Consider the following 54,971-nt stretch of genomic DNA (forward strand, 5'->3'; position numbering starts at 1 on the left):
CCCTTCTTGTTTGGCTGCCCAGGAGATCTCTGTAATGAGCCTACACAACATATCAGTGAGCTCACAGAAAAGAACAGGTCAGCTCTCGCTGCTCTACCAAAACGTTAGGAGGCCAGCGAGTGGGAAACTGGGGCAGGGGCAGTTTAGCTTTATATTTTACTATCTGCCACTTTTTTTGAACAGCATGGGTGGTGCTGGAGCCTCTGGCCCTGTTCCCAGAAGCACTGCCCCTGCCAAGCAGAATTTGCACCTTCACAAGTGCTGATTGGCTGTGATAGAAAGGTATGGTCCTCTTTCGGGAGCAGCTTTCTGGGAAAGATATTATACTTTCCGTCCAGAGAGGACCTAAAGACAGAGGAATATTTGTCTGGTACTCGTAGTCAGCCCATCATCTGATTCTTTTCTCATTACATCTGTTTGTTCTACCATTTTTATTTCAATGACTTATGTTTCCTGGACACAGATTGTAGAATAATTAGAAAATATGAAAGAAATACGGTTTCTTTCTTTTCTCTCTCTCTCTCTTTCTCTCTCTCTCTTTCTTTTTTTTTTTTTTTTTTTACAGAGTATTATAAAAAGTTTGTTTTCCTGGCTAACAGCAGCAAATGTACAAAGCTTTCTTCGTTAGGGCTTGCTATTTAAACCGTCAGCTCATTCTGCAAGAACATCAAACATATGTCTACCAGATGCTGAGGAACAGCGCGGTCCTCAGGATCTGACTCAAGTGAACAATCATCTGTGGACAGCGGGTGTGAACCTGAGCTGGGCCAACACCTCATCAGACCGAATGGCTAATTGATTTCAAAATTAGACTTGGTATTTCTGAACAATAATCTTAAAAGGCAGCAATAAAATACATCAGGATCCTTTGAGCTAGCCAAGCTTTCATCCAAATGGCTTATTACAAAGAGCTGGCACACCTGAACTTTGGCACAGTCAAATAAATCCAAAAACAGCAAATGGAAACCACATTTGGCACTGGGGGTTTGTCAGGAGAAGTTTGTATTCAGGAGGAAACATGATTTTTTATTTTGAAAATGATTTTTGGGTTAGTGGCAGGAAGCAATTCATTGAATGGGTTTTACTTTGACACCTGTGATTTATGCAATAAAATATGCATAATAGGTATCTGAAGGCTTTGGGGGTGTCACGTAATCTTTGGAACACCAGCAGCAGCCAGGGTGCAGCAAGGGTTATAGTAGTTCCATTAGTGATAACTTAATCGCATGTGTAGACCTACCCCTTTGAACTCTGAATAGCTGTTTTGTGGTATCAGGGTCCAAAAGGGTTTAAATCTGACTGCACTACAGTGACAATAAATTATACCAACTATTTTAGAAATGCCTGGAATCTTATCTTGCCTTCGCAGTGAGCAAACTAAGATTACAATCCCTGGTGGAAAGTATGGCATAAATTCTGAGAACAAACATCTAAGATTTACACAACGGCAATGGTGTGTTCCAGTCCTCTTCTCCTGTGACGTTTTATCAGAAATCCTACAGACATATATCAAAAGCCCTGTTAGAAAGAAAGGAAGAAAGAAAGAAAGAGGAAAAATGACAAACAATAGAGTACATCTGACTGGTTAAAGTGCATGAAAACATTGACCAAGTGCATAATCCCTGTAAAAATGGAATTCTGATTTTAACTTTCTGGCTATTTTAGGAGAAACACTTTTGGCATTTTCTTTACATGTATTATCCAAATAATTGTCTCAATTTTTAAAATTAAATTTTATGTAAAAGTTCCACTCCACTGGATGTTTTTGTTGAGTCTTTTCACTTCCTTGCTAGATTCTGTCCAAAGATAACAAAATATTTCATAGAGGGAAGAGGGAGAAGAAAAAAAAAAGTTAAGAAAAGGAAATGGATTCACAAGCATGGGTCTAACCCAGAACTCATGCAGCAAAGAATTTTCTGGAGAATGAGGAGGGCAGGGAGTGACCCTGGAGAATTTATCTGCAATTGAATGCATTTTTCTTTCTTTGGGTTCTCCCTTTTTTAGGGCAATAGCTCTCTGGTCCTTCAAAAAGCTGACAACCTAAGAGTAATTGTGATTATGATTTTTTTTTTCACCAAGAAGTGACTCCCAGGCCACAGCCCGTCCTGAGCTCATTAGGAGGTGACTGGCCCTTGGGAATTCATGGTTAGAGATCTGAAGAAAGAAAGTCAGATGTGAGTCCTATCCTCTGCTCCTCCATTAATTCTCTTGATGATCTTGGACATGTCTTCCTCTCTGCCCTTCTGTACACTCATTTTTAAATGATGAGAATCGAACCAGATGATGTCTCAGGACTATTTCAGTTCTAAAATATTATAAAGCTATAAAATAATTCCCTCAAAGTTGATATAAACAAGTTGGTGCATGCACTTCTTGAAAGAAAGCATTAGAAAGAAATATTTAGGCTGTGATATTTAATCAACTGGATTGGGACACATGCAATGTCTTTAGAAACTTGGTTTATAACCACATTTTTCAGCATAATGAGATAGAGAACTAATCGACAAAAACTGTAATGAGAAAGGCTATTTGATGTGGAAATGATTTTTTTTTTTAGCTAGAACTAAGTAAATGGAAAAATCACTCATTACCTCTTCTAGCACAGCGTTATAGCAAAATTTTCCAAAATACAATTAGTTTCTGAGAGGTCTCTCAACTCACATTCTTCATTTATCTAGTTAGCCAGCATACTCTGAGTGATTCTTTTATAAAGACAAATGAATACTCAAGATACATAAATACTCTAGAGAATTACTAATGCAGATTGTTGAATTCTGGAGAGTTTTAGATATTATGAAGATTAACTACTTGGTATTCTGTTTATGTATTTTGTCAGTATACAGTAAAAGAGTAAAGCATGTATTTAGTTTCAAATGTTACTGACTCTCAAAAGTTGGAATCCAAAATCGTGCTTAAATTACAAAAAACACTTTTATGGTCAATGTGCAATCCAAAATTCTTAGTGTTTTCCATTTTTATGCATATTTAGCAATGAAAACTTTTGTTAATATGTCATTGTGTGATCTATGCCTTTAGATATTTTTATCTGGAATATTTTTTAAATTTTTTTTGAGAGCGAGAGAGAGAGCATGTGCGAATGTGTGTAGGAAAGGGGGGAAAGGCAGAGAGAGAGTAAGAGGGAGAGAGAATCTTAAGTAGGCTCTATCTCACCCTGAGATGGTAACCTGAGCCAAAAGCAAGAGTCACCCAGGTGCCCCTATCTGGAATCTTAAGTGATACATTTTAAAGGATACCTATTTTTATTCTGTTCAAAATGCCTTTGTGGTCTCACTTAAGTAATTTTTTAACTTTTGTAAAAGGACAATAATAATGACAATAATATTTAACAAATAGTCTAGTATCTGTATTCTAGTCTGCCAATTGTTTCAAATGCAGTGACTCATTTAAATTTCAGAATTAACTTGCAAGGTGGGTACTATTATATCTGTTTTACTTATGAAGAAAAACAATCGTAAAAAGGCTAAGTAACTTGCCTGGTTAGCATGGTAACTGTTAACCGGCCATTGCTCACCAGTTCTGATTTTCTACAATAAGCACCATTACGACTTCAATGAATGTAACCAATTCATTTATTCATTTATTCCAAAATTACTCATTGACCACCTGCCAGATGGGAATCACTACCATAGGCATAGAAGACAGCAGTAAATTTACATTTTAAGGTGGGGGAATCAACAAATAAATGAGCAAATATATAAATAAACAAGATTATTTCAGTTAGAGGATTAAGTGCCAAGGGCCACCATGTCTAGCCACACAAGTTGTGACTCTAAGTATTGTGAAGAAAGTAAAGCAGGATGGCGCAAGGGGGAGTGACCAGGAGTGATTTTATTTTATTTTTTTTAAGAGTTTATTTATTTATTTGAGAAAGAGACAGAGGTAGTGACAGAGGCAGTGAGAGAGAGAGAGAGAGAGAGAGAGAGAATTTAGTGGGGAGGAGAGGGAGGAGAAGGCTCCCTGCTGAGCAAGGAGCCCAATGCGGGGCTCCACCTAGGGACCCTGGTCAGAACTTTTCTGACTCTTGGGGGTTTGGGGGAAATAAAAGAAAGAAAGAAAAGATAGGGACCATCTCCCTGGAAACACACACACATACACAGATATGTGCACACTATTTCAGGGGCTATCTGGATTCATGCTCCCCTAGGAGATTATATATGGGGCCATGGACTTCATGTTCAGAAAAATCACAAAAACTCTTTAACAGTGAGCTAAATGAAATGTGCCATTAAATAATAAGTTTAATCCACACTTAAGTTAAACAGGCCCCCCCCCAAAAATTATATAGTCCAGCATAGACTATAAGGCACACTACCATATACAAGGGACCCTGGGTTCATGACCTGAGCCTAAGGCAGAGGCTTAACCTGAGCCACCCAGGTGCCCCCTACCTTTTTTTTTTTCATTTGGCCTGGAGTGATTCTAAATTAACTAGTCTGAGAACGCTTCTTGGAGAAGTAGCATTTGAGCTGAGGTTTAAAACACAAAAAGCAACCAGCCCGGGCAAGATCTTGGGCAGGAGAGGGAACAACTGATACAAAAACTCTGAATCAGGAACAAGTTTTCTGGGGGCAAGAAACAAAAAGAAGGCCAGTGGGACTGGAGCCCAGTAAGCAGGCTAGTGGAGGGAAGACAACTGGGGGTGGGGGGATTGGATTGAACCACATTTGGGCTTCCTAGCCATAGTAGGGAGCATGAAACACATTACTAGAATACTAATGTAAACCTACCTTTTAAACTATTGTCATTAACGTTTATAGAGGTAAAGCAGAAGCTTGAGAACTTTTCTGACTCTTGGGGGTTTGGGGGAAATAAAAGAAAGAAAGAAAAGATAGGGACCATCTCCCTGGAAACACACACACATACACAGATATTTGCACACTATTTCAGGGGCTATCTGGATTCATGCTCCCCTAGGAGATTATATATGGGGCCATGGACTTCATGTTCAGAAAAATCACAAAAGCTCTTTAACAGTGAGCTAAATGAAATGTGCCATTAAATAATAAGTTTAATCCACACTTAAGTTAAACAGGCCCCCCCCAAAAAATTATATAGTCCAGCATAGACTATAAGGCACACTACCATATACAAGGTTAAGTTTCCAGTTTTAACCTCAGAAGTAGATGTTTGTGGGGTTTTTTGTTTGTTTGTTTGTTTTCATGTATTTTTAACAGACTCACAATCTCCCTTTTGCAATTCTTACATGCAAAAGTCAAATTCTAAAAGCCAAAAACAGTAATTTCATAAATCAATTATCAGAAAAATTTGACCTAACTGATGTGAGGTTATTCACGATTTGTATTTGTACGACTCCTTTGTTTTGTGGCAGAGATAATAATGTGTTGGATTATAGAGAGATGCCTTAATCTTCACTGGTTATGATGACAGTTGAGAGATAGATGATACAGAGAGGTAGGTAGGTAGATAGATATGTACATACCTAGGTAGATAGATACTTAGATATGTATATCCTTACATCCCCTCAAAAAAAAAAAAAATCAGAATTCTGCAACAGAGTAGGCCTTGGGATTTGGGGATAAGGGAAAATGGGCCCATGTAGGTTTTCTTCCATCTGAAATGTCTCCTGAGTATTTTCTGCATCTTCTCGTTAAGTTTGAGATCCCACACGTAAGTTAGCATCCAGGGCTCTAACCACTTACATCCAGCTGGTGTTCTGATGGGTTTTAGATGACAGCCTAGTACTTCCTTGAGCAGACCACCTTGGGAGTAGGAACACTGTAGGACACTGTGATCGTTCTCCCTCAGCGTATAAAAAAACACCTGTGCCAAATTAACTTGTGCTTATCCAGTGTGAAGTTCACAGGGTCCCTCAGCCTTTCTTACCTATGAAGGGTGGTCTATTGGCTTAGCTGCTGTGCAAAGCAAGCCCAAGCAGGGAGCCCCGGCCTCTCCAGGGGCTTTTCCAGGAATTATTCCTAACATATTCCCAAGCTTGTTTTCTTCTTTTGTTTTCTCCATTCTTACTTAACATTTATTTATATAGTGTAGCTTTGTATTTTCAGGGCATTTTGACCACCATTTAATTGCTAATCCATCCCACATTGTTGTAAAGTTGGCATTATTCTCCCAGTGTTGGAGAGAGACCCAGAAATGGGTTAAGTAATTTTTTCAAGGAATCCGAATGTGACTCAGTGATTAGGCTTCAATTAGAACTCAGTTTCATATGCGCAATGTTCTTTTCTCAGGTCTCTGGGGCACCATGTTATTATCTGGGAAACGTTCCCAAAGACCAAACTAATTATCCCTGGCTATGATGCTTCTGCCTAAGAAATAAACACTTCTGGGGGCAGAAGAGGAGGGAAGAACTGTAAAGAAATAAACTTCCTAATTTTCCCACAATGTATTAATGTATTGAATGTAATGAATGCATTACCTCTTCTTCAGACTTTGCAAAATCACTTCCTCAGTATTTTAATATACTCTAACATGACAACTGAAAACCGAAAACAATTATACTCTCAGAAATAAAACAGTGAAATAATACTATTAGAGTTGAATTTCTGTTGAATACATTCACTTACTTATTTACTCTTTGTGCTCCATTGAAACATTAAGGTTAATCTTTGCTGGTAGCAGAAAACCAGAAAAGAAAGTATATTTGATAGAAGTCTCTAGTGGAGATCTGTCAAAGTTAAAAAAAAAAAAGGCTTTCAAATATTATTTATTTATTTATTTGACAGAGAGAGCAGAAACAGGAGGAACAGCAGAGGGAGGGGGAGAAGCAGCACCCCACCCCACCCCCCACCCAGCAGGGGCCTGACCCTGGATTCCAAAACCCTGGGATCATCACCTGAGCCAAAGGTAGCCGCTTAACTGACTCTGTGATCCAGACGCACTAAAATATTTCTCTTAGTTCAATCCATAGTTTTTTGAATGTGAAAATCTGATGGACGGTTCAATAAGGAAAGGAAGGCACATTTGGAGAGATTATTCTTGCCTACCTTTCTCCAATTCTTTCTCTCCCCTACATCTGTCTTGTGGATACCCCTTAATTCCATTTTTTTCTTTTCCTGCTCCTTTGGGAATCCCTGTAACTGACCTTTTCCATTTATATGCAAGTCGCATCCAGGTTTTTCTTAACCTGTACCTCAACCCCTTAGGTCACTGGAGGATCTGCTATTGTATACTTATATTTCCATCTGTATCTATTTCAGGTCTCCAGAAGTCCAACTGGACAGCTCAGTGTTGTATTTTATTTTTATACTACCTCACTTCCCATTGACATCAGTAATAATTCCCTTGAGTCTTTGGACCATCTCCTCTTTTATATGTGTTTTAAAGTAACACATTTCTGCTTATTATTGTGTTGTAGTTGTTCCCATTCCCTACCCCCTCAGAAGCCCAATGGCTCCATCTCTCAGTGGGATTCCTCATGGCACCACCAACATAATTGCCCTGTGTTCTTCATTCAGATCACATCAGAGCCGTCCTGAAAAACCTCTCAGTGGTTCTTAGGATTATAGCTCTCAAAAATGAGCTATGTAAACCATTCTGTTTGTTCTTCAAATACCACACTTATATGTTCCCTGAAACAATTTGGGGTGTTCCTTTTTCTCCAGTCATGGCCCAATTTGTTGGTCTCTAAGGGCTTGGAAGAATTCTTTCTGAACATTCCCTAGATTTCCACTTACCCATGTAATAGCCTCTTCTGTTCCATCCCACACATCGTAATTTTCTTCCTTTAATCTTGAACTCTTCTCCTTTCACCGAGAAGGCTTTCCTTATTGACATTACATGCCCCAAATCTCTCCACTTACCAATTGTTTGTTACTTCTGTTTTCATACTTTGGTTTATTAAAATTCCTATTTGGTAAATTGTTCTTGTTATTCTTACATCTGTCTTGCCTTTGTCTCAAAGGACATAGTCTTTATAGCTGGTGAATCAAAAACACACAATACCAATGTTATGCCATGCCCTTAATTATCCGTTGTCTATTTAAAGAAGAGAGAGAGAGAGATTGAAAGATTTAGTGTACCTTTTTCTACCAGAAAAAAAAAAAAAAATCTCTGAAGTTTTGTTTTGTTTCTGTTTATTTGTGTCACCCACATTTTTTGTAATGGAAATGATGATGTAATAGAAATGATGATTATAGGGTGATGCCTCATTCTCCATTGGTTATATTACTATATATAGTGTTATTATGTAGAGGAGAGAGCGAGAGAGTTCTATATATCTATCAGAAGTGAGTAGAGTATAGAGTCAGTAGACATGAGAGCCAGATGGCCTTGGATTATATTTTAGTTGAAAACTTAATTATTAATGCTGTGCACCCAATCAAGTTAACTTCTCTGTGCCTCAGTTCCCTCATTGATTACACAGAAATAGTCATAGTATTTACTTCTTAAGACGAGTGTGAGGCTTTAACAAGACACTGTACTTAAAACTTAAAAAAAAAAAAGATTTTAATTATTTATGTGAGAGAGAGTGAGTGAGAGAGAGCACAAGTCAGGGGGAGAGGCAGAGAGAGAGGGAAAAGCAGACACCCTGCTAAGCAGGGAGCCTAATGCAGGGCTCAATCCCAGGACCCTGAGATCATTACTGGAGTAGAAAGCAGATGCTTAACAATCTGAGCCACCCAGGCATCCCCATACTTAAAAAACTTAATAGCGTCTGGCACAAATACTCAGTGATATATAACTTCCTCTTCTCTAAAATTAGATTGCGTTTCTTGTGTGACTTTCACCATGCTGGCTCAGAGGAGAAAGTGTAGAGAGCAGAGTGTAAAAAAACATACCACCAGCGTCAGAATAGTTAGTAATATAAACTATTCAATGCAGTTAGTGATTAAAGTTACAAATTTAATTATAGTGTATCCTACTGAGAAATTTCATGTTTTAATCATTCAGATAGTAAAATATGAATTTATTTACAGAAAACATATACATGCGAATATAGGAATTTCTGTGTGTTCTTAATATTGAATAAATGTAAATGTAAACATACATGTTCTTCCCTGAACAGTGAAAACCATTGAAATCTTGGTGGTGAACAATTAAGAGGCTTGTAACCCCATGAGAGAAACAAGCTAAATAGTAGATGAACCAAAGGTTTAAAAGGAAGAATCAGAGAGAAAAGTATAAAAGAGAACCCCTAGAGGAGAACCAAATCTCAAAGATTTTTTTCAAAGGCACCCACTTCTTTACCAACCAAATAGCAAATCCTATAGAGTATTCTCATCCCACTAGATTTTTAGCCCTAAAAACTCATTCACAGCAGTTTCTGTATCTGTCCTCCAACAGCCATTTATATGTCCAAAATTTTCCCAAATCTATAATCAGTAAAATGATAAATGACCCCACTAATATATAACTCCCTCATACCATTCTTATACATAGAAATTCATCAAGCAAATTCAGTAAATTTAATCAACTAATGTTTTACCTAACCTAAGTATAAGGTGAAAACTAACATAACCTGGTTCAAATTTGTGAAAATAATATAGCAACTATGCAGGTATTTACATGATTTAATAAAATAAGCCCTATAAACATCTAATAAATTTAGGAGTAATTTTGCTAGTTTCGGAGCTGAAATACAAGTTATTCTCTTAACAAAGTCAGGAAAGTTTACCAGCCAAAATGGCATGGGGCTCGACACTTGGAAATAGTTCCCGCTCACTGGACACATGGCAACAATAGAAATATAGAAACTTTAAAACTTAAAAGGATAAAGTAGATCTCAAAAGCAAGATAATCATTTATAATGGATTAAAAACAGAGCCAAAGCACAAAGTTCTGAGCATGCTAAGGTCTGACCTAGCAGTGGGCAGTAAGTAGTAGCTGGGAGGAGACAGGGTCGAAAATGCGCTTGAAAGTTGGATTTGGGGGTAGCTTTCTTATTCTTGAGTAGAGGCCCAAATAAGCCACTCAGGGGCCAAGACTCATTGGAAGATGTACAACTAGGGAGGCACGTTTTAAGCCCTGTCCCCAGCCCTCAGCTCAATGGTAGGCAGGCAGGGACACTAGAACCTGTCTCCTTTCCTGAAATAATTCCCAGTCATAGAAAAGAAGCTCTAATCCAGGGGCAGTAGGCTGAGGATACTGAGACTCAAGGGCTTCAACCCAGGCTCACTTATAGGGCAAATATTCCATGCCAGGAGGAGCTAACTAAGAAGACTAGGGTGTAGCATCTCTGCTCAGAGCTCTACTCGTAGACCAGGAATATCCCTCTGGCAGAAGTGGGCTACTGTCTCGCTAAGACTGCAATGCAGCATAATAGTTTTGTTTAGGGGAGAGAAGGATTTAAAGAACAAAGAGCAGTATGACTCAAGGTTAACAGATTGCATTTGGAGCAGAGTTTGGGGAAGTTCATGGCTAAGGGGTTGTGGAAAACAATTGAGATCTTGGTGGTGAGCAGTTAAGAGGAGGGTTGTAATGAGAGAAACAAGCTAAATGGTGGATGAACCAGAAGTTTAAAAGGAAGAACCAGAAAAAGAGACCGTAAAAAGGAGAACTCCTAGGGTGGAAACAAATCTCAAAGTTTCTCTTCAAAGATCACCCCTGAAGGGCACCTGCATGGCTCAGTTGGTTAACTGTCTGCCTCTGGCTCAGGTCATGATCCCAGGGTCCTGGAATCAAACCCAGCACCCCACACAGGGCTTCCTGCTCAGCAGGGAGTCTACTTTTCCCTGTCCCTTTGCCACTCCCCTTGTTTGTCCTTTCTCTTTCTCTCTCTGTCAAATAAATAAATAAAATCTTAAAAAAAAAAAAAAAAAGTCCATACCTGCAAAGGGGGACCCAATTTAATGAGTCAGATTGTGGAGAAATTTATGCCCCAGGCTTGTCAGAAACAATAAAGCAATCCACCAGCAATGAGTGGAAGCCAGCAGCAATTTGTGATACCAACAGAGGCAGTAAGCTAACAGAGAAATCAGGGGAAAAGAGCACTGCAAAATCCTTTCTCTACTAAAGGTGATTTTACACAAGTCAAGGCTGCATCCACTGCAAAATGACGTCAGAGGCTGCTCCCAGGAAGAGAACTAGTCTTTACTAAAATAGTCCACCCAAGTCACAAAACAACCAACATGGACACAATAAGCCTTAGTGTGTGGAGGGGCGGGGGTAGAACTGGTACCCATAGTGACTTTACTATATTATGGAAAATGTCCATATTTTAATCAAAAACCATGAGACATGCAAAGAACCCAGTAAGCATTATTGACAGGGAAAAAAAACAAAACAAAACAGGTAACAAAAGCTACTCTCTATGATGCTATAATGACAGCTATGTATTAATATTCACTTTTCCAAAAGCTTAGAATGTGCAACACCAAGAGTAAAGCCTAAGGTAATCTATGGGCTTTAGGTGATTATGATGTGTCTATGCAGGTTCATCAGTTAGAACAAGGGTACCACATTGGTTGGGGCTTGAAATATATGGTACTCTCTGTCCTTTACTTTCAATTTTGCTGTGAATTTAAAAACTACTTTAAAAAATTATGGTCTTTAATTATGAAAAAAAAAAAAAAGAAAGAAAGAAAAAAAACCCAGAATACCTAACTTTAAAGGGATATAAAGACTGGCAGTATTGATCAGCCAGATGCCAAGTTTTAGAATAAAGCTACTGTAATTAAGACATCATGGAAACTGTACAAGTATAGACACAGATTTCCAAAAGGAGACCTCATCTACAGAAACATGTTACAGAATAATGGTAATACAACAAAACAGGCTAGAAAAGACTGAAAGGAAAAATGTTTGATAATTTCTTATCTGTACGGTAAAATAAAACCAAATTAGATCCTTACCTTATACTTTATATGAAAACAAGTTCCAGATGGACTAAAGGCCTAAATATTAAAAAAACAAAGCAATGGTATCTTGCAAGAAAAAATATTAGATAACATCATCATGATGTGGTAGCAAAGAATTTATTTAAAATATACAAGGGAAAAACCATGAAGCAGAAGAGTGATAAACTTGACTAAATTACACTATAAAAGTCTTTTTATAAACACACTAGAAATGAAGATAGAGGATTATATCTTTACGATTTTGGAACAGGAGTACTATGTTGTCATATAAGAAGTACATATTTTGGTCTTTGTTCCCAGCTCCAGGTCAGAGCTTTCTAAAACCTTTGTAATTTCCTGAGAAGGACTATAGGAGCACCTCTTGTTATAATATTTGGGATTTGTTGCCAGTTCCTGAAATGGCTAAAGGATGATAAAGGTGAAGGACGTCTTCTGTTATGTATCAAGCCCTGTTAAACCACACCTGAGCTTATGTTAATGAGGTGGTTTTTTGCCGCCTTCTAGGGGTGGGGAGCTGGGTTGCTAGGGGAACCAACTGCGTGATTAGAAAGTTGGAACTTTTAGTCTGACTCTCAATCTCTGGGGAAGAAGGGCTGGCAATGTATAGAATCACTAATGGCCAATGATATAATTCATCATACTTATGTAATGAAGTCTCCATGACCCTAACCTAAGGAGTTCAGGGAGCTTCTGGGTTGGTGAACACATTGAGGTACCTGGAGGTTTGGAGGCACAGAGTTTTATGTGGCTGTGGAATGGTGTAGGAAGCTGAACCTCTTCTATCTTTCTCTCCAGCCTCCTGGGGCATGTGGCTTTATTTCTCATACCCCTCCCTTCCAGTCTCAAGATGGCCACTCCACCTCTAGCATTATATTTCCTGTCGACATACGAAAAAGTGACCAAAGTCAGTCAACTGTTTTGAAATAATTTTCCAAGAAGCTGCACTCAAAGTTTCGATTTGATCCTCATTGACTAGAGCTGTGTTATGTGGCCTCTGTATCAGCAGGAGAGACCTGGGAAGGTAATCTTGTACCTGTGTATGCTCCCTTGAACAAAAGCAGAGCTGTGTTAGGAAGATGAGGGCAATGAATAGAATTCAACTGGGAGCCGGCAGGACTACTGCAGAGATCATTGTTTTAGGCATTCTAAGAGGACCTTTATTTTGAGTCTTGTTGGCTTGACTAGAAATAATCTGAGGGTGACAATCTGGCTGGAAATTAACTTATTTGATTTTATTTAAGCCTCTGTGCATAGCAAGTGCTCTGCTCTTGTTTAAATGGCATGTATATTCGGGGTGTGGATGGAGGAGGAGGGAAGTACTAGATGGAGCTGGTGGGTGTGGAGATTCTGGAGCCCCTTGGAGTCCTCAGGTGAACCATGGCGTCTAATAATTTTGCTTTGAACATCCCTGGGCACAAATGCCTCAAATCAAGTTTTCTTTGCTTGTGGATTAAATCAGCAAAGTGCAAAGATCACAACTCTTGTTAATAATGTGTTTTCACGAGGGGGATTAACTGGATTTTGGCAGAATTCTGTTTTCCTCCTTCTAACTTTTTTTCCTTCTCTTCTCATGGTCTTATAGGAAGAAACTATTAGAACTAATATTTTTTAAAGAGAAAACAATATTCCTCCCATGAGAGATCTTGCCTGAAGCAACCTCGTTTATATGGTGCTTCCTAAGGCAGTAAGTCCAGACTTTTATAGACAGAGTACAACACAGGTGTGCTAGAGCTGCACTAATGAGCAGCATACGCTTTTCATTACATTCTCATTTGTGGTGTCATCAGGGCCCAAGAAAGCAAAAATATTACAAATTTAAGGGGGAAAAAAGGGAAGATTCTAAGTCTCTTTTAAAAGTAAAGTATGCTGGGAATCATAAATAAAATAAAAACTTTGACTTATTACAGTGCACTCTACTTACAGCAAATCATTCACCAGTGAAAATTACATGGAGAAAGAATGTTAAAGTCTACAAGAAAAGGGGGAATAAAACTGGTTTTCCTATAATGTCATTTTGGGCCAACCTTGACCAATCTCCATTCTAGAATCAAAGTTTGGCCCAGTACCTTGATCTTCATAGAAGTTCTGCTAACAATGGCTTTTATTTATTTATTTTTTTTAAGATTTTATTTGTTTATTTGACAGACAGAGATCACAAGTAGGCAGAGAGGCAGGCAGAGAGAGAGGAGGAAGCAAGCTCCCTGCTGAGCAGAGAGCCCGATGTGGGGCTCGATCCCAGGACCCTGAGATCATGACCTGAGCCGAAGGCAGCGGCTTAACCCACTGAGCCACCCAGGTGTCCCTAACAATGGCTTTTAAACGGGGTAAAAAAACTGAGACCAGATTAATGACTTAACCTCAAGTCTTAACTTCTCTGGACACTGTGCACCATGCCTCAGACTCTTAAAAAACTCTAATTGGCTCATCTACAAAAGTCAACTTCAAATTTGATCTTGGTGTCATTTGGAAGGATCCTTCCTATTACGGTCAAAGGTGGTTATGATGGGGGTCCTGAGTGACTCAGTTGGTTAAGCGTGTACCTACTGCTCAGGTTATGATTCCAGAGTCTTGGGATAGAGGCCAGAGCCAGGCTCCCTGCTCAGTGGGAAGCCTGCTTCTCCCTCTGCCCCTTACCCTGTTCCTGCGCTCTCTCACTTTCTCACTTTCTCTCTTTCTCTCTTGAATAAATAAAGTCTTTAAAAAAAAAAAAAAAGATGGTTGTGAATCTTCAGAATCTCTCTGCAGCTACAAACAATATCTGGATTACTAAGAACCATCTTGGAAAAGGACATTTGCTTGAGCTCCTTATTGTATTCATAAGAAATAATGAAGACAGCAATTCACAATATTACCCTCTTCCATTGCACATAAGTTTAAAATTGTCCTGGATGTTAAGGTGTGCAAAAAATTTGAAGGACACTTCCACTTTGATTTTTAGCCCCAACCATCAGGTGGTGAGGAGGAAGATAGTAAAAGCAGAATGCTGAGCAAAAGTATCAGCCTTTTATGACTAATGTTGAAGTGCGTGGGTATGAAAGATGTGGGAGAAAGTAGAAGATTATATTTATACATTCTAGACAGTTGAGTCCCTTCTAATAGTGACTGATGACTCAGGAGATACGAAGCCGATCACTAGAGGGTGGGATGAAGTCAGACAGTGGACTACCCAAAGCCTAGTACTTTAAGAAAAAGTAGAGAGGGAGACAGGCCAATCACATACCAGTCACCTGGCAGATGACACCAGATCCAAGCAGGGCAGGTGCAACAACCAGGGTCCTGGAGCACAGTTAAGATTAGAGCTGACTGGAGTTGATGAGGACAGAAGGAAACTGAGAAATACCTCTCCATTTGGGAGAGAGAGTTCTTCGGGTGGCTTCTTATGAAGGTATGTGCCCTTCCCTGCCCCCAAATATCATGCTACCTCTGGTATTTGAGGGGTAGCATTTGATAATATTTCATCAGGTTGTCATCTCCCCCACACACACCTTTCTAGTTTTGACACATTTCACACAGTTGTCATACCCACTGTCCTCAGACAAGTCTGTGTGCTTCGGACAAATGGAGCTGTGCTAAATACAAATGTCTATAACTGATAAGGAAAGGAATGAGGCATCTGGAAGGTTTACTGTAGCTAAGACTAGAAAAGGACTCTGTTCCTTCTCCTTCTCTCCTTGGAAACTGATGCCCTTTCATCTTTCCATCTAAACACTGTTCTACCATATTTTCTGTTTGGTTTGTTTTTTTTTCTTGCCAAAGCCAAGATAATTCTTCCAGGTGTCAAATCTGCCCTCTTCTTCTATGTGGAATCTCATCATGCCTGCCAATCTCTGCTTTTGAATTTATATTTTCCTTTTCTCTATCACCACCTAGACCAGACCCTGATCACGCCAAACCCGGATCATTTTGATAGTTTCCTGATTTGTTGGGCTCGTCCCAGCCTTTCCTCTCCCCTATCTGTTTTCGCTGTGGGACCCTTGCACAGTCTCCTCACCTTTAATAATGGGTCTAAATCCCCTCTGTAACACTTGGGATCTCCATCCAGCCACATTTCCTGCCTACCCCTTATCACTCATCTTCCTATTTCTATTTTGGCCATGTTTTCCCCCCACTTCATCGAATCAATTCTCTGCTTACAATGACTTCTCCTTCCTCTCCAGCTATCCAAATGCTACTTATCCTTCCAAGTTCATGTCAAATTATCTCCATTAAGTCTTCTCTGAAAAATTTGGTCCCTTTAAATTCCATAGTCCTAACTGTCAGTGCCATACATTTAGGAACCTAGGATATTGTGTTCTGAGTGGTGTGATTTAATTCTTGTTTTATAAGTTCAAGGTTGTCTCCTTAAACTGCTTTTTAGGATGATGACTTCGTGATACATTTCTCCTAAATTAAGTTGTTGCTCCTCAGTGAACATGCACGTGGTACACTCTGCATACAAGGGTTATTTAATATACATTTATAAAATTTGTCTGACAACATGAAAAAAATTACGGTAAGAAGGACTTTTGGAAAGTCAGCTTGAGATTTGGAGAGGTTTAAACATTTTATACACAAGAATTAGTTTGAAGACACACACAAAGAATGAAATATTCTGCTCCCTCTGACCTTTGCACCAGCAACGATGCTGGCAAATTCTACTCTATTTTTTTGGCCCTTTTACCACCATTTCTGGGCTGCTTAATTGGCCTGCATTCCAAGTTCATCACTGGAATGTGAGACATCACCTACACATTTAAATAAATAGTGAACTCTGACCTCTTACTTTTCCAAGTGAAACAGGGGTTCCAAAAATGGGACCCCACAGCTCTGCCATGTCCTTTGAAACTTGAGGAAGGTTCTGCATAATCTCCTCACACCTCTATGTTAAATTCACCTTCTCATCCCCCAGAAATGATGCTAAAGCAAGACAGGGGTTAAAGTCATATGGAAGGATAGAGAAGGATTAAGTAAATTTGATTTTAACTGAGAAACAATTTTCATTCTAAATAACTTGCCTACAACGGTACATTCAGTTAAACAAAATAATATGATTTTTATTAAGTATCAAAGAAGCAGAGAGCCTGGGTGAAGTTGTATCTGGCTGGGGATCTGCTCCTCATTGGATGATCTGATTAGTAAACACTATAACAAAGGTAGAGAACATACCCAGAATGTGAAAATTGATTAAATAACAAAGAGTGAAAATTCTCTTCTATTATATCTTCCCTATTCCATCTTCAGGGACTATAGCAAAATTATTTAAAGTATGGAAACCATGTAAAATTTATAAAATCATAAAGGAAAGGAAAGGAAAGTTGATTTTAGACTATTAAAATCACAGCAGGACTTGGATCAGGGAAAACTGAACTGACATGCATTATCTACACACAGAAGTAGAATCTGGAAGTCATCAATTAATTTTGATTAAAAGCATCTCATTTTTATTTTTTTTTAACACACATGGTTTAGAATTTCAATAATCAAACCATAATGGGTCAAAAATACCAAGTTGGCTCACCAAATCTTTGTGTAGACGAGATTAGCATTCAATAACATGCTGCCTAATCTCACTCGCCCTAAACATATTATTTTCAGATTTGACTTAAATAGCTAAGTTACCACTTTATCTCTCTCTTTGTCCAAGCCAATCCCTTCCCTCGCTTGCTTTTACAGTGCCATCTTTTCTTCTTACTCAATATTATCAAACCAAACCACAAATCTAATTAAGCTGTCTTGATGCCAAAATCTCTGCTCCTGGAAAAATGCATCATGCAGCACATCTAGGTAAGTGAATTAAAAAAGCATCCAGGCAGGTATCTGGTGAATGTCTCAGTTCATCCTTGCATAATAAACTATCTTCTCCGGCTCATTCATTTGTCAGTCACAGTAACTAAGGATTATTATTTGCTGAATGTACGTGACACCAGCAATTTGCAAAGTCTGTTGGCAAGAAAATCAGGTTAGAATGACAGAGTGAGAAATTAAGCAGAAGCCTGATGTAATTAGCTACAACAATCAGTGCTCTAATTTCTGATTTATTGTTTCCTGTTTTCCTGCTGCACTCCACTCTGTGTATACTGTATGTGCTTCATATAGGTCAAACAATTGCCTTATCAGTCCTGGCAAAGCAAGGGGTCAGAGTTAACAATATTTATTTAAACATGCAGGATGCTTCCAACTGCAATTAGGAAATAACTATTACTAATAGGTCTTTGGCACTACTTCCTCATTTATGCAGTTTTTTGGAAAAAAAAAAAAAGAAACAGAAACAAGAAGGAATTGGGATTCATTTCTTACATATGCACCAGAGTTGTTTTCATTCTCCTTATAAAATAATTTTCCTCACTTGCAAAAAGGTCTGATTCTAAATCAGCCAAACAAAACTTTAACGTTACAGCTGAGTATTCATTAAAATATGGAAAAGTATCCTTCTTGATAATTAATGCAGTTTTATTTTCAAATCTCTGCTAAAGTGTTATTATTGACCTCCCCCTCATAAACACCATGAAGAATTTCTTTGCTTTCTGTCATTCAGTCACAAACATACATGGAATTAGTCGTTCTTTCCATATTTAAGAAGCAGTCTTTAAAATTGCATGTAAGATCTACTTTGAAAAGGAAAATCATGAGCATTTGTAAATTCAAGAATTTTTAAAAAGAGACCTTTAAAATAAAACAACAAACTCCTATGAGATAAAAAAAAAAAAAACCACTCTGCTTAACTCAAATTAATGTTCACGTTTCTGAAAAGATGAATATAACTCAAGTCCGTGTAAATTCAAATGAAATTTTTATCACTGGCCATGTAAAGAACAATTTTATAGGTCATTTTGAAAAACAGACAAACTGGATATGATAAAATAAATATTTTTGGTTTTATTCCTTTTATAAAAAATTTAAGTTTTTATTTTAATTCCAGTTAGTTAATACACAGTGTTATTTTAGTTTCAGGTGAACGGTATAGCTATTCAACAATTCCATATGTTTGTATTCTTTCAATTTCAAAATTTTACATATCCAGTGCTCCCAGAGCATTATATACCTACAATAAAATGAAGCAGAATTTTTACAAGGCCTTCAGGGAGGTCCCAGATAACTGCAAAGCAACATGGGAATTAGAAGGACAACACTGAGTGTTCAGGAGACCTGGATTTTTATCTAGGCCATTTCTTTCATTAACTTATGGTCTTGAACAAGTCATTTGCCCTCTCTATAGTTCATTTTCCTTAGAGATAAAATGAGTTTAGACTTTATCTTTAAATCCTTTTTTTTTTTTAAAGACTTATTTGTTTATTTTAGAGAGAGAATCTCAAGAAGACTCCCCATTGAGCACAGAGCCTGACCGAGGAAGGACAGGGGACTTAATCACATGACCCTAAGATCATGAACTGAGCCAAAATCAAGAATTTAACTGACTGAGCCACCCTGGCGCTCTATTCTTTAAATCCCTTTTATAACAAAAATTAGTATAAATCAAGCATTTATGCTCTGTGTCAGGCATTATGCTAAGTATTTTTAAAGCTCTGTCCTTTATTTTTTTTCTATTAATACAACTAAATTAAAATATAATCAAATTCAAATTAAATTAAAACCTAAAACATTATAATGGATAAAGAGGGAAATTATATACTTGTAAGACACATGAGGAGAAAGATTTTCTATTATATTTTCCCATATTTCTGTTCTTACTATTGTTCTGTCCTTCCTGATGCTCCATGATTCCTTCATTTGTCATTTCCTTTTCATTTGAAGAACTTCCTTTAGCTGTTCTTGAAGGGTAGGTCTGCCAGTGACAAATTCTTTTAGTTTCCTTTCATAAGAGAATGTCTGGGTTTCCTCTTTATTTCTAAAGGATAGTTTCCCTGGATATACAATTCACTGTTGACAGTTCTTTTCTTACAAGTTGACAGACATTCCATGTTTTTTTTAATTCTCTGAATAGTCTATGAAATAAGAACTCATTCTCTCTGCTTTACAGATGAGAAAGCTGAGACTGAAATTTGGGGACATGCCTGAGGTTATTCAGCTGGAATGATACCCAAGGATCTTTCCAAACCAGGTTAATTAGTGATCAAGTGCTTAAACTTTTCGCTCTACAGCCTTAGATCTTAAGCTCTTAACATATTAAGATTCTAATCAAACATACATACAGATCCATAGAAATCAACACTATATCTTAAACCAAAATGGAGAAATCTACAAAGTTCTGCTCAAATAATATTGAATACCTTAATGTGTAAGCCTCCAATTGTATTTGTATCTAAGAATAGTTCTATGAAAATGCCAATAAAGAGTTCCAAACAAATAGCATGAAATCAATCACTGAATAGTTGCTGAGCACCTACTATGTTCTTAATTCAGAATTCTATCTTATAGAAAGTTAGAGACATCTAACATGCCTCTTCTTCTCCCAAGAGATTAATGATTCAGTTGGAGTTATAATCATGTTATACATTTGTTTATGGTAAAATTTGAGGTGCACACAAAAAGTGCTGAAGGATTTCAGCTGAAAGATTTCAACTCTCAGAGTAAGAACAGTCAGAGGTAAAGAACCCAAGAGGTAAATGAATAGAATAATCCAAATTAATGGCAGTGGGAAAGAAGAGCTTTACTGGGGGGAAAAATGGCAGGGAGATGTTGGTTAAGGGATTAAATAGAGACTTGAGTGTTTAAGAAAGTCTATAGTGTTCAGGCCTGAGTGGTGAGGTCTAAGTAGACAGAGTCCAGTTGTTGTTAGGGCAACACTTATGAGGATCTCCTGATCAAAGCTGACCTTCAAAGACATGTCCTGAAGGGGACACCTGAGCTAAGCTTTGAGGGATAAATGGGTCATATCTAAATGAAGAACCAAAAGAAGAGGATTCTGAGGCACAAGATAAGCATGCTTGAAGGTGAAATACTGCATGTTTGTGGTTCCGAAAGAAGTTCGGAACAGTTGAAGTATGGGGTGCTAGAGTATGTGATGGGAAGAAAAAAAACACTGGAAAAGGTACTGGGCAAAGTCTTAAAAAGCCTGTTATATCTTCATCTGAAGATAATAGGGAACAACAAATGGAGCCTTGGTTTGCTTCCAATATCTTGGCTATTATAAATAATGCTGTAATAAACATAAGGGTGCATATATCTTTTCAAATCAGTGTTTTCATTTTCTTTGGGTAAATGCCCAGTAGTAGAATTATTGGATCATATAATAATTCTATTTTTAAGTTTTTGAGGAATCTTCTTATTGTTTTCCATGGTGGCTGCACTGATTTGCATTCTCACCAACAGTGCACAAGTGTTCTTTTTTCTCCACATCCTCTCCAGAGAAACAAAAATACCACATGATTTCACTCATATGTGGAATTTCAGAAACAAAACAAATGAATAAACAAAAAAGGAGACAAAAAGACAAAACAAACAAACAAACAAACAAAAACCCCAGATTCTTAAATACAAAGAACAACCTGACAGTTGCCAAAGAGGGGTCTGTGGGAGAATGAGTGAAATAAAGGAGACTAAGAGTACACTTATCCTGATGAGCACTGAGTAATGTATAGAATTGTTGAATTATCATATTGTATATCTGAAACTAATATAACACTATATATTAATTATATGGAAAGAGAAAGAAGAAAAATAATAGGGAACAATGAAAAAATAACATGATTGGACTTGAATCTGGGAAAGCCAGATATTCAGCATATGTGATTATGTCATCTGCAAAGTAGTTTTATTTATGACTTCCCAATCTGTATACCTTTTATTTTCCTTTCTTGTTTTATTGAATTAGCTAGAACTTCCAATATGATAGTTGAAAAGAAGTAGTGAGAGGAGATATCCTTGCCTTGTTCCTGATAATAGTGGGAATGTTTCAAGTTTCTCATCATTAAGTATGTTAGCTGTAGGGGGTTTTTTGTTTGTTTGTTTCTGGGGGGAGTTTGTTTGTTGTAGCTACTCCTTATCAAGTTGAGGAAATTCTCATGTATTCCTAGCTTGTTGAGAGTATTTATCAGCAATGAGTTTTGGATTTTGTCAAGTGCTTTTTCTGTACCTATTGATAAAAATCATGTGATTTTTTTTAGCTTGTTAATGGGCTGGATTACATTAATTGATTTTTGAATGTTGAACCAGCTTTGTATACCTGAGATAAATCTCACTTGGTATGGTGTACAATTCTTTTTATACATTTTTGGATTTTATTTGCTAATATATTGTCAAGGATTTTTGTGTCTATGCTCAAAGAGAAATTAATCTGTAATTTTTTTTCTTAAAGTCTTTGCCTGCTTTTGGTAGTAGAGTAATGCTAGCATCACAGGATGAGTTAGGAAGTATTCCCTCTGCTTCTGTCCTCTGAAAGAGATTTAAATAACTGGTATGTTTCCTTCCTTAAATGTTAGGTGGAATTCAAAAGTGAATCCTTCCGGCCCCTAGCTTTTTGTTTGGAGAGGTTAGCAATATCTACTCAAATTCTTTAATAAATATAGGCCTATTCAGTTTTTTGTTGTTGTTGTTTTTTCTTGTGTGAATTTTGGCATTGTATGTGTTTCAAGGAAACACATTGGCCCATTTCTCTAGATTACCAGTTTAAGGGCATAGAGTTAATTATAGTATTCCTTGATTATTCATTTAATGTCCAAGGGATCTGTGGAGATGTCCCTCCTTCAATTTCTCATTTTAGCAATTTGTATTTCCTCTTTTTTTTCTTACCCTGCTTAAGGCTTTTCAATTTTATGTATCTTTTCAAAGAACGAGTGTTGGTTTTGTTGATTTAGTTCCTACTTTCAATTTCTATTTATTGTTTCTTTTCTTCTACTTGCTCTGGATTTAATTTGTTCATCTTTTTTTTTTTTAATTTCCTAAATTGGAGACTTTGATTACTGATTTTAGATCTTCCTTCTTTTCTAATATATTCATTTAATGTTATAAATTTCCCTCTATGGACTGTTTTTGCTACATCCCACAAACTTTGTTTGTTTCCATTTTTATTTAGTACAAAATATTTTTAAATTTCTTTTCAGATTTCTTCTTTGATCCTTAATTTATTTGGAAGTGTTCTGTTCAATCTCCATGTATTTTGAGATTTTTCACTTATCTTTCTGTTACTGACTACTAATTAATTCCATTGTGGTCTGAGAACAGACATTGTATGATTTCTATTTTTTTTTTTTCAGATTTGGTAAGGTGTATTTATCTTCTAGAATGTGGTTTGTCTAGGTTGAATGTTTCATGTGAGTTTAACAGGAATGTCTGTTCTGTTATTTGATGAAGTAGTCTGTACGTGTCCACTGTAGCCAGCTGATTGACAGTGGTGTTGAGTTCAGCTATATCCTTATAGAATTTCTTCCTACTGTATCTACCCATTTCTAATAGAGGGGTATTAAAGTCTTCAGCTCTAATGTGGACTCATCTATTTCTCCTTACAGTTCTTCCTCATGTAGTTTGATGCTCCATCATTAGGCACATACATGTTAAAAATCATTATGTTGCCTTGGAAAATTGATCTCCTTACCATTTTGTAATGACCTTCTTTATTGCTAATAATTTTCCCTGCTTTGAAATTTTGCTTTGTGTGCAATTAATATAGCTACTGCTTTTTTAAAAATTAGAGTTACCATGGTATGTTTCTTTATTCACTTACGTGTAGTCTAGATGTGTCTTCATATTTAAAGTGGGCTTCTTATATATAACATATATTTGGATCTTGTTTTTTGATCCACTCTGACAGTCCCTGTCTTAGTTGTCCAATTTAAACCATTAATATCTAAGATGACTATTGATATAGATGGATTAATATTTATCATATTTATTACTGTTTTCTATTTGTTGTCTCTGTTCTTTATTGCTTTTTGTCTTCTATTTTTTCTGTATTTTAATTGAACATTTTATATAATTCTGGTTTTTTCTCCTTTCTTAGAGCATCAGTTATACGATTTTTTAAAACATTTTTTAGTGTTTGTTCTAGAGTTTCCAATGTATATTTATTATGAATCTAAGTATTCCTTCTAATAACACTATTCCACTTCATGGACAGTGTCAGTACCTTGTAATGACAAATAATCCTAATTCTTCTCCCACTATTGTCATTCATTTACCTTATTATAGCACATGGAAGCATATATGTAAATATATACATATATATGGCACATACATAAGCACATATAATCAAATACATTGTTTCTGAAAGAAAAGGATCATATGATCATCTCAATAGACAAAGTATTTAACAAAATTCAAAATCCATTTATGATAAAAACATTTAACAAGTTAGGCATAGAAGGAGTATATTTCAACATAATAACATAATAATAGGCCACATGGTACATAATAAAGGCCATAATTCATGGTAAAAGGTTAAAGGTTTTTCCTCTAATATCAGGAACAAGAGAAGAATTCTCACTCTCAGCACTCCTACTCAACATAATGCTGGAGGTCTAACTAGAGAAATCAGGCAAAAAAAAAAAATTAATAAAAGACATCAGAAATAGAAGAGAAGAAATACAACTGTCCTGTTTGCAGATGACAAGGTTTTATGTATAAAAAATCCCAAAGACTCAACTAAAGAATTATTAAGACTGATCAATGAATTCAGTAAATTTTCACTATACAAAATTAACACACAAAACAAGCAGCATTTTTGTGCACTAACAGTTCATTATCTGAAAAAGAAACAAAAACAATTGTTTTCATTTACAATAACATCAAAACAATAAAATAATTAGGAATGAATTTGGCCAAGAAGGTTAAAGATCTCTAATCTGGAAACTATAAACCATTGATGAAAGAAATTGAAGGAGACACAAATAAATAGAAAGGTATCCCATACTCATCCATTGGAAAAAGTAATATTGACTATTGCTAAAATGTCCATAGATTCAGTGCAATCCCTATCAAGATTCCAATGACATTTCTTACAGAAATTAAAAAAAAAAAAAACTCTTAAATTAACATGGAACCACAGAAGATGCTGAATAACAAAAGAAATCCCAAGGAAGAACAATGTAGGAGGCATCATACTTCCTGACTTAAAGCTATAATATAAAACTATAGTAATTAAAACAGTATGGTACTGGGATAAAAACAGACTAATAGAGCAATATGACAGAATCAAAAGCCCAGAAACAAATCCAAGCATATACACTTTCACTAATATTTGATAAGAGAGCCAAGAATACTCAATGGAGAAACAACAGTGTCTTTAATAAATGGAGATGGGAAAATTGGATAGTCACATGTAAGAAAATGAAAGTTGAACCCCATCTTACATCACTCACAAAAATTTTCTTAATTAGATTATTAAATGCTTAAATGTAAGACTTGAAACCATAAAACTCCTCGAAGAAACCAAGAAAAAAAAATCTCTTTGACATGGATCTTGGTAATGTTTTTTTGGCAATCACACATAAAGCACATGCACCAAAATCAAAATAAACAAGTAAGATCACATCAAACCAAAAAGCTTCTGCACAGCAAACAAAATCACCACCAACAGAGTGAAAAGACAACCAATGGAATTGGAAAAACATATTTGTAAATCATATATCTGATAGGGGGTTAACATCCCAAATATACAAAGAACTCATACAACTCTACAGTAAAATCAATAACAGTAACAACAGTAATGATTCAATTTAAAAAGGGCAAAGGACCTGAATAGATATTTTCCAAAGAAGATATGTGAGTAGCCAACAGGTACATGAAAAGATATTCAACAGCACTAGTCATTATGGAAATATAAAGTAAAGCCACAAGGAGATATCACTACATGTCTGTTAGAAGGGTCATCATCCAAAAGACAAGAAAGAACAAATGCTATTGTGGTTGTAGAGAAAAGGAAACCCCTTTACTTTGTTGATGAGATTGTAAATTGATACAGTCATGGTGGAAAAACAGTATGGAGGATACTCAAAAAATTAAAAATAGAACTACCATAGAATCCACCAATTCCACTTCTAGGGATGTAAAGGAAACCAAAACATAAATTTGAAAAGATATCTGAACCCCCATGTTCACAGCAGCATTATTTACAATAGCCAAAATATGGTACTAACGTAAGTGTCCCTCAATTGATCAATGGATATATATACATATACATACCCACACACATATACAATGGGATATTACTCAGCCGTAACAAATGAGAAAAATCCTACCATCTGCAACAACATGGATAGGCTTAAAGGCATGTTAAATGAAATAGGCCAAGGAAAGATGAATACTGTATGATCTCACTTACATGTGGAATAAAAACAAAACAAAATACAACAAAGTAAAAAACACCAACTCATAAAAAAAAGTCATCAGATTTGTGGTTACCAGAAGCAGGGGGTGGAGGGTGGAGAATCTGGAGAAATGTAGTTGAAACATACAAACTTCCAGTGATAAGACAAATAAATACTAGGGATGTAAAGTACAACATGATTACTAATACAGCTGTATAATATGTAAGAGAGTTGTTAACACAGTAGATTCTAAGGGTTCTCATCACAAGGAAAATTTCATTTCTTTTTATTATATCTATACAAAATGATGGATGTTAACTAACCCTACTGTGTTAATAATTTCAGAATATATATAAATCAAACCATCATGCTGTATTCCTCAAACATATACAGTGGTATTTGTCAAATTGTTTCTCAATTAAACTGTTAAAAATGCAATTACTATTATTCTTTTGAAAAAACTATTTTGTTATATCAATTAAGAATAAGAAGATCAAAAGTTTTAAACTTTATCTTTACTATTTCTTCTTCAGTATTCTTCTTTTCTTTATGTGGATCTGAGTTTTTTTTTTAATATTTTATTTATTTATTTGAGAGAGAGAGAATGAGAGGAGAGAAGTCAGCGAGAGAGAAGCAGACTCCCTGCTGAGCAGGCAGCCCGATGTAGGATTCTATCCCAGGACTCCAGGATCATGACCTGAACCGAAGGCAGTTGCTTAACCAACTGAGCCACCCAGGCACCCTGGATCCGAGTTTCTGACCTATATTATTTCCCTCCTCTGTAAAGAACTTCTTTTAACATTTCTTGCAAAGCAATTCTACTGTAACAAATTCCCTCAATTTTTGTTTGTGTGAGAAAGTATTTCGTTTTCCCCCCTTTTGAATAATAATTTTTCAGTGTACAAAACTCTACTTGGTGGTTTTCTCTCTTGACACTAAATATTTCACTCCACTCTCTTACTTGAATATTTTTTTAAGAAGTCAGATGTAATTCTTGTCTTTGTTCTTCTATAGGTAGGGTGTGTCTTTGGCTTCTTTTAGAATTTTTTTTCTTTATCTTTGATTTTTCTGTAGTTTAAAAAATTATATGTCTGGTGGAAGGTTTTTTGACATTTATCCTGCATGATGTTCTCTAAACTTCCTGGCTCTATGGTTTGCTGTCTGACATTAACTTGGGGGAATTCTCAGTCATTACTGTTTCAAATATATATTTGTTCCTTTCTGTTTTTCTTACCATTTTGGAATCCCCATTACACATATGTCATACCTTTTATAGTTGTCTCTCAGTCTTTGATATTCTGTTCTCTTCCCTCTAGTCTTTCTCTCATTACTTTTCAGTTTTCAAGGTTTCTAGACATATCCTCAAGCTGAGAGATTCTTTCCTTTCTTTTCAAGTCTATGAATAATCTCATTAAAAGTATTCTTCATTTCTGTTACTGTGGGTTTTTTTTTTCTTTTTTGTTTTTGTTTTTTATCTCTAGCATTTCTCTTTGGTTCTTTTTAGGGTTTCCATCTTTCTAATTACGATTGCCAGTTGTTCTTTTTGCTGCCTCGTTCACCCATTAGAGCCCTCAGCATATGAGTAATTGTTGCTTTAAATTCCTGGTATAATAAACCCAACATCCCTGCCATGTCTTGTTCTGACACTTGCTCCATGTTTTCATCTTGTGGGGTGGGATGTGTTCCTTTTTGCATGCCATGTAATTTTTTTCTAAATAGCTGCACATGATGTACTTGGGTAAAAGGAACTGCTACAAATAGGTTATTACTAATGTGGTGGTAAGATGTGGGGAAGTAAAGGTATTCTATAGGTGTATGATTAGGTCTCAGTCTTTCAATAAGCCCATGCCTCTGGACTATGAAGTTCACAAGTGTTTCTAGTTTTTTCCTCCTTTCTTTGGTGACAAAGGACAGCTAGAGTGGGATTAAGTTGGATATTTCCCTTCATCCACATGAAAGTCTAGAGCAACTGGAGTCTGGTTGTCCTTCCCCTAAGGCAGTTAGGCTCCGATAATATGTGGTTCACATGACAATTTCCACACATGAAGTCTCTACTCTAGTAAGCTGACACTGTCTATAGTCACCTGTCTCTCCAATCTTATGTTCTCATTTCTCCTTTGGATCCTAGAAAAGTTATTGATTTTTCTGTCTATTCACCATTTTACTTGTTATTAGGATTAAGTGGCAACTTCCAAGCTCTTTATGTGTGGAACCAGAAACAGGAAGTCCCTGTTTTGTTTTGTTTTGTTTTGTTTTTAAATGTGAGTGATAGGGTAAACATTGGTGTCATTTATAGAAACAATATTTATCATTAGTGAGGTACTGTTGATGTTTATACAGACACAGCTGTGACATAAACCTATACATGGTCTATACCAAGCTGTACTATGAAAGGCATATATTCCTTAATTCTTTCATTTATTCCACAAATATTTACTAAGTGCAAATGGATCCTATGTTGTACTGAGAAAACAGTGGGGACAAGTTAGACAAATCTTTATTCTTATAGCAGAAACTCTGGAGTTCAAGGTATCTATCAGAAGGTGAAAGGCCCCATGAATGAAAACTGGCTGAAGTTGAGCCACCTTGGGTGTAATCTTTAAGAACACCAAGGCAGGGCGCCTGGGTGGCTCAGTGGGTTAAGCCGCTGCCTTCGGCTCAGGTCATGATCTCGGGGTCCTGGGATCGAGTCCCGAGTCGGGCTCTCTGCTCAGCAGGGAGCCTGCTTCCTTCTCTCTCTCTGCCTGCCTCTCAGTGTACTTGTAATTTCTCTCTGTCAAATAAATAAATAAAATCTTTAAAAAAAAAAAAAAAAAAAAGAACACCAAGGCAGACAAAATGGACAACATCCAGACTGGAGAGCTAATGGAAGTCATCTAACGCCGTGTAGTTTTAGATCACAGACTTAAATTTCTCACAAAGAACAGCCACATCTACAAGTATGACGGCTTATGAGAATCCAGATTTAAGAAACTTTGATTCCTTCAAAACTCACTATTGCCTTGAGCTAATAGAGAAGGTCTTATGTATGAAGGGCTAAAATTGAGGGACAATAAAATTTTGGGGACTGCTGTTTTCCTTTGACATTGGTAACCAGCTGCTGTTTGAAATACCCCTCAGCAACATGTCCCAGGGCACCACAGGCAAGAATGAAGTGACACTGGGATTCCACCAGAATGTTGATTCCAAAGTCTCTCTCTTGAGGTGCACTTCTTTCTGTTTCCCACCCTAGTGGATGATGTGGACCTGGTTGAGGTCTTTACCCAGTACATACTAAGATGTCCAAAACCCTGGAGGCCTGGAGATGCGTTTTCCAGAAGCTGCAATGTCTGACTTCTTGTCGTTGTGAGACCATTTGGGTATACCCCAACTTTCTGCAGCTGCACAACAAGACCTTTGACTATAAGATCCCTTATACCAACGTATTTAATCTCTTTTTGCTGCCCTACAAAGATTGGCACCACGCGTTCTTTGTGATCAGCCTGGATCTGCCCCGCACACAGGATCAAACCTATTGGCACTTCCTGATCCTCCTTTTCTCCAAGAACAAGGGTATTTTCTCCAAGAACAAGGGTATTTTATTTATTTATTTATTTTTAGAGAGAAAGGGTGAAAGAGTGCAAGTGTGGGAGGGGCAGAAAGAAGGAGAAAGAATCCTTAAACACACTCCCCACTGAGTGGAGAGTCTGATGTGGGGCTTGATCTCACAACTATGAGATCATGACCTGAGCTGAAATCAAGAGTCCGATGATTAACAGACTGAACCACCCAGGGACCCCAAGGACATTTTTTTGACTTCCATAATGAATGAGGAAGAGATGGTAAAGCACTTTGATAAATATCAAGAACGTGTCATGATCCCTCCAAGAGATGGTTAATTGGTTATGAAAACACTAACAAACAACAAGTTTATAGTTCCTAGCAACTTCCAAAGGCACTCGGGGCTTGGTGTACTGCCTGCTCCTATAAGGCAAGCTCAAGACTACTGCATCTGCTGAAGTGGGGTTTTTTTGTTTTTTGTTTTTAAGATTCTATTTATCTATTTGACAGACGGAGATCACAAGTAGGCAGAGAGGCAGGCGGAGAGAGAAAGAGAGAGAGAGAGAGAGAAGGAAGCAGCCTCCCTGCTAAGCAGAGAGCCTGATGTGGGGCTCGATCCCAGAACCCTGGGATCATGACATGAGCTGAAGGCAGAGGCTTTAACCCACTGAGCCACCCAGGTTCCCCTGGAGTGAGGTTTTATATAGGCTCACAAGCCACCTATGCACATCTGCTCTGACAAGATCTGCTTTGTCAACTTTGTCTGTGGCCTTACTACCTCTTGCTCATTTGACTTTGATATTGAGACTAAGCAAGACACCCAGTACACCATCAGAAGCATCAAGAGGCAGGAGTATGGGAAACTGATTTTGTTAATGCAACAGATTCAACATTAAAAACAAAATATTGAAAGATAGGATAAATCAGAACTACAATAAATATATCTCTAACTGTGATGAACATGACCATGATGTCCACTTGGAGCTGATAAAGTCTACCTACTTAGAGAATGCCATCAACAACAGAAATGACTCAGGAGAAAGAACCAATAAGGCATTCAGCTCAGATGAAGAGGAGGAAGAATTGGCACAGACATTTGACAGCAATGCCTCTGCCTGTTCCTCCAGGAATGAGGTTAACAGTGACTGAAATGAAAAGAAGAGGAAATACTTCAAAAAGGCCAAGGTTCATGGGTTGCAAGAAGTCTGTAAAGACAGAGAAAGGCAAAGACCTCTATGTCCCTAAGGGGCATATTTATGCACAGATGCCATGGCTCAATGCTGGCTGAGAAGGAGACTACATCAGAGTACCTTAGCCTCAGTATTATGGATCTTTCCATAATACTGGCAAATAAGACCTGGAAAGGAATGTTCAAAGAGAAGAAAGAGGAATAACATCGCAAGGCTGAGAATACCAGGAAGTTATATGAATAAACCATGAAAGAATACAAAGGAGTCCACGGTGAATCTTCTAAGACAGACAAGTCAAAGAAAAGGAAAAGTAAAGTAAAGATGGAAAAGAAATCAATGCCTTCCAGGGGCTCATTATCTAAGTCTTTCCCAAGACAGCTAAGTGAGGAATGAGGGTTTCAGGGAAATAGTCTGTGTCCTGTGGTGACAACTTTTTAGGAAAGAACAAGAGAAAAAAAGAAAAAAGAAGGAAGAGAAAGGAGGACAAGGACTCTAAAGAAGAGGAACTAGTCAATATTTCCCCAGCTCAGAGGACTGCATGACAGGATCCTGTAAGCAGAGAAAGGAAAATATTTCCTCCTTGCTTTTGTTCTGTCACACCTTAGTCTCCCCATCCATGTTTTGGTATCAGTTTCTCCTCATGTGAAATGTCATCCTTGGGTTATGTGCCATCCAAACAAGTTCCCCTGATGATATGCCCTTTACTGGGGCAACAAGAGAGGTGCCTTATCTGCTCCTTCACATGGATGACTCTTTATGACTTGGGGAGAGATTGGGTGGGAGGCAGGTTAATGCAGGTTCAAAATCCTCCTAATTTCCCAGCCTTGAGAATATATTCAAGGTGCTGCAGCAAGATTCACGTGAGGTCAGGCCAGTACCTTCTAACTGGGGCCTATTTCTACTTTTATTTTGTCAACATTTAATAAAGGGAAGTGACCTTTGGGGGGAAGGAGAAGGAAGCAGTGAAAAATTTTGCCAAATACTACTGGTTGGTAGAGAAAGGTGGATAATGCCAAATGAAGGTTAACTAATGATGACCTTAACAAAAGCAGATTTATGAGCCTTGAGACAACACATCTAGGGATTTAACATCAGGCTCCACCACTTAATATTTAAGACTTTAGGCAAGAAATTGATATTTTCTAGGCCTTACCATTCTCATCTTGGCAATCTGGTTAGACTGCCTGCAGTCAAACTGGTCTGGTGACTAACAAAGTAACATAGGAAAGCTCTCATGACTCAAGAAATAATCTTTCTTTTATTTCTCTTTTCCCAAGTCAAAAATTGAAAATATTGTTAATTAGCTGGTTTTGTTAAAGCTAAATAAGGTCCATGCATTGGAATTCAGAGAATAGATGGCTACATTTCTGAAGCTACTCTTCCACTCACAAATTTAAGACAGCAAAGTTTAAATTTTGTAATGGGAATGATCATAAATTACTAAATGGTCACATAATAGCTAATAATTCTAATAAATGCTTTAAATTTCTATCATAAAGAAAATAAGTAAAACATGTTTCTTAGACAAAGAACTAATTTTTTTCTGAAATAAAAGCAAAATGAAAGAAGGAATCCTGACAATGGGAGTATTAATAAAATTAAAGGCATATTAACTTACATTAAAATGGTAATGATGTCCCAGTAGGACTGAAATAAATTCTTTTCAGACTGAGGAAACAATTTCATGCTTAATTTGTGGCAAAAGAAATGTTATCCATGTAATGGAATCTATCATTTTGCAATTAATTAAGCATTTTGTCTGGGTTAAGCCTTAATTATTGCACTAATATTCTTAAAGCAGCATGAATTTCTGCGAAGACTTTAAAAGAGTTCAAACATTTTAGAAATGTTTGTAAAATACCTGGGACTTTCTGTAATACTTTCTTAATTGCAAGCATGAAATTGAAAATGGTGAGATTCTCTACAATTCTCTAATTTTAATGTAGTCTGATGTGTTGATCTTTTTCTGAACAGTTAATGCCTTTTGTGTCCTATTAAAACTTTTAACGGGTTTTAAAGTTCATTTATTTGGTCATTTATTCAACAACATTACCTTTGTGCCCTTCTGAGTCAAACATAGGACACAAAAATGAACAAGGTAATTCACAGTTCCTAAAGAGTTCCTTGTACGATTATGGAAGGGTGAGAGGCATGGAAAAGACCCTTAGCACAGATAAATAAATAAACTAGATAAATAAATTAAATAAATAAATAAATAAACATTAAAAACTAGTGTGATAAATGTTATAGCACAAACATATGAAGTGCCAGGAGAGCAAAACAGGAGATTAATTCACACTGCTCGGGGATAGGGCTGATTTCAGAATCAAAAATCTACGTACATCCAATATACTTAAAGGCTGTGGACATAGTGTGTTCATTCTTATTCCTGAATAGACCCAAGTTTCTGTCTGGTCTTATTAGCTATATAAATTCTAGTAATTATTAACCAATCCAACTTTCAGTTTACCCATCAATAAAATAAGCTGTAGTGGTTGAGAAAATATTAGTGTCTCAGTGAATTCTGCGGTTCCCCACTTAAATTGCTATCAGCTTCCTCCTCAGTAATTAAAAAATACTACAAATAAAAAGCTGGGCATAAAGCCAGTGAGGTAGAGAATTAAATCTCAATCTTCCTTACAGTCTATAGATGTAGTCACCTGCTAAATTTCTGATCAGTGGTGGATGAACAAAAGGGTTATGGGCTACTCTCCAACCCTCTTTAATACCTTGTATTCTTACCAATTGTCCCGTATATGTACTTGATTCCATTCCCCTTACCTTCATTCATTTTTTTTTTTTTTTTAAAGAATCGACTCAGGCTCCTGACTGGCTCAGTTGGTTAAGTGTCTGCCTTCAGCTCAGGCCATGATCCCAGGGTCCTAGAATCAAGTTCTGCATGGGGCTCCCTGCTCAGTGGGGAGTCTGCTTCTCCTTCTGCCCCTCTGCTCTGCTTGTGCTCTCTCAAATAAATCAATAAAATCTTTAGAATAAAAAAGTCTTTTCTTACCTCTCTTACCTTGTGAGCTAGCATTTCATTTCTTTCCTCTCCTTTGCTAAAAAGTTTTCAGAAAACATGTAAAAACTCACTCGTCCAATATTTTTCTACTTTGTCAAAATGATTCTTCTCAACTACTCCACCGATTGCCAGGTTGCTCATTCAAGTTGTCATTTCTTGGTCCTTATCTAGGGTAGTCAGGAGTATTTGACTCAAGTCATGCCTCCCTCTTCTTTGACGTTTTTTCCTTACTTGTTCTCTTGATTTTCTTTCTTCCTCATATAGAATTCTCTTTCAATATCCTTTGTCCTTTCCTCTTTTCGAAGATGCTTTAATGTTGGAGCTCTCCAGGACTCATCTCTTAGTCTTCTTTTCCTCCTTTTACATTCTCTTGCTGATCTCATCAAGCACCATGCCTTTGTCTTTTTGGTTTTTGTTTGTTTGTTTGTTTGCTGTTTTTGTTTTTGTTTTGTTTTGTTTTGTTTTTAGAGAGATAGAAAGGGCTTGAAAGGGATGGGGGGCAGGAGCCAAGGGAGAGGGAAAGAGAGAAATCTCAAGCAGATGCCACATTCAGCGTAGAACCTGACATGGGGCCTGATCTCAAGACCCTGAGATCATGACCTGAGCTGAAACAGAGTAGAATGCTTAACTGACTGAGCCACCCAAGCATCCCAAGAAGAATGGCTTAGAATACCACTTATATATTCACATTTCTTTTGTTTCTGATTTCAGAAAGTGTTCAATACTTCACCATTTAGAATATTTACTACCTGTTTTCTATAACTATCGCTGATGAGATTAAAGAAGTTTCCATCTCACTTCTAGTTTTCTAAGATCTCTTTTTATGAATGGATGTCAAATTGTGACAAATGTTTTTCTGCATCTGCCATTATAAGGATATTATTTTTCCTTTATTCTGTTAATGTGTTAATAAATATTGCTCTATCAAAATTAAGCTAGCTTTATGAAATAAGTTGGAAAATATTACTTCTCTGTTTTTATTTTTGGAAGAATATGTTAATATTGATTGGTGTTATGTCTTTCTTAAATGGTTGGTATAACTCACTATTCACAACTAGTCCTGGAAACTTTTTTGCAAGGAAGTTTTTAATTATGGACTCAATTTCCATAACTGATATGGAACTCTTCATATTTTTTAATTCTTTTTTTAGTTTTGATAGGTTATGTTCTTCTAGGAAGAAGTCTATTTCACCCAAATTTTAGAATTTATTACAGTAGAAACGTTTGTCCTCTTATGACCATCATGTTTATAGACTATGTGGTGATCATTCCAACATTAGTAATTCTTTTTTCCTTTATCAATATTTCCATACGTTTATCCATTTTATTTTATTTTCAAAAAGAAATTAATTCACGAATTGATGTCCTTTTGATTATTTTCTATCTTTCTGTTTAGATTGTTTGTTATTCTTTACACAACCTCTTGAGACAGACACTTGATCATTTTTTTCAATATATAGAGAGCTATACATTTTTGTCTCATTTCCCCACAAGGTGTTCATATATCATATCTTCATTACTATTCAGTTTAAAGTATTTTCTACATTCCATTAGTTTTGTTTTTGATTCATGTATTTTTTAGAATTATATTGGAGATTGTTAGAAATTTTCTAGTGAATCTGCATTTTTATGATCAATTTTGATAAATGTTATAGTTACATTTGAAAATAGAGATGTTTAATAGTTGTTGTGTGAAGTATTCTATATATTTAATCCAGTAAGTTAATTGTTTTTATATTCTTACTGATTTTTTCCTGCCTATTTTATCAGTGTCTGAGAGATGTGTGTTGAAATTTCCTCAAATGATTGTAGATATTCAGTTTAACCTTTTAGCTATATCAACTTTTGCTTTGTGTGTTGTCAAGCTGTGTATTAAGTACATGCAGATTTAAAATTCTTAAATCATCTTGCTGGATTGAACTTTTATCACTACACAATGTCCTTCTCTCTCTCTACGTATGTTTCTTTCCTGAAAGTAAGGTTGGTATTAGTGTAGATACCCCAGCTGTGACTCTGCCTCCTTTTGCTTTCAACCCTTTGCCATTTTTATATTCAAGGTATATCTCTTGTCAGTAGCACATTGGTGGCTTTTTAAGAGAATTTGACATATTTGTATTTTAATGAGAGTCTTTATAATGTTATATTCACTGTAAGTCCTGATATATTGAAATTTCAATCAACTGTCTCACCATTTGCTTTCTTCTCCTCCTCCCTGCCAACCTGACATTCCACTTCCTCCTCTCTTTCTTTTTTTTTTTTTTTTTTTTTTTTTTTCCAGCATAACAGTATTCATTATTTTTGCACCACACCCCGTGCTCCATGCAATCCGTGCCCTCTATAATACCCACCACCTGGTACCCCAACCTCCCACCCCCCGTCCCTTCAAAACCCTCAGATTGTTTTTCAGAGTCCATAGTCTCTCATGGTTCACCTCCCCTTCCAATTTCCCCCAACTCCCTTCTCCACTCTAAGTCCCCATGTCCTCCATGCTATTTGTTATGCTCCACAAATAAGTGAAACCATATGATAATTGACTCTCTCTGCTTGACTTATTTCACTCAGCATAATCTCTTCCACTCCCGTCCATGTTGCTACAAAAGTTGGGTATTCATCCTTTCTGATGGAGGCATAATACTCTATCCCCAGGGGTACAGGTCTGTGAATCACCAGGTTTACACACTTCACAGCACTCACCAAAGCACATACCCTCCCCAATGTCCATAATCCCACCTCCTTCTCCCAAACCCCCTCCCCCCAGCAACCCTCAGTTTGTTTTGTGAGATTAAAAGTCACTTATGGTTTGTCTCCCTCCCAATCCCATCTTGTTTCATTTATTCTTCTCCTACCCACTTAAGCCCCCATGTTGCATCACCACTTCCTCATATCAGGGAGATCATATGATAGTTGTCTTTCTCTGCTTGACTTATTTCGCTAAGCATGATACGCTCTAGTTCCATTCATGTTGTGGCAAATGGCAAGATTTCATTTCTTTTGATGGCTGCATAGTATTCCATTGTGTATATATACCACATCTTCTTGATCCATTCATCTGTTGATGGACATCTAGGTTCTTTCCATAGTTTGGCTATTGTGGACATTGCTGCTATAAACATTCGGGTGCATGTGCCCCTTTGGATCACTACGTTTGTATCCTTAGGGTAAATACCCAATAGTGCAATTGCTGGGTCATAGGGCAGTTCTATTTTCAACATTTTGAGGAACCTCCATGCTGTTTTCCAGAGTGGCTGCACCAGCTTGCATTCCCACCAACAGTGTAGGAGGGTTCCCCTTTCTCCGCATCCTCGCCAGCATCTGTCATTTCCTGACTTGTTTATTTTAGCCATTCTGACTGGTGTGAGGTGATATCTCATTGTGGTTTTGATTTGTATTTCCCTGATGCCGAGTGATATGGAGCACTTTTTCATGTGTCTGTTGGCCATCTGGATGTCTTCTTTGCAGAAATGTCTGTTCATGTCCTCTGCCCATTTCTTGATTGGATTATTTGTTCTTTGGGTGTTGAGTTTGCTAAGTTCTTTATAGATTCTGGACACTAGTCCTTTATCTGATATGTCATTTGCAAATATCTTCTCCCATTCTGTCAGTTGTCTTTTGATTTTGTTAACTGTTTCCTTTGCTGTGCAAAAGCTTGTGCGAAAGGAATCCATCAAAATCCTCCTCTCTTTCTTTCTAGATGATTAATCAAATGCTTTATATCCTCTTAGGTCTCATTTTGCTTCTTCTCAACGATAAATAACTCATTTTAATGATTAGTTTGGAGATTATAGCATGCTTTTTGACTTATTAATATCTGATATAATTTATTATATTTATGAATAATTTTATGATATTACAAACACCTTAGAATAGTATAACTCCAATTTCCCATCTTTCTTATGTAATTATTAATATATATTTTAATTTTATATGTACTTTAAATCCAAAAGACAATCCCTGCAATTTTCATTTAGAGATACTAAGGTCTGTACCCTTCTCCGTATTTTTTTCCCCTTCATGCAGCTGCATGCATCATTTCACTTCTGTCTCAAGAAGCCATCAGAAATCATTGCTGCTGTGGTAGCTTACCAGTACCTACAAACAATTATTTTCACACTCTCTCCAAATTTTCTAATTATTCTTGGTAAGTGTATTGGCCTGAAGTTAAGTAGTTTGTTATTGCCTGAAGCAAAGAGTCTCCCTGGATATCTCCATCTCAGACCTCTCTTCCAGATTCTCTCCCAGATTCACATATTTAAATGCCTGCTTGACATCTCTACATAGGTGTGTAACATCTCAAACATTGGCCTTCCCCTGACACTCCCACCCCATGCCAACAAACCCTCACTTAATCTACAGTATTCTTGTCTTTCTTGATAATATTATCAGTTTTATTTGGTCAACTTCAAGTCTTTGGAATCATTTTTATTCCTCTTTTTTCCCTCATACCTCACAGTCAATCTTTCAAAACTTATGTTGGCTCTATCTTCAAGATGTAACCAGAAACCAACTATTTCCATTTGTACTGTTACAACTCTAATGGGAACCATTTTTATGTCTCACCTGGATTATTACAAAAATCTCCTAATAGGTATCTCTGTGCCTACCCCTGGCCCGCAATAGTCTGTCCTCAACAGTGCAGCTGTAATGATCCTTTGGATAGTTAAATCAGATCATGTCACTTCTCAGCTCATATCTTCCATTTAAATAATTAAAGATCTTACTATAATTTTCAAGGTCCTATTTGATTGTCCTCTCCTTGCCTATCTGACCTCATCTACCATTTTCACTATACACGGTCACTGGCCTCTTTGCTGTTTCCAAAACATAAAAGGCATTCTCATACCTCAAATTTCCCACTCTAACCCTTTCTTCTTCCTATAGAGCTCTTCCCTGACATATTCTATTGGCTAATGTTCACCCTTTCACGTCATTTCTCAAATCCCAATTTTTTTAATGAAATAGAGCCTACCATGACCAACATATTTAAAACTATAACTTGCCTGACTTCTGAATGGCCCCCTTATTTTGCTCTATAGTTTTTATTTTTTTCCATTGAATTTTTCAATCTTTTAACATAATATATGGATTTCCTTATTTTGTGGTTTGTCTTTATTTATCTTCAACTGCTAGCATAAATGTTCCAAAAAGATAAGAGTCTGTGTTTTTCATTGGTGTATTCCAAACAGAACAATGCCAGGCATATAACAGGCTTTCTATACATATTGGTTGAATAATAAGTGAGTGAATGATATCTTCCTCTGTCTACACATGCTCATTCAGAAAATAGGTGAGATATTTGTCTTTCTCAAACCATGACAATATATACAATATCCTCGTCTGTTAGTGTCCTGTGCCAGCTACAACAAATTACACAACCTTAGTAATTAAAGCAGGATAAATTGATTCTCTCACAGTTCTGGATGTCAGAAGTCCAAACTCAGTATCACTGGGCCCAAGTCAGAGTGTCTGAAGCCATGCTCCTTCCAGAGGCTCTAGGGGAGGATCTGTTCATTGAATTCAAATTTGAGAGTGGAATTCCCAGGCTTTGGCATACAATACTCTAATTTCTAAGACCAGAATCTTCAGATCTCTCTCTGCTCTGTTTTTGCATCACCTTTGCCTATATATCTGTGTCAAATCTCCCTCTACCGCCACTTATAAGGACACATGTGATGGCATTTAGGAGCCACATGAATTCCCAAACATGTCTGTCTCAAAATCCTTAGCTTATTCACATTTGTAAAGATTCTTTTCCCATATAAGGTAACATTTAAGGTTTCAGGTATTAAGATGTGATATTTGGGGGGTCATTATCAGCCTACTACTCTTAGGGATCGCGGTGTAGTGAGGATATGTTCCTTAGAACTTCATGGAGCAGAGTTGTCATATTAGCCCCAGAATCCTTACTTTGGGATATTAGGTTAAAGTGAAATAAACCTATTTTAAGTCACTGCTATTTGGGGCCATGTTAAGTCAACCAAAACAAATCCTAATTGATAAAAGCTGGTGAATTTTGTTAGTATTTTTTAATTGAAACACTACATTTACCTAAGATAAAGTAGCACAGACTAATCCTAAGGTCATGTTTCTTTAATTTAGATTAGAATTGTATTGACTCTGGACAATTATTTCATATAGATCAGAAACTCTGATATGAAATTAAGAAAATGTTGCACCTCAATAAGGTAGTATAGTATAATTTAAAAAACTTGCAATGCCTAGAACATATAAAAAGTAATATAAAGAAGTCTTATTTTAAAGATTTTATTTATTAATTTGACAGATAGAGATCACAAGTAGACAGAGGCAGGCAGAGAGAGAGAGAAGAGGAAGCAGGCTCCCTGCCGAGCAGAGAGCCTGATATGGGACTGGATCACAACACCCTGGGATCATGACCCAAGCTGAAGTCAGAGGCTTAAACCCACTGAGCCACCCAGCTGCCCAAGAAGTCTTTTTTTTTTTTTTTTTTAAATTTTCAGCAAGAAGTCTTATTTGAGAACTGTTTAGAGCTACTGCTCTATATGAAAGCACATTAAACAGATGGACAGTTATCTTCTTTACCCACTACATTTTCTCAAGAAGCCTAATAAGGAGCAAATTACAAAAATCTGAACTAGTCAAGAAGGCAGGAATGTTCAGAGAAAAGTATGTTCTAAGAAATACCGTACTTGGTAAGATCCAATAAATGGTGTCTAAAAAGCTGAGTTTTTAAATAAAAAACTGCCTCTTTGGCTTATTTGTAAAAGCTGATTTTTATTTTGACATGTTTGCCAACAATACATTAAGAAAATATTGGGCAATTCTAATTCTATAAAAATAATCCCCAATAATCTCTCACCAGATATCCTCCAGGGAAAGTTATTATAGAGGATATAAACCAAAAATGCTTTAAGAGATTAGCCTTATGAAAGACAATTCAGCAGGCTGTGGAATTCTAGTAGGCATCGGCATCTGTGTTTGGTCATGTTTGGTCATTGCCCACATGTCTTATTAGTAAGTAACACTGTTGGTGAAAATATTTCAGGCCAAAATAAAACTCATTACTTGAAAAAGTTATGTACTAAATAATTAAACTATGTTGGTTCCCAACTGCTGTCCAAATAATCATATTGACCATATATTTCATCAAGATACCTCAAATTGTATGTTGTGGATTTTTCTATAAATTATTATGAGTTGGTTTATTCAGTAATTGATAAATTACTTAATTCAGTGATTAACCACTATCCACTCAGCTGCCCAAGCCCAAGTCCATTTTTCCTGTTTTCCTTTCCACATCCAGTGAGAAAGTAAATCCCACCTATATAATATCTTCATCCCTATATCTTCCCATTACATCCTCCCCACTCAGGTCAACTCTAGAACTATTATTTCTCATCCAACTTGCATTAAGCTCCACATAGAGCTTGCACAACTTGCATAGACCTCCACAAAACCTGTCTAACACATTCTCCTCCAGAAGGACCTCTAAAAAGTTAAATACACCCTTTTGCTGAAGACCATTTGGTGGCCACCAGATTCTCTAAGATAGAGCAGTGGAGCCATTAAGAATTTGGGCCCTGGATCCAAACAATGTGAATTTGAATCCTGGCTCTACCACAACCTAGCTCTGTGATTCTAGGAAGTTACTTCAATTCTCCTGTTCTCAATTTCACATCCTGCAAAATAATGAATATAATAGTACTGTCACATTGCCACATTTGTGGGGATTAAAAGAAATGATGCTGATAAAGTCCTTAGTCCAATGGCTGGTACACAGTACACACTCCATAAAAATAAGCTGCTATGTCTCTAGTCTTGTGTTTTCTACAGTTAAAAGAAAGTGCTGGTAATTCTCTGAAGGTACCATTCTGTCTCTGGTTCTGTCTTTATATGAGCTGCTTCCTTTTGTTGGAATCGAGAGTCCTTTCCCTACAACCTCAATACAACTTTCCCTAATGGATCTCCACTTTATCCTTAAAAATTAGTGAGACCAGGGGCACTGAATGGGCCAGTGGGTTAAAGCATTGGCCCACGCAGTGCCCCCGGTCTTGGCTAAGGTCATGATCTTAGGGTCTTAGAATGGAGCCCTGCATCAGTCTCCATGCTCAGCAGGGAGCTTTCTTGTCCCTCTGTCCCTCTCCCAATTCATGCTCATATGTGGGCTCTTTCTCTCTCTCTCTCTTAAATAAATAAATAAAATCTTTAAAAAAAATAGTGAGATTGAACATTCTTCTGGAACCTTTTCCTCACCCACACCCACTCTGGTCTAGGTTGAGTCTGTCTATGTACTCACAGAGTAACTAATACTGTGGGACCTGATACTTCATATCACAGTTGCTTGTCTAATTGTCTATATCCCCACATCGATTATAAGAACTACAGCTATTCCTCTCTGTATTCCAGTTACTTAATATGGGACCTGCATAATCAAGTCTTATGGCATTGTGACCAACAAAATATACTAAGTGGAGACAAGTGGCAGAAATAAGGGTCCCACAAAGTTGGATGAAACTGAGGGTGAAGGACTCAACAAAAGGATCCCCATTGTTCAGTGAATAATCATATACAAATACTTAAGAATGGATTTTTTTTTCACAGAATAAATTCCAAACTAATCAGGTCCAAATGTAGGATATGAAACCATACAAGTAATAGGGGGAAAAAAAGGGGTAAATTCCTTTATAGCCTAAGAAACAACAAAAGGGAAAGAATGATTATTTTAAGCACACACATATGTCACATGACAAAAATGAAAACATTAACAAATTAAAAACCATAATATGTTTTAAAAATCCTACTTAAATCATAGGCAAAGATTTATTATCCTTAAGATGTGTTTTAAAAATTGATAAGTAAATGAGACACCTGGATGGCTCAGTCAGTTAATTGTCTGCCTTTGGCTCAAGTCATGATCCCAGGGTCCTAGGATCAAGCCCTCTCTCCTTCTCCACCTGCTTACCACTCTGCCTACTTGTGCTCTTTCTGTCAAATAAATAAATAAATAAATAAATAAATAAATAAAATAAAGTGACTGATAAGTAAAATGAAAGAACAGAGCATTTTTCCTGTCTGAAGAATTTTCAGATGAAAGATATGATGTTTAAGGCTTGATTTTTAAAAATTAAAAAAAAAATTCCCACAAAAATTGAGGGATAAATAAGATTGACAATGGTAACTATTGAAGCTATATAATGGGTACATGAGATTCATTCTACTGTTCTCCCTATTTTTGTGTGTGTAAAAATTTCCATAGTGAAAAAGCTTTTTGAAGTTCTTGGGAGAAAGAAGATTTAAACATTTGAAAGTTTAGGCTAATTGAATGCCAATATTTGTTTATCAGTATTATAATTTCTAAGAAAAGTCTTCATCAATGTTCTAATCTTCACTTTGGATTGAAATTACTATATTCTAGGTTCTATAAAAGGCTAGGAATTTTATCTAGTATGTTTTGTTTCATGGAGACTTCGCTGTATTTGGGCAGAGTCTTCTGAATTACACACTGAGCTTCCTAAATCACAACTTTTGTTAGTTGTATCGGAATGGTTCTCAACCATTTCACACACATCAGGCTTGCCTTCTAGCAGTCACCTAAACCAAGACCTTGTAGACCTTGGCAGACCAGGCCCACACCTTTGAGTTTCCTTAGAGCCAATGTTTTTTCCTGGATGGGGCTCAGTGGTAGGTTTCCAATTTTTTGCTAGAATGGCAATAAAATATCTTCAAAAGCTTAGAGGTTTCTTTAAAACCTCTAATTGAAAAAAAAAAAAAGAAGTAAATTGCCAAAAAGAAATAGAAAACAATTAATGAATGAGGAGAGGGAGAAGCAAGATGGTGGAGGAGGAGGAGATGTGAATTTTGTCAGGTCCCAGGAATTCAGCTAGATAGTTATTGAACAATTCTGAACACCTACAAAGTCAACAGGAGATTGAAGAGAAGAATAGCAGCAATTCTATGAGTAGAAAAGCGACCACTTTCTGGAAGGTGGATGTGTGGAGAAGTGAATCTGAGAAGGTATATGGAAAGAGAGACCTCAGAGGGGCCAGCTATCAGCAAGTGGTAGAGCAGCAGAGCCCAAAATTGGAACTTTTAGAAGTTGGCTCCACTGAGGGATGTGACTTCAGAGCCTAAGTGGGGGGTGGAGCCTTTGTGGGGACATGTGGTCTCAGGTTCCTTGGGGTCACAGTAAGACTGGGGGTGTCTGAGTGTGGCAGAACTCCCAGGTGTTGGAATGGGGAAGCAGGCTATAGAGACAGAGCTAAGGTGTGGGCTCTCAGCTCATGGTTACCATAGGCTGTGATCCCCAGGAGGGTTGGGTCACTGCTCTTCAAGCAGGGATCCCACAAGTAGCAGATCTGGGGAGACTTACCTTCTTCCCGCAGGGGTAGCAGGCCAGAGCATGCTGCGGGAATCTCCTGGGTTTGAGACTCCAAACGGCACTGTGTGCCACAGATAGAAATGCTCAGTCACAGACCAGGTGAGCATAAGTGCAGCCAGAGACCAGGGAGACAGGAGGGATTAACTGCTTTTCTCTGAAAGTGAATTGAAGAGTGGGGACCGGAGCTCTCCGCTCCTCCAGGGCAGGGGGTTGAGAAGCTGTCATTTTCATTCTCATCCTCCAAAGCTGTACAGAAAGCATTCAGGGAACAAAAGCTACGGAGACCAAACCCAAGCAGATTACTTAGTCTGACACCCGGCAAGGGCGATGCAATTCCATCTCAGGCAAAGAAATTTATGAATCACTGCAACAGGCCCCTCCCCCAGGAGATCAACAAGAACATCCAATCAAGACCAAGTTCACCGATCAATAAGAACTGCAAAACTTCAGAGTTCGGGGAATACAGCACATAGAATTCATGGCTTTTCCCCCATGATCCTTTTCTTTCAAAGTTACATTTATTTTATTTTATTTTCTTCTTATTCTATTTTTTTAGTTTTTCCTCTTTCCTCTTTTAACCTTTTTAACTATTTTATCTTATCAATACCTTTTAAAAAATCTTTTTTAATTTTTCATCTTTTCATTCATGTTCCATCCCTCCATCACATTTACCCTTATTTTTGTATACATGTTTTTCTTCCTTCAAAATTTTGAGAGGCAGTTTCTTCTAACAGACCAAAATGAAGTGTGTGGCTCTGTTCTACTCATCAGTCTAAATGTATATATATATATATATATATATATATATATATATATATAATATTTATAATATTATTTATAATATTATATATAATATACTATAACAATATTATATTATATATATTTATTAATATACTAATTAATTATTGTTGAGTAATTTTATTTTATGTTATAATAGATATCAATTAACATATTAATTAATATTATATTATATATAATATATTATATAATATCATGATATAATAATATAAAAATTATATGAATTTAAAATATAATTTAAATATAAAATAAAATATAATATAATATATGAATAAATACTATATAATTAAATATAAAATAAATATGAAATATAGGATATTAAAATAAATATAAAATTATATAAATATATAAATATTATAAATATTATATATAAATATATAATATATATTATATATATGTTATATATGGTTGTGTGTGTGTGTGTGTTGTGTGGCTCTGTTTTATTCACCAGTCTAAATATATAATACATAATATACATATATTTATATTTATTTTTATTTTTATATTATTATATTATAAAACTATATATAATATTATATAAAATATACAATGTTTAATATACAGTGCTTAATAATATATATAATACTATTATAAATATAATATTATATATAATATATGTTAATAATATAATATAATTATAATTATATTAGAATATATAAATATAAATATAAATATATATATATTATATATTTAGACTGGTGAATAGAACAGAGCCACACACTTCATTTTGGATATATATATATACACACACACACAAATGCACACACACACACACATATATATATATTTTTCCTTTCTTCTAACCCTGGTTTTAGGTCTCTTCTGATTTGGTTAGTGTATATTTTTCTGGGGGTTTGCTACCCTTTTACTATTCTGTTCTCTCAGTCATCTATTCTACTCTGGATAAAATGACAAGGCAAAAAAACCTCACTTCAAAAAAAAAAGAACAAGAGAACGAGAAGCAGTACTGATGGCTAGGGACTTAATCAATATGGACATTATTAAGATGTCAGAACTAGAGTTCAGGTTGATGATTATCAAGGTGCTAGCTGGGCTTTTAAAAAAGCATGGAAAATACTAGAGAATACCTTTCAGGAGAAATAAAATCCCTTTCTGGAGAAATAAAAGAACTAAAATCTGGGCATCTGGGTGGCTCAGTTGGTTAAGCCTTTGGCTCAGGTCATGATCCTGGAGACCCAGGATCGAGTCCCACATCGGGCTCCCGCTCCAGTGGGAGTCTGCTTCTCCCTCTGACCTTCTCCCCTCTCTTGCTCTCTCTCTCTCAAATAAATAAATAAAATCTTTTTTTAAAAAAGAATTAAAATTTAACCACATTGAAATCAAAAAAGCTATTAATGAGATGCAATAAAAAATGGAGGCAGTTACTGCTAGGATAAATGAGGCAGTAGAGAGAATTAGTGATATAGAAGACAAAATGATGGAGAATAAAGAAGCTGAGAAAAAAGAGAGACAAAGAACTACTTGGCCACAAGGGGAGAATTTAAGAGATAAGAAATACCATAAGATGAAACAATATTAGAATAATATTGAAATAGAGAGGGGGGACAGAAGGTATATTGGAGCAAATTATAGCAGAGGACTTCCTTAATTTGGGGAAGGGAACAAACATCAAAACCCAGGAGGCATAGAGAAACCCCATCAAAATCAATAGAAAGAGTTCAACACCCCGTCATCTGCTAGTAAAACTTACAAGTCTCAGTGACAAAGAGAAAGTTCTAAAAGTGACTCAGGACAAGAGGTTTGTAACATACAATGGTAGAAATACTAGATTGGTAGCAGACTTATCCACAGAGACCTGGCAGGCCAGAAAGTGCTGGCATGATATAATCACAGCACTAAATGAGGAAAGTATGCCGCCAAGAATACTATATCCAGCTAGGCTGTCACCGAAAATAGAAGGAGAGATAAAAAGCTTCCAGGACAAACACAAACTAAAAGAATTTGCAAACACCAAGCCAGCCCTACAGGAAATATTAAAAGGGGTCCTCTAAGCAAAGAGAGATTCTAAAAGTAACAGACCAGAAGGGAACAGAGACAAGATACAGTAACACTCACCATACAGGCAATACAATGGCACTAAATTCATATCTTTCAATAGTTACCCTGAATGTAAATGTGCTAAATTCCCCAATCAAAAGGCACAGGGTATCAGAATGGATAAAAAAAACAAGACCCATCGATATGCTGTTTACTAGAAACTCATTTTAGACCGCAAAACACCTCTAGATTTAAAGTGAGGGGTGAAAATAATTTATCATGATAATGGACATCAAAACAAAGCAGGGATAGTGATCCTTGTATCAGATATATTAAATTTTAAGCCAAAGACTGTAATAAGAAATGAGGAAGGACACTATATCATACTTAAAGTGTTATTCAATAAGAAGATCTAAAAATTTTAAATATTTATGTCCCTAATATGGGAGCAGCCAATTATATAAACCAATTAATAACAAAATAAAAGAAACAATCAACAATAATAAATAATAGTAAGGGACTTTAACTGAGCAAAAGATCTAAGCAAAAGCAAAAGATCTAAGCAAAAGATCAACAAGGAAATAAAGACTTTCAAATGACACACTGGACCAGATGGACATAACAGATATATTCAGAACATTCCATTGCAAAGCAACAGAATACACATTCTTCTCTAGTGCATGGAACATTCTCCAGAAGAGATCACATCCTGGGTCACAAATTAGGTCTCAAATACCAAAAAATTGGGATCATTCCTTGCATATTTTCAGACCACAATGCTTTGAAACTAGAACTCAGCCACGCGAAGAAAGTGGGAAAGAACCCAAATACATGGAGGCTAAAGAACACCATAAGAATTAATGGGTTAGCCAGGAAATTAAAGAAGAATTTAAAAAACTCATAGGAGCAAATAAAAATAAAAACACAACTGCTCAAAATCTTTGGGATACAGCAAAAGCAGTCCTGAGAGGAAAGTAAGAAACAAGAAAGTTCTCAAATATATAATCTAACCCTACACCTAAAAGAGCTGGAGATAGAACAGCAAATAAAGCCTAAAACCAGAAGGAGAAGAGAAATAATAAAGATCAGAGCAGATATCAATGAACTAGAAACCAAAAGAACAGCAGAACAGTTCAATGAAACTAGGTTTTTTGAAAGAATTAAGATGATTGATAAAACCCTGGCCAGACTTATCAAAAGAAAAGAGAAAGGACCCAAATTAATAAAATCATGGATGAAGGAGGAGAGATCACAACCAACACCAAAGAAATACAAACAATTATAAGAACATATTACAGGGGCGCCTGGGTGGCTCAGTGAATTAAGCCTCTCTCTGTCTTCAGCTCAGGTCAGGATCTCAGGGTCCTGGGATTGAGCCCTGCATCAGGCTCTTTGCTCGGCAGAGAGCCTGCTTCCCTTTCTCTTTCTCTGCCTATTTCTCTGCCTACTTGTGATCTCTGTCTGTCAAATAAATAAATAAAATCTTTTTTTAAAAAGTCTAAAATTTTTTTTAAAAACATATTATGAACAACAATATGCCAACAAATTTGACAATCTGGAAGAAATGGATGCTCTCCTAAAGACATATAAACTACCAAAACTGAACCAGGAAGACAAAGAAAACCGAAACAGACCCATAACCAGTAAGGAGATTGAAGCAGTCATCAAAAATCTCCCAAAAAACAAAAGCCCAGAGCCACATGGCTTCCCAGGAGAATTCTAACAAACATATAAGGAAGAATTAATACCTACTCTCCTGAAACTGTTCCAAAAAATAGAAAGAGAAAGAAAACCTCCAAACTCATTTTATGAGGCCAGCATCACCTTGATCCCCAAACCAGACAAAGACCCCATCAAAAAGGAGAATTACAGACCAATATCCCTGATGAAGATGGATGCAAAAATTCTCACCAAAATACTAGCCAACAGGATCCAACAATACATTAAAAGGATTATCCACCACAATCAAGTGGAATTTATTCCTGGGCTGCACAGTTGGTTCAACATCCACAAATCCATCAATGTGATACAATATATTAATAAAAGAAAGAACAAGAACCATATGATATTCTCAATAGATACTGAAAAGCATTTGACAAAATACAGAATACTTTCTTGATCAAAACTCTTCACAGTGTAGGCATGGAAGGTACATACCTCAATATCATCAAAACCATCTATGAAAAACCCACAGTGAATATCATTCTCAATGGGGAGCCTGAGACCTCTTCCCCTAAGGTCAGAAATACAGCAGGGCTGTCCACTTTCACCACTGGTATTCAACATAGTACTAGAAGTCCTAGCCTCAGCAATCAGGCAAAGAAAAAAAAAAGAAAAGAAAAGAAATAAATAAAAGGCATCCAGATCAGCAAAGAAGTCATCAAACTCTCATTCTTTCCAGATGATATGAAACTTTATGTGGAAAACCCAAAAGACTCCACTCCAAAACTGCTAGAACTCATAAAGGAATTCAGTAAAGTGTCAGGATATAAAATCAATGCACAGAAATCAGTTGCATTTCTATATACCAACAACAAGACAGAAGAAAAAGAAATTGAGGAGTCGATCCCATTGACAATGGCACCCAAACCACAAGATACATAGGAATAAATCTAACCAAAGAGGCAAAGAATCTGTACTCAGAAAACTATAAAGTACTCATGAAAGAAATTGAGGAAGACAAAGAAATTGAAAAAAGTTCCATGTTCCTGGAGCAGAAGAACAAATATTGTGAAAATGTCTATGCTACCCAGAGCAATCTACACATTAAATGCAATCCCATCAAGTTTTTTTCAATGAAATGGAACAAATAATCCTGAAATTTATATGGACCCAGAAAAGACCCTGAATAGCCAGAGGAATGTTGAAAAAGAAAACCAAAGTTTGTGGCATCACAATTCCAGACTTAAGCTCTATTACAAAGCTGTAATCATCAAAACAGTATGGTACTGGCACAAAAACAGGCACATAGATCAAGGGAACAGAATAGAGAGCCTAGAAATAGATTCTCAACTCTATGGTCAACTAATCTTTGACAAAGCAGGAAAGAATGTCCAAAGGAAAAAAAGCCTCTTCAACAAATGCTGTTGGGAAAATTGGACAGTCACATGCATAAGAATTAAACCAGACATTTCTTTACACCACACATGAAAATAGACTCCAAATGGATGAAAGACCTCAATGTGAGACAAGAATCCATCAAAATTTAAGGAAAACACAGGCAGCAACCTCTTCGACCTCAGCTGCATCAGGCTCCCTGCTCAATGGGAAGGGAGCTTCTTCCTAGAAACATCACCAAAGGCGAGGGAAGCAAGGGCAAAAATGAACTATTAGGACTTCATCAAGATCAAATCTTTTGCACAGCAAAATAAACAGTCAACAAAACCAAAGACAACCAAAAGAATGAGAGGAGATATTTGCAAACAACATGTCAGATGAAGGGCTAGTATCCAAGATCTATAAAGAACTTATCAAACTCAACACCCAAAGAGCAAATAATCTAATCAAGAAATGGGCAGAAGACATGAACAGACATTTTGGCAAGAAGACATCCAAATGGCCAACAGGCACATAAAAAAGTGTTCAACATTACTCAACATCAGGAAGATACAAATCACAACCACAGTGAGATATCACCTAATACCAGTCAGAATGGTCAAAATTAATCCATCAGAATAGGATAGGTGTTGGCAAGGATGCAGAGAAAAGGGAACCCTCCTACAGTGTTGGTGGGAATACAAACTGGTGCAGCTGCTCTGGAGAACAGTATGGAGGTTATTCAAAAAGTTGAAAATAGAGCTACCCTACAACCCAGCAATAGCACTACTGGGTATCTATCCTAAAGATACAAAGGTACGGATCCAAAGGAGGACGGGCACCCGAATGTTTATAGCAGCAATGTCCACAATAACCAAACTATGTAAAGAGCCTAAATGTCCATCAACTGATGAATGGATAAAGAAGATGTGATACACACACACACACACACACATGCACGCACGCACACACACTGGAATACTATGCAGCATCAAACAACCAAAATCTTGCCAATTGCAATGACATGGATGGAACTGGAGGGTATTATGCTAAGTGAAATAAGTCAATCAGAGAAAGAGAACTATCATATGATCTCTCTGATATGAGGGATTTAAGAGGCAGGGCAGGGCGTCATGAGGGGAAAGGAGGGGAAAATGAAACAATATGGGACCAGGGAGGGAGACAAACCATAAGAGGCTCTTAATCTCAGAAAACAAACTGAAGTTTGCTGGAGGAAGGGGGCTGGGAGGGATGGGGTGGCTTGACGATGGGCATTGGGGAGGGTATGTGTTATGATGAGTGCTGTGAATTGTAAGGATTCACAGACCTGTACCCCTAAAGCAAATAATACATTATATGTTAATTAATAATAAAAAAAAAAATGACCCTACATTTTGTGTAGATATATATAAATATATAATTAAATATATATATTTCTATATATATCTTTATCTTTTCATCTCCTTTCTTCACAACTGTCATTAAAGCTTTCTGACCATTTCTCTACCTCCTATTGTTGCTCAATAAAATCTGCTCTGCACTTGACAATAAAATTAATTTCTAAAAATTTTATCACTGCACTCCCTTTTTGAAAAACTTTCAGAGGCACGGGGGTGACTCAGTCGTTAAGTGTCTGCCCTCAACTCAGGTATGATCCCAGGATCCTGGGATTGAGCCCTGCATCAGGATCCCTGCTCAATGGGAAGCCTGCTTCTCCCTCTCCCACTCCCCTGCTTGTGTTTCCTCTCTCACTGTGTCTCTCTATGTCAAATAAATAAATAAAATCTTAAAAAAAAAAAAGAAAAGAAAAGAAAAACTTTTAATAGCTTATCAATGTCTGTAGATTAAAATTCACACTCAGAAATTCATGGCTATCCACTCCAGGCAAACTTAGCTTATCAATCTCTGGGTCTTTTCTTACATAAGTTTTCATCCAACAAGCCTTGTGGCACATATTAGATTATTACATTCTTGTTCATTTTTATGGTTTTATTCTTTCTATTCTCACCTGGACACTGAACTTCTTAAACAGTAGAAACCACATTTTTTTTTCTTTTTTTGAGATTTTTTTTCTTTTTTTTTCTTTTTTTTTTTTTTTTTTAGAGAGATAGAAAGCCAAGCAGAGGGAGACACAGAAGAAAAGAAAGAATCCTAACGAGGCTCCTGGCTGAGAGCAGAGCCTGAGGCAGGGTTCGATGCCAGGACCCTGAGATCATAACCTGAGGCGAAATCAAGGTCAGATGCTCAACCGACTGAGCCACCAGGCACCCCCAGAAACCATATCTTAAAGTTATTTTTCTCGCTACAGTTCTTAGCACAGTGTTATAAAATGTAGTAAACAATTAGATTTTAAAAAGTCTTGCTCATTTGATTGAGCTTAGCACTTTACTTTATTCAGGTGCCAAAGATAAGGAAACTAAAGGGAACATGTTAGGTTTCTTCTTCTGCATTTCTATGTTCAGTCTCCCACATGTCTCAGACGAAAGATGAAACAAAGGAGCCCGTATGTTTGTAAATACATTTTAAAATCTCTTCGACTGCCACTGAGCACACTGGATGACTCATTTTCAGAAAAGTTACATTTTCATATTTATGTAATTTTTTTGAGAAATTTTAAAAGTTATTTTCATTGATTTTATAAATAAACAAGTCTAACAATTGTTTTTCAGATGAGTCATAAATTCTCAATGGTGCACAATGCCTTGGAATTCACGGATATGTGAAAGAAAATGTTTCCATGAAGTTTTAATAGCTTATTTCTCTTGTGACATCAAAGGTGATCTTTGCTAGAAAGGTATAATCAAATTTCGGAAGTTAAGCTTTCACTCAAAATAGCAAGACCCCTGCATTTTTCTCTTAAAATTTTGAGAAGCCTCTCATAATAATGATTATACCCTAAATACTGCACTTTAAAAAAATATGCTTAGGATATGTATCTGAATCTACCAGTCTGGGTCTCTATCTGTGCATCTCTCTCTCTCTTTCCCTACCAACCCACCTCTTACCTAGGCTCACCTTAGGAAAATATAACACTGTGAATAAAATGTTGCTCAATGTGAACTGCAAAGCAAAATTAAGGGTGAGGATACTCTGATGCTTTTCATCTAATATCTGCACTCAGTCAAACATACCACAATAAAAACTAAATTCTAGGGGCTTCTGGGTCCTTCAGTGGGTTAAGCATCTTTCCATTCAAGTCATGATCTCAGGGTCAGGAGATGCGGCCCCACCTCAGCTCCTTGCTCAGTGCTCAGTGTGATCTGCTTAAGAGTCTCTCTCTCTGCCCTCCCCACCTCCCACTCTCTCTCTCTTCCAAATAAATAAATATATATTTTTAAAAATCCTAAATACTATATCATAAACAAACAGACCTGCTCTAAGCATGATCTGTTAATATGGGGGGGGAGTGTTATTTTCTTAAACATTAAACTATATCCCATCAATGACTGTATTTATGGAAAGAAATAGAAGTGAAAGATACCATTTTGCTTCTTTAAGTGTATCAAACTCCACATTCTGTTGCCCAAATGGAATTTGCTGATTCCCACACCCTCCCCCGCTGGGGGTCATTTAGAACCGCAGAGTCTCTGCAAGACTAAATCGCTAATTTGCTGCTGGTGAATGTGTGGTACAAACCAGAATTTTAGTTTGACCCTTGATTTTATAATTTAATACCAATATTACTTCCATTATTACTTTTAATGGTAAATCAGGAGCAAGTGGTTGGAGTCCAGCTGTGACCCCGGGGCAAGAACTTTTTGCCTGCTGTCGCCTTCTGACAGTTTGGGCTGTTAATTACCTCAATCAACTAGCACACAAGCACCTCTCTGTCTGCCAGCTGGCGGACTCAACGTCAGAAACTGGCAGCTTGCGAAGATTTAAAACCTGTAAAAAGGGCTGCTATGTAAACAGTTTATTGTATAATATTTGATGACCACAGTAGACTCGCATCAGTAATCAAAAGTACGGTCTGTCTTGCGCCTTCCTTGGTTAGCAAAGAACAAAGTTAAAAAGCAGCTCTCCTTTTGGTCTTTATCCAACAGAAGAAAACTAAGGGATTTCGCCTCTGGAGACCTGTCAGGGCTGTGGGGGAGAGGCGGTCACTGAGCTCTCCTGACACAAATGTGGCCCGAAGAAAAAGAAAGGCGAGCAAACAGTGGTGTCTTCTTTGCAGAAATTACCATAAGGTGGGAGAGCTGAATGCCCTCTTCTGGGTAAGGATGCTGTCTGCACCTCCACCGGGAAACGCAATCAGTGTCTATGACGCACATGTGGAAATTGTGTGCGTGCCGCCTGACGTACCCGAGGGCGACTGCTACTCTATTCTGACCCAATCGACCTTCCTTACATTCAGAGACATTTAAAATACATTTTTTCAGAACCATACTCCAACTCCTGAGCTTGCATCTCACATTTTGCTAACTCCTTTCCAAACCCCCTAGAAAAATGCTTAGATATTAATTTGATTAGACTATCAAATCATATGTCAAAAAATGCTACATATGCTTTAATTCTAAAGATTCTATTTGAACATTAAAATTCAGAGACATCTGGCTTTTGTTGATTTACCGGCTCATTTTATAAGCCAAGAGACTCAAGTACAAATCATGATCAAAGGCCAAATTTTTTATTTGCTTTAAAGGAATAAGGGCGTGTCTGGGTGGCTCAGTGGGTTAAGCCTCTGCCTTTGGTCCAGGTCATGATCCCGGGATCCTGGGATCGAGCCCCACATCGGGCTTTCTGCTCAGCAGGGAGCCTGCTTCCTCCTCTATCTCTGCCTGCCTCTCTGCCTACTTGTGATCTCTCTCTCTGTCAAATAAATAAATAAATTTTTTTTTAAAAAGAAAAATAAAGGAATAAGAAAAGGGGTATACCTGAGTGGCTCAGCTGCTTAAGCCTCCCACTCGTGATCTCAGCTCAGGTTTTGATCTCTGAGTGATGAGTTCAAGCGCCACATCTGGCTCCATGCCCAACATGGAACCTAATACATACATACATACATACATAATACATATATAAATACATAAAGGAATAAGAAGGATAATATGCTGTGATAAAATA

General features: G+C 36.8%; 1 pseudogene; it reads left to right on the plus strand.

Annotated features, from left to right (window-relative positions):
* Positions 1-17,536: 17,536 nt before the first annotated feature.
* On the plus strand, positions 17,537-54,274 carry LOC116584123 (annotated as a pseudogene).
* The last annotated feature ends 697 nt before the right edge of the window (positions 54,275-54,971 follow it).

The sequence above is a fragment of the Mustela erminea genome, chromosome 2, assembly GCF_009829155.1.
Source record: "Mustela erminea isolate mMusErm1 chromosome 2, mMusErm1.Pri, whole genome shotgun sequence".
In the NCBI taxonomy this organism is placed as follows: domain Eukaryota; kingdom Metazoa; phylum Chordata; class Mammalia; order Carnivora; family Mustelidae; genus Mustela; species Mustela erminea.